Source organism: Capsicum annuum, chromosome 12 (genome assembly GCF_002878395.1).
Source record: "Capsicum annuum cultivar UCD-10X-F1 chromosome 12, UCD10Xv1.1, whole genome shotgun sequence".
NCBI lineage: Eukaryota > Viridiplantae > Streptophyta > Magnoliopsida > Solanales > Solanaceae > Capsicum > Capsicum annuum.
Genome location: NC_061122.1, coordinates 192,442,906 through 192,507,709, shown reverse-complemented (window position 1 = coordinate 192,507,709; position 64,804 = coordinate 192,442,906). Strand labels below are relative to the sequence as shown.

The following is a 64,804-nucleotide window of genomic DNA, read 5'->3' as shown; positions in this document are numbered from 1 at the left end:
CCTGAGCGTGCAAACCTATGATATGAGATATCATAGTGCAAGAAATGAGTATGTGGCCAGTACTTTGAATGTACTGGTATCCTAAATGAGGTTTGGCTGATATGCATGGATGCATGTGTATAAATAATAACCGACTAAATGAATAGCATGAGATAACTGATGCATAGTATGTGTGAAGGCTGTAAAATCTGAGAATTCATGACCAAGTATATAACATAATATGGAAATAGTTTGTAAACCAAAATACTGAAATCTAAGTATTGATTTAACTGATAGACTATATGCTATGGTCAATTAAACCTGATCTGACTTCCAAACTGATATTGGACTGAAACTGTAGGAGCTATCATCTAATAACATGCCCCAATATGAGATAATTGGGGTCGAACTTGTCAACCCAGTTAGAAGGGTATAAGTACCTTGCCACGGGGTACTAAAACTGGATGTGTGGATCTACAAAAGTGAAGTCCTAAAGGACTAAAGAGTCACTCTCTACTGGCAGGTGCTCTAGTGAGATATGCATTAACCCTCAACTAGCTGCTTAACATCTCAACCTACCTGGCTACATAGTTTTGGAACGCAGGGACTGATACTAAAAGTCATACCTTTAACTGATAAGTAAGCCCCCATCCTTGGGTTCGCTCGGTGCTAAATCCTACTCTTAACTGGACTGACTCTGATTTTTGGACTGAACTAAGCTTACTGATATGATCACTGAATGAACTGATAATACTCTAATGTTTACGAACCATTCTAAAAATACTGTGAATAAGTAAATAACTATATTTTTGGGTATTCATAACTCCCAAGACTCGATCACATTATCAGTAGAACTTACTAAAGTTTCAAAAGCATAATAAGTAGTCATTGTTCTAAACTCATCTCTTAGGCATTTCATCAAACACATGAGAGTCATAAATTTAAAGCATGGGAATAGTTAAATCATGGAATGATAACATAATTTCAATACAAAAATCATGGGTTAAGGATTTAACATTCATTCTTCAAATAGGTCAAAGGCTAGTTTCAACAAAAACACATGTAAACATGATATAAAATTGGAATTCATGAAAGTTTATGGATAAAATTCATGAAAAAATGTGAAAGTCATGATTTTAAATATTAAAACAGATTCTTGAACGTCATGGGTGCAAGGACCCATGAATGACATCTAACATACCTTAATTGAAGAATTTGCGGATGTTTTTTGTAATTTCTTGAAGCTTGAGCTTGAATCTTGAAGGAGATAGGGTTTGTTCTTGAGAGAAAATGGTTTTCTTTTGAGAGATTTTATGTAAAAGATGACCAAATACTCTTTTGGAGTCTTCAAATACCATGCTTTTTACGTATTGGGGTGATGGGAAAAGATGAGACTGCCCTTCTAAAATTAAAATTTGTAACTCGAATGCCGATTGGACCCTCACCGCGACTCGCGAAGGCCTCCATCGCTATTCCACCATAATACGCCTCAATCTCGATGACGTACTATTTTCAAAATCCAAACGTGGCCTAAACCTCATTCAATAAATCAAAAACTTATCCGATATATGCTCCTAACACCCCTGAACATGACTTAACTTAGAAACCTACGTCTCAGGGTTAGGAAGGTCACTTTAAAAGTCATCAAAATTTAGAGGCCAAATATAAAACTAAGTCTCCAACACTTGGCCAAATTTTTAGGTTCTAAGCCTCTTGTACATATACTGGGGGATGAATTGAGCTAAGATTAATACGGGGCATTGCACTCTCCCCCAGCTGGTAGGGCCTCAGTATGTGTGGCTGCACGAACCAAAGGGTATACATATGTACTATGGGGGACTCAAACCTCCCGACATATCAAGGTAACATGAGCACTAAATAATCTAGTAAGATGTGGAGGAATCGAACCTCCCAATCAATAGATAATAATAAGGGGGACTCGAACCTCTCGGTCATATCGACCCCCGTGTCGGCAACTACGGTTTCCAAAATTGGTCTCTCGGACCTACATTTTCACGACTCAACTACACAACCTTATAAAAGCCCAATTAAAATAATTGGCGCGTACATTATCATTCATTAAAGCATGATACACATTTAGGCATATATTGTTGGTATCGTCATACCAATTACACTTGCAAGGTAAAATCAACATGCCACACCAATTATCATCACTTGGGGGAATTCACAACCCCCTTGGTTATATTTTACATTAGATTAGGGAATTACACAACCCTATAAGGTTAAACTCAAAATCACAATGCAATAGTTCAAGGATAATTCAAATTCCCACATTTCTCATAATTAAAAACCAATTTCACAGTAAGGGGTTGGGATCATAACCACTTTAAAAGTCAAAAGTTTGGGGAAAATCACAATTCCCTAGTTCATCCACTATACCCATGCACCCACAAGTTCAAAACCATAATCAAATCATGGATAGTCATATTTAAACCATGGAAAAATATTGTTCAACAATAAGCTTTCAAAACCCTCAACCTTTGATTTCAAACCAACATATGTATCTCATGAACAATACTTTAAAACATATGCTTTTTACAAATTAACAATGAAGGAAGATTAACATGCCTGCAGTACCAAGTTTCACAAAAAGAATTTAACCCTTGAGCCCTTGGATAACCTACTTCTTGGAAACCCTAAGAATAACTGCTTGAGAGAATTTTGAGAGAGCCTTCGAAGTGTTTCAGAACTTTAAGGATGAAATATAACCCCCTTTAGTGCTTTATGGATGTGGGGTTTTAATTGGGTAAGGAGAGAATTTTCCAAAGTGCCCTTAATTTAAAAACTAAAATTTAGTCGTTAGTGATTACGGGTCACCATAAAACTCATAAGAATACATTACGACTCTTCACAAGGAGTTATAGTCAAGAAAGAACCACCACGACCACATTCTGGTCTGGCTATGATTCATACCACTGACTCATAACCACACTTAACGACTCGTAACCACATCTCGTACTGAAGACAGTAACAAGTCGGGATAACACGCTGGACACCCTATGATTGAAACATAACGACTCATCATGAGTCTTTATGACTTGTGGCCTGAAGTCGTAAAAAAGATAGTGTCTTAGGCTAAACTTTCTAGACATCTTACGACTTGGTCCTTATGACCTGTAATAAGTCTTGATGACTTGTTGAGAGCCCCTCGTACTCAGAGCAGATTACTAAGCCAATTGTTCTGATTAAGTTAGGACCAAGTCTCTATGACCCATTAATACTCCTTATGACTCATCGGGGGAGTCGTAGTCAGGACAGTGAGGTTAAAATTTTTGAAATTTTCAAGGACCAAAAATTTGAGGTGTTACATACTCTCCCCTTAGGATCATTCATCTTTGAATGATTGGACAAGAAACTTATTATCACAATTTGAGTCCACATACAACTACTCTTACCTTTAACAAAGACTAAAAATAAAGATTCCAAGAAAATCACCATTGCTTTTAACAAAGTCAGAAAACAAATATGTAAAGGAATACACATGCCTCAAGCACGATTATCTAAAATGGGAAACAATAATGAATACTTGGAATTTGTTTCCTCCTCGGCTTCCCACGTATCTTTCTCAACCTTTTGATTCCTCCAAAGAACCTTTATCTAAGCCACATCCCTAGTCCCTAACCGGCGGACTTGCCAATCCAAAATCTCAACCAAGACTTCCTTATAAGAAAAGGAATACAAAATACCTACCTTTTCTAAAGGAACAATCATCGAAGGGTCACCCATACACTTTCTTAACATCGAAACATGAAACACTGGATGAATAGAGCTCAAACTGGAAAGCAACTCCAATTCGTATGCAAAATTGCCAACCCTATTCAAAACCAAGTACGGGCCGATATAACGAGGAATGGACTTCCCCTTCTTTCCAAACTGCATCACTCCCTTCATGGGGGACACCTTCAAAAATTCCCAATCTCCATAGATTGGTGAACCAAATCAGGGCCAAACAACATATTCTCAGTAACCTCAAACCACCCATTTTAATTATCTCCCATTTCCATACCAGGAGTTTAATCTCTTGAGTCAACCCACCAGGCCTCAGGTGCTCCACCTTCACTTGCTGACACACGTTTATCAAAATAGGATGAATAATATAATGTAATTCATGATCTTTGTCCAAAATTCTTCCTCACAACCCATCAATATCAGGAACACATAAACTATTTTTGTAACTCAAGGTACCATCATCACTAATCTTGAAAACCATCACTTTTTTGCTACCTATATCATCCTTGATTTGCATCAAAATAGGATCTAGCATCTAGTTCTCCTTTACCTCAGCACCAAGAGATGACTTTGCCACCTCTTGAACAATCACACCACCATCCTCAGAATCCAAGAGACAGACTTCAAGATTATCCAAATAGTCCCACTTTTGTTCATCTACATGAGATAAGATTTCCATGGACAATCTGCTAAGAGCATCAACAACCACATTAGCCTTACCTTGATAACAGTAGAGACTCATGTCATAGTTTTTTAGCAACTCAAGCCACCTTATTTTCCTGAAATTTAGCTCTTTATGAGTGAACACGTATTTTAAATTCTTATGATTAGAATAAATATCAACATGGACCCATAAAAATAATGCCACCAGATCTTTAGTGCAAAAATCACAACTAACAATTCCAAGTCATGGGTCGGATAATTCTTCTCATGAACTTCCAATTGTCTAGAAGAATATGAAACCACCTTGCCATGATGCATTAACATACAACCCAGCCCTACCGGGCATGCAACATAATAGACAACAAAACTATTAGTGCCCCCAGGTAGAGTAAAGATTGGAGCCAAATTTAACTTATCCTTCAGTTTCTCAAATTTACCCTCGCATGCATCAGTCCACAAGAATATCACTTTCTTTTGAGTTAGCTTAGTCAATAGGGCAATAATAGAAGAGAAACTCTCCAAAAACCTTCTAAATAACGTGCTAAATCCAAGAAGCTCCGAATGTCGATTGGAGTCGGGGTCTAGGCGACTTCTTAACCACCACAACCTTCTGTGGATCCTCCATGATTCCTTTACTTGAAACAGCATAACCCAAATAAGTTATAGCCATCCAACCAAAACTCACACTTAGAAAACTTTGTATATAAATACTGATCCTTTATGGTCTGCAACACAAGACAAAGGTGATCAATATGATTCTCCTCGCTCTAAGAATATACCAAAATATCATCGATAAAGACAATGATAAACAAATCCAAGAACTAACTGAAAACCCGATTCATAAGATCCATGAATGCTGCTAGGGCATTGGTCAAACCAAAAGACATCAAAAACTTAAGAAGTCCATACCAAGTTTGGAAAGTAGCCTTAGGGAAATCTGCCTCCCTAATCTTCAACTGATGGTAACCCGACCGAATATCCATCTTCAAAAAGAACTTAGCACCCTGAAACTGATCGAACAAATCATTAATCCTTGAAAGAGGGTATTTATTTTTCACGGTCACCTTATTCAATTAGTGATAATCAATACACATTCGACGGAAATTATCCTTCGTATGCACAAAAAAAATAGGGGCACCCCATGAAGACATACTAGGGTGGATAAAACCCATGTCAAGAAGATCTTTCAACTGCTCTTTGAGTTTCTTCAACTTACCTAGAGCCATCCTATAAGGAGGAATAGAGATAGGATGAGTGTCCAAAAAATCATAAATCCCAAAATCAATTTTCGTATCGGGAGAAATACTAGGAAGATCATTAGGAAACACCTTGAGAAATTTCAAACCATTGGGACAATCGACAAAGAAGAACCATCGGATCTAGAATCCTTAAAATGTACTAAGTGATAGAGGAACCCTTTAGAAACTAATTTCTAAGCTCTAAGATACCAGATGAACCTTTCCTTAGGCACTAGGGAACTACCTTTCCACTCGATTACTGACTCATTAGGGAATCAAAAACTGACCCTTTGAGTCAGACAATCAAGAGATGCATAGTACGAATACAACCAATCTATCCCTAAAATTATATAAAAGTCTAGCATGTCTAACTCTATCAGATATACAAAGGTCTCTCTACCATAGACTGATACCACATAACCCCTATAAACCCTTCTAGCCAAAACGGAGTCACCCAGTGGGGTGGATACAGAAAAAGGGTCCGAAATACATTCAATAGCAAAACTAAAAATGAATAGCCACATAAGGGATCACATAAGAAAGAGTAGACCCGGGATCAATTAGACAATATATATCATGAGAAAAGAGTTTGAGCATGCCAGTAACAACATTAGGGGACGCCTCAGAATCCTAGTAAATGGCACGAGTGGATAGACGATTCCAACTAGTATTGGAGCCAAAAGTAGAAGTAGAACCTTTTCTTGTGGGAGCTGATGAAGTAGCAAAAATATTATTATTTTCCCTAAAAGCAACCTTAAAAGGATAATCCCTTTGAATATGACCAATATGACCACATTTAAAAAAATTGTTCCTCCCTTCTTCACAAACACACGGTTCACTTGACCATATAATCTGTAAGAAGGATACGATGGAGCTGACTGAGCCCTACTAGCCTATGACTGGGCTCTTTGTGCTTTAAACCCACTATCATACTAAGAATGATGATTACCTAATGTTTTTAGATAAGGAGAACTAGCCATAGAGTAGGAACCAGAATTAACCCACTTCTTTTTGGACCATTTTCCACCATCTCTTCCACTATGCTGCCGACCTTCACCCTAATTTGAATAGTGAAACTTCTTACTATGTCTTTCACTCATCTTTACTTACTTCTTCTTTTCTTCTTCCACTTGTTGCATATATACCATAAGTATAAAAATGTCCAAATCCTTATTCAACAAGACAACCTAGCTCTCCAAGATCAACTCATGGGATAACCCAGAGGCAAACTTCCTTATTCTATCCCTCATGCTAGACACTAATTCTGGAGTATAACGCGACAGCTGTTGGAACTTCAAGGCATACTCCTTTACTGACATCTTGCCATGTTTTAAATTTACAAACTCCTCGGCCTTTACCTCCCTTAACTCTTGAGGAAAGAAGTGATTAAGAAAAGAACTAGAGAAGTCATCCTATAAAGCAAACTCAACATCCTCACCCCTAAACTGTTCCTACTCTTCATACCATTGGTATTCTACATCTTTCAACTGATAAGCTAAGAATACTACATCCTCCACATCCATAGAATGAATTACTTGGAATATTTTATCCATCTAATTAATGAAATTGTAAGGATTTTCCTCAATATTTAAACCATTAAAAATAGGATGACCGAACCTCATGAATTGGCCAACTTTAGTGGCCTCGAAGGATGGAGCAATAGAAGCAACTCGCTCAGTCTGGGAGGCCACCAACTGGATAAGCAAATGAATTGAATGGCGAAACTCCACATTAGACACGCCAGCTTGGGGTGCCTAAGAAAACAAACATACAAAAATTAAAGAAGATTCAAGACCTTAGATTCTATATCTTAAAAATAGAACAAAGAAAATGGAAATATTCCTAAATGCCTTGTAGCCTCTCCCTTATAAATGTGGCATACTATATACCCTTAAATAAGACTCTACTTGACATGGATTTGTTGGACACCCAATGACACCAAACCTAGGCTCTGATACCATATTTGTGATGACCTGAACCTGGGCCTAGTTATGATGATATCTCAAGCCCCACGTGGATCAGAGATATCCTCTGCACCTTACCAAAACAAACAAAACACAACAACCTCAGGGTTGGATGAATTTTGAATATATAAAAAGATAGTATGCAAAAAGATCAAGAAAATTCAAAACTTGAATATAAACGATGACTGGATAAATAACCAACCAACATCACCTAATATCCACAGTAATCCAAACAAGGCCTTCTAACAAAGAACCAAACCAAGTCTTGGTCAGGACAAGACTTGTGTTTACCGTAATTTAGTTTAATGTTTAGTCCTTACTTTAGTTTGATGTTTAGTACTTACATTAGTTCAATATTTAACACCTACTTTAATTTGATGTTCAATACTTACATTAGTTTGATGTTCGGTACCCGCATTAGTTTATTATTTAGTACCTCTTTAGTTTGATGTACAATACCTTTATTAGTTTGACATTCAGTACTTACATTGCTTTGATGTTCAATACTTACTTTAATTTGAAGTTGATCGGTAACTATATTATTTTGATGTTTAGTACTTAAATTTGTCAAAAATGCCTTCATATCAACCTAAACCTAAGCAATTACCGCAAATCTTAATTTCTATTATTTACTTATTCTCAAAGATCTCATTAAGTTTTCTCTTACGCCACCATCTAAGTTGGATCCTACAATGACTATAACTATCCTTGCATAAAACCTACTATCCATGTTTCATATGAAATACTGATCAAAATTCTATAGATGAAGTCCGTGCTACAGTAGTACACGTTACTTGGTAACTTCATCATACTTCCAGAACTACTGTCATGATTAGTTCCTATTTATATATCCTCAAAAAGTCAACAAGAACTTTGATCATATTCAGATCATCTGAACCCTCCCATTGTTGGAAAACTTCCAATTTAGTGGATTTAAACAAGGAAATCAACATTGGTTGTCTCTTAGCTACATCCCTTTTTTCTGCCAAGTTTAGTTGTTGATCCTAAATTATTTTTAACTGATTGTTTACTTAACTGTCCTTTTTTGTTTTATCACTTTGTCACACTATCTTTTTTTCCTTTTTGTCTCAATATATTCTCTAAAAATATTGGTCACCTGAGATCTTCCATGGTTGGCATGTCATTCTCTTCTGATTTACCTTTACTCAGCCGAGCTCAGAATGTGCTAGCTAGTGAATTTGAGGTGGTTGTGGTATCTATTGCATCATTTTATTTTTCTGGTTTCTTTGTTGGGTAATATTATCTTTATTTTAATCTATTGGCCATATTTAGCATCCATGTGATTATGTCATATGATGAGATCTTCATCAGGTATCTTTCTGCTGCTTTGGCTGGTTTTAGTAAACCTCAAAGATGATCTATATCCATAGAGGTATATTCTTTATAGGATTAAGACTCCCACATATACTACTTTGTTAAATTCTTGTCAAGCATGAAAAAGATCACATTGATAATAGGTTACTATTTTGATTTTAGTAGCCTGAGACTTATTTAAGCAGTACCCTATTTGATCACTTCTGAATGACACATATTTCTCATGGATGAAGCCAATATATTCCCTGTTATGATTTACATTTTTTTTCTAATTTCTGAAGTTAAGAATTGCTATTTGTTGCAAAAAAATTGTACCCAGCAGAATAGAGATTGCCTCTCTATACCATTTTCTTCCACAAACTCGTACAATTTCAACTAAATTTAGGAAAATGGTTTACATAATTATTATTTGAAATGTACTTCATCTTGAACTAGTTGTTACTTCCAGCGAAATAGAGCCTTAAACAGAAAAGAACCTTCCCACTCTCTGTCCACTTATTTTTCCCATTGATATAGGCAGCCAATGATGTTATAGTTTCTGTATTCCCTTGCAGGTGGGCATACAAATTCCGCCTTGGGCGTGGTTTTAGAAACCTCCCATTTCTCCTCACCAGCATTTGTATTACCTAAAGTAACTTTAGCGATCATTATGAATATAATGGGTAGTTGTTTAGGTTTCTTTTGGAGTTGTATTAACCTTACTCAACCAAAGAGTAGTCTTGAGGTAACCGATAAATCATGAATATTCATATTGAGCTATACTGTTCTTTTTCTTCCTATTGTACACCTATCGATAAATTTTAGTTTTTTTCCATTCTTTACGTTCAATTTAGAGGCCCTAGCAAGGTCAAAAACTCATCAATTGCATGCTGGATAAGTCTAACTGATCTAACTATGGCTTAATAACTAAGGTATGCTATTACAGAACCTTCATAAAGTGTATAGGAATTAATATTTGAATTTCCACAATCCACATATTCTCCTTAACTTACCTTTTATATTGGCTACTAGATTCCAGTTCTCTCCAGTCTGTGAAGATTACTTTGTTGAGAAGAGGTTATTAGGGAACTACAAGGGTAATTCGATGCACTAAGCTCGTAACTCTTTATGGTTTCACATCAAAGCATAAACATGAACTACTCCTTTATTTATGAATGCATTTCCAATGGAACAGTGGCAGATCACTTGATGGGGATAGAGCAAAGGACGGATTTCTTCCATGGCCTCTCCAGATGAATATTATTGTAGAAACTGCAAGTGGATTAGCTTACCTCTATGCTTATGACATAATACAGCGTGATGTGAATACTAGAAACATACTCCTTAACAACAATTATCATGTCAAAGTTACAGATTTTAGGCTTTCGAGACTGTCCTCGAATGATGCTATTCATGTCTCAACTGCTCCTCAAGGGACATCAGGATATGTTGATCTACAGTATCATGAATGTTACCAGCTTACTGATAAAACTGATTTTATATTTTTGGGGTTATCCTCTTTGAATCTTATCCCCTACAAACGTTGTGGTAAGGTCTGCGTATATCATTCCCTCCTTAGAACTAAATTGTAATAGCCTATAGTTCAGACACTTTTAACTCCCAACCGCACATATTTATATTCAAGGAAAGAAGATATAACACTAGGTAAGATGTAACGATATCATGGAACACATAAAGAACTTGCAGTTTTGGTCAGGAGTTCAATATTGACATTAAATGGAGCAACAGAGAAGGTCCAGTTGAAAATAATATAGGGCATGAGATATCTAAATTTGTGGCCCTTGTTTAGATTTTGCAATTTTTATCATTTCATTAATATTAGATATTCAGATTGTAATGTCAAGTTACAGCACTTCACTAACTCTAATTAAATTGACTTTTTGTTCGTCTTTAATAGACCTTCAAAATAACCATATCTGTTCCACACACCTTGAATAGCTTGTCAAACTAAAATAGACCGGTAAAAAGGATTTTTGATGATTGTAAAAAAATGATTAAGATAGGGGAAGGCATTGATTGGGTAGTGAGAGAAGCTCTTGCTTTTACAACATTGCTTGCAGAAGGAAATCATGTTAGGTTGAGTGGTCAGGATGTTGAGAGAGTGATGTGTGAGCTGTTGCTAGCATATTTAAGATCTTTAACCAAGAATAATTGCGAAGTATTAAGCAACTTTTGTCATTTTTTGATTTGTTTATGTCTGATTTTACAGTTTAAGCTGATGGGATAGAGAACCAACTAGAATGAAAGCAAAGAAGTTGAAATCTAGAGGAATCTGAAGAGAAATGTGGCTGATGACATCTGTGATAAGCCGTCATCCCTGTGATAGGCTATCACAATTATTGTTAGACTTAACCAGAGTTTTGGCATGAGTTAAAGTTGTGATGACACTTTGTGATAAGGCGTCAAGATGGTGATAAGGCATCAGGAGCGTCGTCAGCCTTAAATAGAAGATGGAAGTTGAAGATAGTTTTGTGACAACATCCATGACACATCGTCAGGCTGGCGATAAGGCGTCATCATTATCTTCAGCCTTAGGAAGCGAAAGCCAAAGGTATAGAGGAGCTGATGACATCCGTGATAAGCTGTCATACTCATGATAAGCCATCACGAACGTCATCATCGATTCTGAGGAAAAGCTGTAACTTTGATTTTATTTCCTTAATTACGTTAAACTATTTAAAACCTTGTTTTAGGGTTTTCTGAAGGAATTTATTTTTTGACTCATCTTTATTCGAAAAACATACGATATTTATCTCTCTCTAGTTAAAATATTTTAGGAGTTTTATACCGTGGTTCAGTTCAAGTTATACTTCTTGATTTTCATCATCGTTGTAAGTTAATCTTCTTACTTATGAATTCAATTCGTGTACTTATTCCTTACATCATGAGTAGCTAAACTCCATTAACCTGAATTATGGGATCTAGGGTTAGGTCATGACAATGTGCTAACACTCAAGATTTAATAGGTGTTAGGATTTCTTGATAATTCTGAGATTTTAATTAACATCTGTTGGTTGCAAACAGTAGACACACCTACTTTGATTTGCTTGAGAAAGAAATCATATATAGTAGGAAGTGAATTATCAACAGGGACTCAGAAATACTTCGTTTAATAGTCAACGTTGTAACAAGGTTGGTTAACCTGAGGTAAAATCTGGACAGTGAACAGAAATTCCCTAGGTCTGAGAGGATTAGAAAATTACATGCTTAAGTAGGTCGAGAGAAATTTGAGTATATCATCAATAAAGATAGCTTGTTATCCTAACCATCGTGAGAATCTTGAGTCACCTCTAGTATCTATCATGTACCGTAAGCCCTAGTGAACATAATTTTGGTTATTTCTTAAAATCTTGATTGCAAACATTGAAATTAAAGTGACAAATAATCATTTGTGAAACTTAAACCCCCATTTTAGGAAACGTTAAACTATTAGTGAATAAAATCACAAATGACTTGAGTTCACACAATATTCCCTGTGGGATTTGACCCCAACCTAGTTGGGTTTTATATTTATGATGATCGCTTACACCCATTCAAGAGTGTAGTTTGAGCGTTATCAAAATGGGCACCATTTCTAGAGAACAATTTGGGATATTGAGTTGGTTTGGAGTTTTAGTTTACTTGCTTGAATTCAAACTTGTAAATATTTGTCTAGTTTATTTTTATTTATTTATTTATTTTATTTTCTTATATTTTTATTTGTCTCACACCTTTCTTGAGATGTCAGCCTAGATAAATGGTTTTTTGAGTGATGACAATTCTTGTGATGATTCTTGTTATTATTATGGGGGACCATATTTTGAGGCTTGCTATCCAGATTTACCTGGAAGTGCATGGATGGGACCTTCCTAATATGATGTGTATACTGTCCTACTTACTGTAACTTGGTGTTTGGCTTGTGGTCAAAGTGATCATACTGAAGATATATGTGATGTCACAATTTAAGCGAACAAATTGATGAAATGAATCTTAGAGAATCAAGAACAGCTGTGGGCAAAGCTAAAAGAGTTACCACTCCCACCATGTTTACAGTAGCTAAACAAAGAATAATATGAGGGGACATTAGCCAATTTGATGAGAAAAATCAAGAATCACAACCACTCAATTCTCATCTTGATCTTGAGATTGACATTGAGACGGTGAAAAAAGTGAGTGTGTAGTAAATAGTGTAAATTTTGAAGTAAAATTAGTTAGGCCTCACTCGAAGCATTTTTCTACATTATATTTAGATGATATTTTGTCTGTGGAATCATTTAAAATAGTAGAAGAGTGTGAAACTGAGGAACAAGAATCCTATATTCTTGATTTTACATTAGACAAGCAACATAAAAAACACACCTCACTTTAAGGTCGAGTGGTTTACCACGCTCAATCCATTACTCGACTTCTTAATTTTTGTACTACCCCCTATGATCGAGGCAAGAAGATGGACTCTAATTTGTTGGTGAAATTCAAATCGTCTAAGTGGAGGGATAAAGTATGAAGAACTTTTAAGGTATCTTGATGAATTCTGAGTAGTCAAGATAACCTAGTCGTGTCGCGACACTAAATTAGGCATTTCTTGGGAGGCAACCCAAGGTATTTTGTTGTTTGTATTCGTATTATGTGATTGACATCATATCTTTGCACCCATGGTGCCATAGGTATGTTTCTAACTCTCTTGTTTGGTTTGACGCATTGGGGACAATGCATGATTATAAGTTGAGGGTGGGACTACTTATGGGTGTTGATGTCCTCTTGGGGTTTTTGTTGTCGTGCCTCTTTTCCTCGGAGTCTTATTCCTAGTAGAGCTGGTACGTTTAGGCGTATTGTGTTTGTTTTGCGGTGTGTTGTGGTTAACTGGAGGAAAAATAAGTATCTAGGGCAATTGACATATTTTTGTTGATTTTTCTTGGAATGATAAATATCTCTCCAATTATCTATCTGGTAACTGTGTGAATTACATCTATTTGTAACCACTGTGCATCTTAATTTTGGAATTAGTTCTAGCGATATTATAATCATTGCAAAATAATTGCATAAACCAGATAAGTAGCGATGTGTGATATACTTGTGTGCAATATGTGTGTGAGGTGTACTGAGTTCCCTTTGTATGATTGAATTTAGAACTTGCCCAATTAGTCTTGCCTAGGTTGTAGGATAGGAGTTAGGAAATGATTATAGGCAATTTTGATATTAGTCCACTTTTAGCCTAAATGACCTTCCATGTGTGAATGATATTCCTTGATCCCGATTTTGAGCCTAAATGCCTATTCTTTTTATTATACCTATCACATTTCCATTTGTATCACAATAAACCTATTTTGGCCCTGGTCCTCCTTGGACATTGTGTACTTTGACTTAGGCAAATAGCCTAAGTTAAGGGTAGCTATCATAGGGGTGCGTGATTAAAAATAAGTATGAAGAATGGTAGAATAAAATCAAAGCAAAGAAAAAAAAGTGGGGTGCAGCGCAAAACGAAGAAAAGAAGAAAAGTTGTGCAAAAAGAAGAAATGATTGTCGAAAAGACCGCACCCATATTGAATGTGCTTTAATCAAGAAAGAAAAAAAAGGGTTAAGAAGTGAGACCCCAAGAGGTTAGTATAGTGTCAAGGAGACATTAAATTGATTGGAACTTCGTTTTGAGAGTGAGAGTCTTTTGATGATCCCTACGTTTACATTTTTAGTTTATTATATATGAGGAGGGGTATTTCTTTGTTATGAGTGCACAATGGTATTGTTGCTAGCTACTTGCTTGTTTAGATAGTGCAACATTGGTATATGAATGGTTGTTGTGGCTAAGATTGATGCCATCACTTGAGTCCTTTGTGTTACATTATTGTTCTTCAATAACATACACAGTTGGTTTTAATTAGATTGACCTTGGAGGTGGTAACTATGTTTTAAGCTTAAAAGAGAAAATTGGTTGCTGAATATACTATGTATTCTCTTAGTTGGGCTGAGTTGCTTGAGGACAAGAAATTGTTTTATGTTTAGGGTGTTGATGTGTGACCAATTGCTAACATATTTAAGACCTTTAACAAAGAATAATTGTGAAGTCTTAAGCAACTTTTGTTGTTTTTTGATTTGTTTATGTCTGATTTTACAGTTTAAGCTGATGGGATAGAAAACCAACTAGAATGAAAGCAAAGAAGTTGAAATCTGGAGGAATTTGAAGAGAAGTATGGCTGACGACACCTGTGACAAATCGTCAGCCTTGTGATAGGCTATCACAGTTGTCGTCAGACTTAACTAAAGATTTGGCATGAGTTGAAGTTGTGACGACACTTTGTGATATGGCGTCAGGATGGTGATAAGGCGTCAGGAGCATCGTCAGCCTTAAACAGAATATGGAAGTTGAAGACAGTTTTGTGACGACATCCATGATATGTCGTCAGGCTGGTGATAAGGCATCATCGTCGTCGTCAGCCTTAGGTAGCGAAAGCCAAAAGTGCAGAGGAGCTGACGAAATCCGTGATAAGCCGTCATACTCATGATAAACCATCACGGATGTCTTCATCTATTTCGAGGAAAAGTTGTAACTTTGATTTTATTTCCTTAATTACGTTAAACTATTTAAAACCTTATTTTAGGGTTTTCTGGAGGAATTTATTTTTTGACTCATCTTTATTCAAAAAACATACGATATTTCTCTCTCGCTAGTTAAAATATTTTGGGAGTTTTGTACCGTAGTTCAATTCAAGTTATGCTTCTTGATTTTCATCATCGTTGTAAGTTAATCTTATCACTTATGGATTCAATTTGTGTACTTATTCCTTGCATCATGAGTAGCTAAACTCCATTAACCTGAATTATGGGATCTAGGGCTAGGTCATGATGATGTGCTAACACTCAAGATTTAATAGGTGTTAGGATTTCTTAATAATTCTAAGATTTTAATTAACGTATGTTGGTTGCAAACAGTAGACACACCTACTTTGATTTGCTTGAAAAAGAAATCATATACAGTAGGAAGTGAATTATCAACAGGGACTTAAAAATACTTCGTTTAATAATCAGCGCTATAAAAAGGTTGGTTAACCTGAGGTAAAATCTGGACAGTGAACAGAAATTCCCTAGGTCTGAGAGGATTAGGAAATTAGACACTTAAATGGGTCGAGAGACATTTGAGCATATCATCAATAAAGATAGCTTGTTATCCTAACCACCATCAGAATCCTGAGTCACCTCTAGCATCTGTCATGTATCGTAAGCCCTAGTGAACATAATTCTGGTTATTTCTTAAAATCTTTGTTAGAAACATCAAAATTAAAGTGAAAAACAATCATTTGTGAAACTTAAAACCCCCATTTTAGGAAATGTTAAACTATCAGTTAATTAAATTGCAAACAACTTGAGTTCACACCGTATTCCCTGTGGGATGCGACCCCAACTTAGTTGGGTTTTATATTGATGACGATCGCTTACACCCAGTCAAGAGTGTAGTTTGAGTGTTATCAGAAAGGTACTTTCAGTCACAGACATTCTGTTATTCATGATCAGGAGACAGGGGCAAAGTACTGTCCTCTTGATCATGTTATGACAAACCAAAAAGAAGAGATGTTCACCGTGTGGAACAGGTATATTCTGATGGATTTTTGATTCTTATTAGTTCTTGAAGTGTTTTATCTTCATATATGCCAGTTTTTATATGGATATTTGTCTATGCAGTAAAATTTGAGTTTTTATTTGATCCTGCTGAACATATATCTAGTTGTGGTGGGCAGATTGCCTCACTTTAACTGTTGCATAAATAGAAGAGCTTTCGGATGCTTATGAGACTATTCTACAACTGATATTTGTTGTCATTGCAAATTTTTTCTCTTCCTAGGAACTTGATAAACATTCTGAGCAGTTACAACAACATACCTAGTAGGTTACCATAAGTGGACACCTACTAAACAGTTAATCTTCAAAATGTTTCTACTCATGAATTTGTAGCAATTACTTACCTTTCAAAATGACCTAATGGTATATGTTTTTACCTTCTGAGCTACAGTGTTCTTTGAAGGTGAAAAATGCAAAAATGCACCAGATCCTGCCCTGCCTTAAAGCAAAATCCATGATTTAGTGCAAGTAGGAGCAAAATATGAAGAAACCTCCTATAATCATGCAAATACAGACATATAATTGTCTTGTAATATTAACCCATTCATCCATTTAATGACATACTCTCAATAATCAATTCATTTATTTGCTTTATATTACACGCTCGAACCGTTTGTTATATAATACTTGAGTAACTAATGCAAAGTACCTATGAATTGATTCCACTAAAGCAGTCGTTAGTGTCCACAATAGAAGGTGTTAAGTCTTACTTAAAGTAGTTGCACTATTTAAACAATCTTAAAAGGATAGAACAAATAGAGTACCAAGTCTGTGCTATCTAGCATATGATTAATTCCACTAAATCTTTCTCAGCCTTTTGGCAAAACAAAAAGTTTAATCTATGTGCATATAATGTTACATTAGTATCAGAAAAAAGGAGACCTCATAAATTTTAAAGTAACTCCAATCGACAAACACAAAGCATTAAAGATTAGAGTAAGGGAATGTAGAGTAAAAACAAAAATACTAGTGTTTCTAGTGGGGTTCGAACATATAGACCTATGATTAATTCCACTAAATCTTTCTCAGCCTTTGGCAAAACCAAGAGTTTAATCTATATGCATATAATGTTACATTAGTATCAGAAAAAAAGGACACCTCATAAATTTTAAAGTAATTCCAATCGACAAGCACAAAGCATTAAAGATTAAAGTAAGGGAATGCAGAGGAAAAAACAAAAAAAAAAAGTTTCTAGTGGGGTTCGAACCCACGTTTCTCAAGTGGAAGATATTTTACTCTCAACTTTACTCCATTGTACCAGCATCCCATGTTTGTATGTGGGTTCACAACTATATATTTCTTATATTATTTCTGAATTTTATAGTATAAATATATGGTCTACGTAAAAGCTACTGGGTTCGGCCGAACCCCCAAATACCCTCTAGCTCCGCCTCTAGTTACAACATATCCAATTAAAAGATTGTCTATTAACATTTTAATTTTTCTTAATGTATTTTTATTCTTAAACATTTGATTATAGTACTTTTAGTTTATGTTTCCTCTCAATTTATTGAGATCAAGAAAAAGGTATTAGTATATAATATATATTTTAAATATTTATTTTTATATTAATATGTAAATTTTTTATGACTAAATTTATAAAACTAAATGCCTCTCACCGGAAGCACAGTTTTATTTACTAATTGGAATATAAATGTGTTGCTATTGTACTTGTTGGAATCAAAATATCCCACAAAGTGTGAGCAACGTATTATTTGTAGGTTACAAATGAGACACATTAATCAATAAAAAGGCTCTACTTGAGCCCCAAAGTACTATGGCCAATGGTTGTTGTCAGTGATAATATATCGTTAGTTGTGATACCCATACTCTTCGATTTGTTGTGCTTAGGTCATTTGTACGATAATAGCTAGAGGATAAAAATATTTTTTCAAACAAATGAAACACTTCTTTTGACACATTGATATGAAAGAAAGTCCGAGGAAAAATTTAGCTTAAAAAGCAAAGTAGGTCACTCTATTCTAGAAATATTTTTTAGCAATAAACGATGGTCTAACAATTATGTATCACGATCTAGGAACCAAGGGTCATGATGGCACTTTGTCAAGCCTTGAAAAGTTGGTCAATCACCCAAACTAAAATGGAATGAGAAAACCATACCAAAATCCCCAAGACAAGTTTTCCAGAAGTCGTGCGTTGATCAAAACTAAAGTTAAATGTATTTGTTGTTTAAATTTATATTTTCATCAATATTTTACTGTAGAACTTTTATATTATTGATGTTTGTGTTAGACGATTTCTATATGAAAATATTCATCTTTTATTAATCGAGCTAAATATTATCAAATCAATCATGTTCAAGAACTATTATACTATATTTTTATTTTTATTTTATAACTCAAAGGTATTACTTAATAATATAATTTGATTTTTAAGTTATAATTATTTATATAATAATACCTCCAAAGCCCATATCTCGAAACTATCAATAAGAACCAAAATTGTCTTAAGATAAATGAATAGAGGAAATAAAAAGGTATTTACAACCTCAAAGATATAATTGCTATTCCTAAATGTTATTTTCCAATTTCAGAACTGTATATAAGAAAAATTCTTGACCTTTCTGTGTTGAGAAATTGAAAATTTATCAAGTATATACTTCCATTACTATATAACCCAATAATCAAAAGAAAAGAAAATATCATATAATAATTAATAACTGTCACAAAATACTTTAAAGTTTTTATAATTAATGTTAGTATCAATATTATCCTATAAAACATGAAAATATTTGGTAATTCTTTTCTAAACATCTATAATTTCTCCCAAAATAACCAATGAGACTAAGCTAATTAAATTACAATATACCCCCAATAGTCTTCCAAACCTCAACTTTTTCACCAATTCCCATAAAGCCCCTCTCGCTGTCGCTCTGCCATCACTGGTATAATCATCGTTGTGGATGCTGGTGTATCTTCGCCGGTTTATCAGTCGATCTTGAAGGTTCGACTGTTAACCCTAAACAAATTTGGGGATTTTTCATAAAAAAATTTTATTGGTACTCCAATTAGGGGAATTTTAGTGGTATTTTTTGTGAGATTCTTCCTGGATTCTTTTTTTTTATTTGTTAGTTTTTGGAATTAATTTGATTTGAAAGAGAATTTTGAAGTTGTTGAAGTGGATTACAAGTACAACAAAATCTAAAGGTGGTCCTGCACTTGGGGTATTCTTATTGAGGTATACTGTGAACTATCCATGTTAATTTTCTTATTACTTTTTAATGGATAAATCATGGATTAGAAAGCCACAAAACTCAGAAGAATATGAGTTTGGGTTGAGAAAATTTCTTGATTTTGTGTTTAAGAATGTGGTTGTGGAAGATACAATTAAATTTCCATGTCCTATATGTCATTTTCATAAGTGGAAAACTAGAGAAGAGGTGTATGACGATTTGATTTGTAAGTCATTCCCTCAAAATTATGTTATTTGGGATATTCATGGTGAGAAGTCTTTTGGGGATAAAATTGCTATGCAAGAGATGACTCATCACGAAAATCCAATAGAAATAATGATTAATGATGCATTTGGACAGTATAGCCAGCAAACAGAGCAACCATATTATGCAGGGACATCTCAACTATTGGGCTCAACAGAAACATCAGATCAGGGACGTAGGGATGAATCTGGTGACTTTAATGATCTTCTTAAAGATAGAAGTGAAACACTGTATGAAGGGAGAAAGTACACAAAGCTAAAGTTCTTAATAAAATTGCATCATATAAAGGTCTATTATTGATTAAGTGACAAGGCAATTACCATGATACTAGATTTGTTGAGAGATGCATTTGAAGATGCAATGATACCTCCTTTTTATGAGGCCAAAAAAATAATTACCACACTTGGTCTTGATTACACGAAGATACTAGCATGTCCAAATAATTGTATGCTATTCTGGAAAGGTAATTTAGAATTGGAAGCATGTAAGCATTGTGGCACGTCTAAACGAAATTCTAAAAAAAAAATAAGCAACCTGCAAAAATTTTGCGTTACTTTCCATTGAAACCAAGGTTGAGAAGTTTATTTATGTGTCGCAAGACTACAGAACTTATAAGATGGCATGATTTAGGTAGTAACCCTGATGGGTTGATGAGGAATCTAAGGGATGGTGAAGCATGGAAGACATTTGATAGGAATAACTCTGGATCTGCTTTCGATCCTCAAAATGGTTGTTTAGGCCTTGCTACTGATGGTTTTAATTATTTTGGAACAATGAGTTCTACCTACAATATTTGGCCAGTCTTCTTGATTCCATATTGTTTTACGGAGAAATTTTGACTTATTTGAGAGCCGCCACTTAATTTTGAAAAGGAATTAAGAAACCTTTTAAAAGTACTTAGACGATTCAAAATAGGAAAATCGTTTAAGTTTGAAGATTCTAGATAAACGGTTCCTATTAACGTTTTAGGAAGGTGTTAGGCACCTAAAACATCCACTAACTTGTGGTTATTCACACTGTTTGAAAATGTCTTTGATTAACTTCTAAAAGATTAATTATTGAAAAAAAATTTATTTTAGGAATATTTTGATGTTTATGCAAAACCAATTTTTAGTGACTTAGCTAAGGATTTAACTAGGTTCGCAAAATTCACATAAGGCAAACAAGCATGAAGAAGAGGGGGAAAGGGAGGAGAAAGTAAAGGATTTAGGCTATTGGACTCAAATCAATGAGACCTGTCCTAGTCTAATTGGTCTTTCGACCCATTTCACCTATCCTAATCTACATTTCGAGCCTTGTCCCCTAACCTGTTGTACCTATATTAAATTAACAACTTTCGCTTCGAGGCCCAAATTTATGAATAAAGGAATAAATAAATAAATAAGCGACAACAATAAATATATAAATAAATAAACAAATAAAAGAAAAGAGACTTTCTAATCCCTTGGCGGCTTCAATGATGGGATTTTGACCCACTATTCCTCTTTCGACTTCTCGTATCCGTATGCTATGATTCGGTTTTGGATTCTCTTTTGGGCTTGATTCAAAAAAGTGGGCCATGTTAGCCCATTATGAAATACAAGGAGAAAAAGTCCAATTGGACTCCAAGGTGGGTTCATGCAAAGGAAGAAATAAAGAAGGTCAATGCACACCCGAAACATATATAAAATGCACAAATGCAATGCAAAGAAAAATAAAACATTTTTTGACTTCAAAAGAAAAAGAACCCAGTTTGCATTCTACAGCCAGAGAGGCAAAAAAGTATCTTAAAATGATGAAGTTCACACAGTTAAGGTTATCACTAGCAGGTGAAAAAAAAAGTGAACTAATTTTAATGAATAAAGATATCAAGAAAAACAAAATACTTCATATTGTAAAAAAAAGTTTGGAGGAGAAGTCGCAGTTTATAGAGTTATGACGTGCCCCAAACAATTCAAACCAATGATGGAACAATCAAAGATATGTAGGTAAAATCACTATCTAGACATTTACTACAAGATGGATTAAAACAAGTTCTACAAAAATTTTGCAAAATACAAATCACAACAATATTAAAGATCTATAGGAAGAAATAAACTAACCCAATATTCTACTAAATTGCTAATGACACTTGCTAGGACTGCAAATATATATCATATGGCTATCAATTAGTCAAATGAATTCCACTCCCCTTCAAGAAATAACTAAAAGAAATGGCATACAAAATACAAATATTTAGGCACGTATATGAGCTGTGTTATGCTAAAGGTCGGGTTAATTAGCGGTTGTAATCGACCTTACAAGACTCAACGATATCCTATCGATTATCCCTTTTGCCTATTTAAAACTTTTTAATGAATTACAAAGACTCGATTTTTGAAACACAATGAAAGGGTTTGAGGATCCCCGATGTCAATATGACATCTCCCTCTACTTTCTTTGCAAAATAAAATAAAATTCAAGGCTATTTCAAATCAACACATAAAGGAAACAAGCCACAACTTTGATCTCATATTGAAAAGGGTTAGGGATACTTTTCAAGAAATATCACTAATTAATGGGGTTATTTCATCCTCTTTCTCTTCTGTACAGATTGAGAAGAACCTTCATACATCGTAAAGAGGTCATTGGACAATATACCATTTGTCTGCGAACTTATTTCGTTCCTCCATTGACATTGTCAGTCAAGAAGGACAAAATCAGCTCTAACACATTTCAAGCAAGAACAAAATGATTCATATAGAGATTAAAATAAAGACCTTGAACCAAAAATAACTTGTCTATGATTATATTTACTAAGATTTCAGCTAAATAGCAAACTAAAGTCCACAACTTGGAGTTGAGTTTTTAGGCTAAGGAGATGACCCAAAGAAATCTAGATGAATGAGTATCATGTATGAATAAAAAGACATCAACAACGTCATTCCAACCACATACCATAAATCAAAAGAAAGAACAATTCATAGATCAGAATAATAGATTTAGGGCGCTATAGTGAAGAACATGTAATTAACAGTACCAAGTAGTGGCAGCAAATTCATTAATTCAAATATCGACATAACGACAACTATTATGAGCGAAACCTATGACTATCAAAGGCATCTATCAGTAATGGATCCCAACACATTATTAATCCTTTGATAGAAGACCAAAACACCATAACAACTACAGAATGATGAGAAGAGGAGAGATGAAATATCGAGGTTAACGGAATGAAGTAGTACCTATTTCAGAGCAGCAAAACGGGATCACGAGCTTTGTCGGGATTAAATTCCACTCGAAAACATCTTTCTCGACTTGGAATCTTTGATTAGAAAACGAATTTCACAAAACAAGATTTTTACTCAAAGAATAGACTGTTCTTTTGCTCATAAGGTTACTCCCCTCTTTTCAAACCCCTCTCAGTCTTTTCGAATCCCAAAATTTTCTTAGAAGTATTTGAACCAAAATTGAGCCCCCTAGAATTTTTTCCAGCCCCCGACAGTGACCCAAATGGGTTCTTATATAGGAGACTAATTAGGGGTAATTTTGGGATTTGAAAATGGGAGAAATCTTGAATTTGAAATTTGAATTTTTCCTTTGGCTTGGGGTTTCATCAATAAAATGTACCCATTTTGAAATTGGTGGACCAATAAGATTTAAGGAAAATAAATTTTCCCGAAGAGCCAATGAAATTGTGATATACATGTACGAAATCGTGACCCCCACACCCGAGATTTATGGAATTTGGACATTGGGTGAACCAACTAACCCTCTTTCTAGAAGATTCTCAAAAATTCTTTGTACAAACTTATGTGAGACACGTGGAGAAGGGTCAGGTTGCATCGATTTCATGGGTTTTGAGTTGATTTTGGTCAAATTTAGGTTGAGATAGGTCTATTTGGATGGATTTTGGTTGTTGAGTTGAGAGGTTATTGTGTTTCAATTGTTGTCGTGATGTTGCTGATAGATGTTACTGTTATGCTGAAAGGGGAAAAGACATATAGGAATGGGCCGGGTCAAGACATGAAATTGGGCTGATTTGATTATTATGTTGGGATGGGGGTAGTTTATTGGAGAAATAAGAAAAAGATGGGCTACTGATTGTTAGGAGATTTAGGCCGCTGGGGGATGTTGGGCTGGCTGAAATTATTGTGTTGGGGCAATTAGGCTGCTTTTGTTGGGTTAAAATTGTTATTGTGCTAGTTGATTATATAATTGGATTAAAAATTGGGTTATTTAATAACCCCTATTAAATCTAATTGGGTTATTAATTAACCCTAATTAAATTTAATTAGATTATAATAATCATAATTAAGTTTAATTGGATTAAGAATAACTCAAATTAAATTTAATCGGATTAAAATAATCCCAATTAAGAAATGGTAACTTTGGAGAATTTAGATTGAATTACAATTTAAAAGATTTATTTAAATTATGACCATATTGAATATCTATTGGTCAATTGCATTACAATTGGGCCAATTTGATTTCAATTGAGGTCATATTTAATTCGTTCGCTAAATTGAATCGTAATCTGGCATGAATCAAGTAACAAATTAACCTTGAGTTTCTTAATTTGATAAAAATCCAACAAATATTCCTCCAAATAAAATATTTTGGAAGCAATTCATATTTAAAACCAAGATTTTATCGATTTGAATTAATTTTCAAGTTCAATCAATAAAAATCTAATTTTGATAAAAATGTTCATTTAAATAACAAAATTTATACACTCTCGTATATATAAAAATGCGAAAAATGTATAACCATTAATTAAATGATAAAATTAAATTGAATAAGTAATTTAAACCAACATTTATTTGAACAAAATAATTGTTGTGATTTTATTTTAAAATTGAAGAAACTTGAAATTAAATTGGATTGCGGAGGGAACAAATTAGGTGTTAACAACTACCCTCTCCCTTTGGGTAGGGTTGATGCAAGTAACCCTGGGCAAATGGAGGTTGACGTTCCTAATTTTGTCCGACCACCAATTCGAATCCAAAAGAAGTTAATCTTCACACGAGTTTGATGGAATTATGGCCGAACCTCGATATCAGCTTTCCTACATATCTTAGGTTACATGAGAATTCAGGCCACTTGTAGTTCATAAAGCTTGATTTTAAGCACAATTTTTAAGAAAATTTACAACCTATCTCAATTTTAGAGTTTGTGATAAAACCGAGAAGCTAGGAAATGAAGGGATTTGGGGGGAGGTTGGAATGTAGTCGAGTTTTCTACATAGAGCCCGGCCTATATATCCTCAAGATTTCAGGGAATCAGAATGCTTGTAGTTTGACTCGATCGGTAGAAAAGATAGTCTTTTATTTCTGACGATCTTTGTCTTGGGATGAGTGACAAGTTAATTGAGTTTCAGAAAAAAGGCTTGTAACCTCTTAACCATGAATGTGGGATCCTTCACACCCATAGCTAAGAACTTAGCTGGGCATAATTTCCAACACTTTAGGAGTCCTATCACTCGAATTTAGAAGAAAGAGAAGGTTACCCTCGGCATGAGTTAAGAAATATCCCAGAATGGAAGCTGAGACTTAGAATATCCAAAAATACCCACATTCCTTCTAACAGGGGTGTGGTTGGATGGTGCTGGCGATCATCCTTTAGCTCGCGTCCAGAGAGTTTGATGTCCTTTTCTAGACTATGTCCCATTTTGCTACTAAGAAAGAGTTCCACGTTGTGCTGCGTCCTACCTGTAGTGGTCCACACCTGTGCTTTTGATTTGAGATTTTCATCCTCTCAGATGCTCTCAACAATACTTCAATAAAAAAGTGTTAGTGCTAAACATAATTTACGAAAGAGGTATGTAGTCTTTTACCATATCTCCACGTGAGTTGTCGCCTAAAAAGCGGAGTCATCTCTTTATGTACCTATTTGGAAGGAAATAACTGGCGACAACAAATACAACAACCCTCTTGGTTGTTGTATAATTATGACATTTGTCGGTTGAATATGTCTTTAAAGTGGGGTGGCCCTTTTGGACACCGACGATACTTTATGCAGAACGATCCCTACAACCGTGTAATCTTATGCTGGTGTGGCAACCCTTTTGGTTACCTATATCACTTGTTGTATGTGGAATGGTAACCTCTTCGGTTATAGCCGATGATTTATAAATTTCCCTTAAATTGTCAATCTTTGGATAATCTTGCGCATTATTTGATATTGGATATGAGGCGACTTACAGATATCCTTTGAATTTCTAGCTTATAGGTAATCTTGCACGTTATCCAACCTTAGATAAGAGATGGATTACATATATCCTTCTAATCGCTAGCATTCAGATGTTCCTGTACATCATCCGACCTTGGATAAAATATGACTTATAGATATCTCTCAAACTGTTTGTCCTTGGGTAATCCTGCACATAATCAATCTTGGATATGACGCGGCTTATAAAGAACCCTTAGAAGTATCAATTTGATAATCTCGTATATTCTCCGATAAGGATTTAGTTGCGACTTATGAATAACCTTCATACTATCAATTTCTGGGTGATCTTGCACACTATCCAGTTAGGATGTTGTTGCGGCTTATGAATGACCTACAAGATATCAAATCATAGGTGATCTTTCACATTATCCTATTTCAAATAATATGACTTATACATGACCCTCAAATTATCAATTTTTAGGAAATCTCATATATCATCCATTTTTAGACACCGACTTGAAGGCGTCCCTTCAAATTGTGTGCTCTTAATGCATTCAGATGCTGATTCATAAAATGATGAGATATCCTTAACACCGGTGTTTATTTCTTGCGTGTAAAGAAATATAAAATACTTATGATATCCTCAATGCCAGTGTTTATGTCTTATATGTCAACAGATATAAAATGCTTATGATATCCTGACACCAGCATTTATGTCTCGTATGTCCACAAATATTGAATGGCCCTCTTGGCAATGATATGCAATGGCCCTCTTGGAAATGATATGCAATGGCCCTCTTGGCAATGATATGAAATGGCTCTCTTGGCAATGATATGCAATGGCCCTCTTGGCAATGATATGCAATGGCCCTCTTAACAATGATATGCAATGGCCCTCTTGGCAATGATATGCAATGGCCCTCTTGATAATGATATGTAATGGCTCTCTTGGCAATGATATATAATGGTTCTTCCGGTAATTTAAAAACAGTTTCCCCTAAGTTCATTAGTCAGCGTCTTGCTTTTTATATGTACTTGTACTCAAGGTAGACGATTAGTAGACACAAAGTTTCTTTTTCTAGCAACTATTTTTTTAGAAAAATTTTAAATACAATATTTTTAAAGAAGGCACAACACTTTTGTTTGTCCTCCATGATCTCAAGAAATGAGATGGACAATTTAAAAGGTACTTAATAAATGGGTATTAAACCCGTTTTTAGGGCTACCCAGAAATACCGCCCTTGAGCATTAGTGCTCTGGTGTGGCTCCCAATTTACTCGTGGATTTTTGAAAGAGACTCTCATTTTTATGTATTGGTCCCTGCATCCATAGAAAAATGATTAGTTTGAGTGAAGGTACTCTGTGTTGACTTTCTTTGATTCTTCATTTGCTCCGCACTATCTTTTGGGTACTCAGTCGTGTTAGGACTTCCACCCCTGACTCCCCATCCTAATTGATGTCTGGGCAATCACTAAGTAAAAGATTTATATAAATTTTTGAAAGTAGTCTTAATTTTTAGAAAATAGTTATGGAAACTCCTGCAGAACTTTAGAAAATCTCTGCCAGTCATGTCATGTGCTAGCTCAACGACCATATTTCTGTTGATTCTGACAATGTCTGACATTTAACGGAGGATTGCTAGGGATTCAACATTGTCGAGGCTCTCTATCAGAAGTTTTATCATTGGCAAATATTCAATCTTCTTAGACTTTATCACAGGTTGTGATTCTCAAATCTCAACTTCAACCTCTAGTGCTGGGGAATTTGAAATATATTTCAATATATTAGTGGAAATTTTGAGGACCTCCTTAAAATTTCTGCCCCAGTTTAAAGTAGTGTGAGATGATATCATCTCGAGTGGATATGAAGTCTTTCATGATCTTCATTCTCTTTGTTAGATGTTGATCTTTTCTTGTAAATTTTTGAGATTCCTTCTCGAAAATTCTACCCCAGTTACCATTTCCTGGGGTTATATGACCGAGCCATTGGGGTGCCTACGTATCCCATTGAAGTAGGAATCAGGTCAAACGTAGTTCAAGACTACGCTAAGGATATATAGAAAATCTAATGGGTTGACCGAAGCCGACATAATATCTCATTCTTGAGAATTTAGGTCATCACATAGTTCATACATAGAAGGAAAGGATAAATTTTCCTAAGGGGTTGACCGAAGCTGACATAGGCCACCTTCATCTCCCGTTCTTGGGAATTCAGGTCAAACTTAGTTTGTGCATAAACTTATAATAGCCCTAAAAATACTTTTATCCATCTTACGAGGACATAAATAAGTACTTATATGGATGACATGATGTTTGCATTGCGTTTGTCTTGATAGAACAAAGGATCAAATGTCCAATGGAGTCATCACCTTCCTATTTAACCACCTCGATTTCCTCTAGATTAGGCTTCTTTGATTCTTGAACTCTTTGACTCTTCTGTTGACTGTTCTAGGGCTACCATTATTTTACTTCTTGACATGATAGGCTTTAAGTTACTATTATACGACGGGCAATGAGTCATGAGTGGAGGGGAGGTCCAATTCAACAATGTTTTCTCCAATTAATCTTCCATGATCCCGATTGTCTTGAAAAATTCTTCCCTTATATTTTCCTTATTCCATCCTCGAGACCATTACTTAAAGGTTTGAAAAATGATTGGCAGAGTCCAGTTTACTACTAGTCATTTTTCTTCTCCTGTAACAAAGCTATAGTAAAGAAGGAGATCTCTTATTCATTTTGATCTGGTGAAGTAGGGTCATTTTGTCCCAACACAGAGTATTTTATATTACCTACAAAGTAAAAAAAACTCAAAGGATGACATATTAGATTCTGTTAGTAATAAGCAAAGCAAGATGATAAGGTAGGAAGTAAACACATAGAGTTGTTTCTCATCTCATGCGAATTGATCCATGAAGTAATGATGACTTGAGAATTTCAATGAACAGGATTTTGCTCAATGATATGGATAGGTGGAATTTTTTGGGAAGGTTCAACTCTTCTTCTTCCTTCAGGAAAGTGGATGACAACAGAGCTTTTGGAGATACGTATCTCACGGAGGAGAAATCAGGCCCTACGTAGTCCAAAACTATTATGGCATTTTATTATTCTAAAGTAAACTTTTCTAAAATGGTAGAGATCATTTTGGAAGTTTTAAGAATGACTACGGACTTTTCCGAGATACTTGGGAGACTTGGAGTACTTTTGGTTGGACTTTTGTATAGCGGGGTATATTTCTGCCTAGAGATGTTCTATGGAAAATGGGATTGGATCAGTTCTCCTTTGATTCGAATCAACGTAATTCGTAATCAACGTAATATGTACAAGCACATAAACAGTTATATTACATAAGCATATTGTAATAACCATTCATCCTAATTAGGTGACCCGTTTGAGCCAAGGGTTTAGGCCTAATGAATTTTGAAGAAAATATATGCCTTTTTAAAGCCAATCCATTGTCCCCAAAAACCCTTATATGTATACATAAATGACATAAATGTCTACAAAAGTTGTACAAAAGGGATACAATCTTTAGGGAAAGGGAATAATGTCCCATGCAGGGGATACTAATTACTGAATGCTTCTTCTATCAACCTTTGCACTCTTAGCTTTGTCTACTCCTCATATTGGTGACATGCATAGATGTTTAAACTGTGCCTTAGATGCAACCTCCCAAATCAATCAATTTCTTGCTTAACTTGCTTTAATTTTTCTTACGAAAGTAAGCAAATCAAGTTTTTTCCTGACTCCCAAAGGATAATGGATTGAATTAGAAGGCATAAATTTTCTTCAACACATAAATATGGTTCATCGATAATTGACTCGGGATCAATAGACGCAGGGCAAGTTTTCTATTGGGCCCAATACCCCGCTCGGGTATTGGTCGTCCTAGGCTCATTCCTAAAATAAAATTTGGGTTTCATTCTATCCTAGGTGTATAAAGTAGGTTTGAACACTGATTCTCAAATGGACAGCTTGAGTTTGAAAATATGAACAACCATCAGATGACTCACGTGCCAATAAGCTATTCGTATTTCCAACATATTTTGGAATTGAACAACAGGGGCCAGGATATCTACGAAACCCCAAAGTAGTTTAAATAATGCAGAAATATGCTATGAGATGCGATAGTTAAACTTTACAGAATCGAAACACATAAACATATAAATAGTTAATCGAAAGACAAAATCAAACATTTGATTAGAACCTAGTTCGAAAAATCTCCAGCAGAGTCGCCATTTCTGTTTTGCGGAGAAATTTTGACTTATTTGAGAGTCGCCACTTAATTTTGAAAAGGAATTAAGAAACCTTTTAAAAGTACTTAGACGATTCAAAATAGGAAAATCGTTTAAGTTTGAAGATTCTAGATAAGAGGTTCCTATTAACATTTTAGGAAGGTGTTAGGCACCTAAAACGTCCGCTAACTTGTGGCTATTCGGACTAAACGTCTTTGATTAACTTCTAAAAGATTAATTATTGAAAAGAAAGTGATTTTAGGAATATTTTGATGTTTACGTAAACCCAATTTTTAGCGACTTAGCTAAGGATTTAACTAGGTTCGCAAAACATATAAGGGAAACAAGCATGAAGAAGAGGGGGAAGGGAGGAGAAAGTAAAGGATTTAGGCCATTGGACCCAAATCAATGAGACCTATCCTAGTCTAATTGGGCTTTCGTCCCATTTCACCTGTCCTAATCTACTTTTCGAGCCTTGGCCCGTAACCTGTTGTACCTATATTAAATTTACAACTTTGGCTTCGAGGCCTAAATTAATGAATAAAGGAACAAATAAATAAATAAATAAATAAATAAATGAAAACAATAAATATATAAATAAATTAAAAAAAAAAAAAAGAGACTTTCAAATCCCTTCGCGGCTTCAATGATGGGATTTTGACCCATTATTCCTCTTTCGACTTCTTGCATCCGTATGCAATGTAATCGGTTTTGGATTGTCTTTTGGGCTTGATTCGAGAAAGTGGGCCATGTTATCCCATTATGAAATACAAGGAGAAAAACTCCATTTGGACTCCAAGGTGGGTTCATGCAAAAGAAGAAATAAAGAAGGTCAATGCGCACCCGAAACATATATAAAATGCGCAAACGCAATGCAAAGAAAAATAAAACATTTTTTAACTTCAAAAGAAAAAGAACTCAGTTTACATTCTACAGCCAGAGAGGCAAGAAAGTATCTTAAAATGATGAAGTTCACACAGTCAAGGTTATCACTAGCCGGTGAAAAAAAAGTGAACTAATTTTAATGAATAAAGATATCAAGAAAAACAAAATACTTCATATTGTAAAAAAAATGTTTTGAGAAGAAGTCGCAGTTTATAAAGTTATGACGTGCCCCAAACAATTCAAACCAATGATGGAACAATCAAAGATATGTAGGTAAACTCACTATCTGGACATTTACTACAAGATGGATTAAAACAAGTTCTACGGAAATTTTGCTAAATACAAATCACAACAATATTAAAGCTCTATAGGAAGAAATAAACAAACCCAATATTCTACTAAGTAGCTAATGACACTTGCTAGGACTGCAAATATATATCATATGACTATGAATTGGTCAAATGAATTCCACTCCCCTTCAAGAAATAATTAAAAGAAATGGCATACAGAATACAAATATTTGGCACGTATATGAGTTGTGTTATGCTAAAGGTCGGGTTAATTAGTGGTTGTAATCGACCTTACAAGACTCAACGATATCCTATCGATTATCTCTTTTACCTATTTAAAACTTTTTAATGAATTATAAAGACTCGATTTTTGAAACATAATGAAAGGGTTTGAGGATCTCCGATGTCAATATGACATCTCCCTCTACTTTCTTAGTAAAATAACATAAAATTCAAAGGCTATTTCAAATCAACACATAAAGGAAACAAGCCATAACTTTGATCTCGTATTGAAAAGGGTTGGGGATACTTTTCAAGAAATATCGCTAATTAATGGGGTTATTTCATCCTCTTTATCTTTTGTTCAGATTCAGAAGAACCATCATACATCGTAGAGGGGTCATTGGACAATATACCATTCGTCTGCGAACTTATTTCATTCCTCCATTGACATTGTCGGTCAAGAAGGACAAAATCAGCTCTAACACATTTTAAGCAAGAACAAAACGATTCATATAGCGATTAAAATAAAGACCTTGAAGCAAAAATAACTTGTCTATGATTATATTTAGGGAGATTTCAACTAAATAGCAAACTATAGTCTACGACTTGGAGTTGAGTTTTTAGGCTAAAGCGATGACCCAAAGAAAGCTAGATGAATGAGTATCACTTATGAAGAAAAACACATCAACAACGTCATTCAAACCACGTAACATACCATAAATCAAAAGAAAGAGCAATTCATAGATCAAAATAATGGATTTAAGGCGCTACAGTGAAGAACATGTCATTAAAGGTACCAAGCAGTGGCAACAAATTCATTAATTCAAATATCAACATAACGACAACTATCATGAGAGAAACCTATGACTATCAAAGGCATCTATTAGCAATGGATCTCAACACATTATTAATCCTTTAATAGAAGACCAAAATACCATAACAGCTACAAAATGATGAGAAGAGGAGAGATGAAATATTGAGGCTAATGAAACAAAGTAGTGCCTGTTTCGGAGAAGCAGAACAGGATCATGAGCTTCGTTGGGATCAACTTCCACTGGGAAACATCTTTGTCGACTCGAAATCTTTGATTAGAAGATGAATTTCATGAAATAAGATTTTTACCCAAAGAATAGACTGTTCTTTTGATCAAAAGGTTACTCCCCTCTTTTTAGACCCTTCTCAGTCTTTTTGAATCTAAGAATTTTCTTAGAAATATTTGAACCAAAATCGAGCCCCCTAGAATTTTTTTTAGCCCCCAATAGTGACCCAAATGGGTTCTTATATAGGAGACTAATTAGGGGTAATTTGGGATTTGAAAATGGGAGAAATATTGAATTTGAAATTTGAATTTTTCCTTTGGCTTGGGGTTTCATCAATAAAATGTATCCATTTTGAAATTGGTGGACCAATAAGATTTAAGGAAAATGAATTTTCCCCAAGAGCCAATGAAATTGTGATAAACATGTATGAAATTGTGACCCTCATACCCGAGATTCACAGAATTTAGATGTTGAGTGAACCAACTCACCCTCTTTCTAAAAGATTCTCAAAAATTCTTTATACAAACTCATGTAAGACGCGTGGAGAAGGGTTGGGTTGCATCGATTTCATGGTTTTCGAGTTGATTTTGGTTGGATTCGGGTTGAGATGGGTCGATTTGGATGGATTTTGGTCGTTGAATTGAGAGTTTATTGTGTTTTTGTTGTTTCCGCGATGTTGTTGATAGATGTTGCTGTTATGCTGAAGAGGGAAAAGACAGATAGGAATGGGTTGGGTTAAGACATGAAATTGGGCTGGTTTGATTATTATGTTGGACTGGGGGTAGTTTATTAGAGAAAGAAGAAAAAGATGGCTACTGATTGTTAGGAGATTTGGGCCGCTGGGGGATGTTGGGCTTGCTGAAATTATTGTGTTGGGCTAATTGGGCTGCTTTTGTTGGGTTAAAATTGTTATTGTGCTGGTTGATTGTATAATTGGGTTAAAAATTGGGTTATTTAATAACCCCTTATTTAATCTAATTAGGTTATTCAATAACCCTAATTAAATTTAATTAGATTAGAATAATCATAATTAAGTTTAATTGGATTAAGAATAACTCAAATTAAATTTAATAGGATTAAAATAATCCCAATTAAGAAATGGTAACTTTGGGAATTTAGATTGAATTACAATTTAAACGATTTATTTAAATTATGACCATATTGAATATCTATTGGTCAATTGCATTACAACTGGGCCAATTTGATTTCAATTGAGGTCACATTTAATTCATTCGCTAAATTGAATCGCAATCTGGCACGAATCAAGTAACAAATTAACCTCGAGTTTCTTAATTTGATAAAAATCCAACAAATATTCCTCCAAATAAAATATTTTGAGAGCAAATCTTATTTAAAATCAAGATTTTATCCATTTGAATTAATTTTCAAGTTCAATCAATAAAAATCTAATTTTGATAAAAATGTTCATTTAAATAACAAAATTTATACACTCTCGTATATATAAAAATGCAAAAAATGTATAACCGTTAATTAAATGATAAAATTGAATTGAATAAGTAATTTAAACCAATATTTATTTGAACAAAATAATTGTTGTGATGTTATTTTAAAATTGAAGAAACTCGAAATTAAATTGGATTGTGGAGAGCAAAACTTAGGTGTCAACACATATAAAATGTTTAGAATGCATGCAGCTCTTATGTGGACAATTAGCGACTTTCCTGAATTAGAATTCTATCTGGCTGGAACACTCATACCGGATTTTCCTGTCCAACTTTGTAACTTTGACACAAAACCTTGTCGTCTTCGTCATAGTAAGTAGTGGCGTTTTATGGGTCATCGACATTTTCTGGGAAGAAATCATAAGTTTATATTCAATAGAATATGATTTAATGGAAGCACAGAGGAGCGGAATCCACCACTAAAATTATCAGGATCTGACATTTTGAGACAAATCGTTGAACAAAAAGAAGCAGGATTAGATGGTAGTAGGAAAAGATCTAGACAAGAAACTAAACAGTGGAACAACAGAAGTATATTGTTTGAACTTCCTTATTTTGAATCTAAATTATTGCACAATAATCTAGATTTTATGCATGTTGGAAAGAATATATGTGATAATGTCATATATACGCTTCTCCATGATAAATGAAAATCGAAAGATAATGCTAATGCTAGAAAAGATCTTAGGGAAATAGGCATAAGGTGTGATCTTTGGATGAAGGATGATGGATCATATAATCTTACTATGTTTTCACTTGTGTCTGATAACAAAAAAAAGGTGGACACCAAAATGTTATTTCTTACAACTTTGAAGAATATTAAAGTACCAGATGGCTACTCAAGTAACATTTCCAAATGCATTGATTTGGTACAAAAAAAAATTTGGATTGAAAACTCATGACTGCCATATTATCTTAAAGAAATTTCTACCATTGGAAATTCACAATGTGTTGCCAAACCATGTAGTTACAGTTTTGGTGGAATTTGTCTCATTTTTCAGAGCCCTTTCTAGCAAGACATTGAATCTTTCGGAGCTTGACATTCTCCTGAAGGGCATTATAAGAACACTTTGCCACCTAGAGATACACTTTGCCACCTAGAGATACTATTTCTCCATTATTCTTTACAGTGATGGTCCATTTATCTGTTCATCTAGTGGAGAAAGAAAAACTTGGAGGTCCAGTGCATTACCGAAACATGTATCATGTAGAGCGATAAAAATTAACATTTCCAGTTTAAAGATATCTATTTTTTTGAAATATTAAAATTTCTAAGTTAAAAATGTTTATATCTAGATCATTTCATATAGTGTGTAAACTTATGATTGCCTCTTATTTTTCTAGGAAATTGGGTCATTTTAAGTCCATTGTACAAAATAAAGCACAACCAGAGGCTTCATAGCTGAGGGTTATTTAGCTGAAGAGTCTCTTACCTTTTGTTCTCAGTATATTGAGGATATTGAGACAAGATTAAATAGACTTAGGCATGTCGGTGATGAAACAAATGACATTGAGCCTTCTGGAATGTCTACTCTCTTCCTTCAACTAGGTAAACCTGCGTTAGCTTCAGAAATTATGATTTAACTCCTATGTCAAAACTGCAAGATCATCGATATGTGCTTCTAAATAGTGCAATAGTCATGCCATTTGTGGAGTGACTAACTCTTAAAAACTGTATGTTCTGTCTCATTGAAATGTTTGAAGTAGGTTAGTTATGCTTTTTAATATTAAATTAATTATTTCATATAGCGAATTTAGACAACACATACGGAGGAGTTCAAGAGGAAGAAGACCTTCACCTATAAATATAGAGAGAATAGTTAATACAGAGTTTGTCGATTAGTTGCACAAATGGATAAGTACGAATAATTAGTTGTTATTTATATTTGATTGGAATGATTAAATCTGAACGTAAATTTTATTTGGGAGATTTGTTCTACCCTTACCATCGGAATGGAACCCTAACTTAAGTGATCACTATCTTGGCCCACTATGGGCATATCATAAACCCACGGTGACACGTAGTTCTGAGGAATGAGACCTTAGAATCATACCCAACTCGGTGCTAAATACTACTCCCATACTTATTGCTCAGAACTTTTAGGAAATCCACCTTAAAATAGCATAAGAGTATATAATCAAGACAAATTATGCTTCTCTTCTTTAAATCTCAAACTATGTGAATAATGTGGATTCTTTGTTTTAGCTTAGGATCAAAAGATCAATTTCTTTCTTGAAACTTGATAAATAATTATCAAGGAGCCTTAAATCCTAATCTTCTTGAAATATCAAGACCAAATCTTAGGGCTTAAAGTTCATGCTTCAAACTTATGTTAAAACACCAAAAGGTTCATGCTTGATAATGTAATTATTGATAATTCAACTCAAAATCTGGAAATTTCAGCAATAAGCATGAAAATATAAACATACTCATGTAATATTATAGTAAAACATCATACTCAATATGCTTCTTGAAAATACTTCAACAATATCAAAATAATGATATCAAGAATCTCAATATCATGCTTAAACTCAATTGGAAAAATCTGAAAATTCACATTACATGCATAAATATATGAAAATAGTCATGTACTTCGACATTCAATCACTTGTAAAATCATAATTTTCAAATAAGGATAACTGGGTATGAACCCTAATTTCAAATAATAAGAATCTTGCTGAAAAATATAATTTTGGGCATACAAATAAAAGATTTATCCTTGTTCAAACCCCACATTCCTTATTTGGCTTGATTCAATGGAACAAGTTGACTTTTGAATCCTTGAGAATGTTCTTGGAGGTTTTTCTTGAAGGTTCTTGAATGGTGATGTTTCAATTTTTGAAGAAGGGTTTGAACCTTACTCTTGAGGGTTAATTTAGAAAGGAACCCTAATTTTGATGCTATGGATGAAAATGAAGTTATATGCTTTGATTTGATGCAATTAGGTGTTAAAAAGGATGGAAATGACCCAAAAATCCTTTTAAAAATCGCTTAAAATTGCTAAACGAAGGTCCCCGACGGTTTGGACGACGAACCGTCGCCCTGGGGACGGACCGTCCCTTTAACCCGTTGCTTTGTAGCCAGAAAATAGGCTTACTACCTCAGTTGCAACGGTTTGGGCAATGGTCTATCGCAGGCTCAACGGTCCATCGGCCTTCCAGTCGCACTTTGCCAGTCTGAATAGCTCACTGTAAAATGGTCATAACTTTTTACCCCAACAACGGATTTTGGTTAAATTGGTATCGTTGGAAAGGTAATTCAATTATATATCTGTTAGTAGGTCATGATCTCAAAAATTCCATGTAGAATTAAAGATACTTGTTTGAATTTGACTAAGGCAATATTCTTCTCAAGAATTCAATCGGTAAGGGATGTTTTGATTCGCCTAATAGCTAGGACATATTTGAGGCCTTAATACACATCAAACTTGATCATAAAACTACCAAATCACTAAAATTTATTTGTCATGAGTTTGAAGCATGGTTCTACTATCGGTTGGAATTCTCAGGGTATTATAGTATCTCCCCCTTGGGTACATTCGTCCTCGAATGAGGTTGGCTAGTTGAGAAAACTGAGGATGCATGGCTGAAATAAATTACTAAATTGATTCTACATCATTCTAATCCTTTGAATACTTCTGGGAATGCATGAAATTATAATAAGAATAGCTATATAGCTGAATCTTTCATTAGAAAAAAACTGAATTAAGGAAGACTATCACCTTTAGCTGGATCTGAGTTCGCGAAGAAGAGATGAGAGGTTTATGACATTAAAACACAGGGTATTACAACACCCCCCTCCTTGGGATCATTCGTCCCTGAATAATACTAATTTGGTTGAAATACTAGAAAATACTAAGATAATATAGAGGAGACTTATGGACTGAACCATGACTTAATATCTGAATCTAAAACTGATGCATGATGCATGTACTGAACTGAATTTCGCAATCTACTTATATGTGAACAAAGTATCTCTTGAAATGGTCATACTCACAAAATTTTAGGTATTAAGACTAGACTGAATCAAAAGATGTAAACTGGATTTCTGGCTGCACGGACTGAATTATGTTGAATGCCCTTCCCCAAATAGGGTATTTCTTCAACACCTTTATAAGAAATTTCTAAGGCCATTAGGGAGTAAGGGACTTTAGGCATGATCTGAACAAGACCTCAGAATAAGGAATTACGACATTGCTCCAAATATAGCGTGGAACATAGACCTGTGAATCATAAGTCGGGATAGAAGTACTAGGCCTCAAGCAATGTAACTTCTCACTTTAAAGCTTAGCCACACTTCTAAAATACTCTCTCAAGTAAACTTTCCTCTTAAGCACCATACTTATTGACTCAACTTATTATTCTCACATGGCCGTTGACAAATTCATTTACTAAAGTCTAACTAAACCCAACTCTCTCGTTATGGTCAAGCCTAACTCAAAATCACAAGGTATCACACATAACACCATAATATAACACGTTGACAAATTCATTTACTAAAGTCTAACTAAACCCAACTCTCTCGTTATGGTCAAGCCTAACTCGAAATCACAAGGTATCACACATAACACCATAATATAACACCAGTCAGAATCATGAATTCACACACAATCTGCACTTTTCATAACTTCTTATCTCCAGAATAATCCTCATTACCACTCCAACAACTACAATCCACCTAGTACTTGGCATTTGCTAACACTCAATGCATCCTTCCACTAGTATGCAAGCATGACATTCAAGCCTATCTTCATAACCCCATATGCACTTCTAAACAAACGCTCATAAAGCATCTTTTCCATATCCTACAAACCTCTATCAAGAACAACTTCCATGCACTATTCTTAATAAGACATACATAAAATTTTAACTACTCACATATAGCATATAAAACTTTAAATAACCATGACGTGTATCAATGACTTTGCCTTAATCCTACTTCACACTTATAGCCTTAGCTAAAATAAGCATACAAAAATCTTTCATTAACAAGAAATGTTTACTCTCTCCCATCCAGAAAATTGTTCTTCATCACTATCTTGACCTAAGAAAGGTAATAAAAAGTTAGAACATGAGGACCTGAAACATGAAGGGATACTGTGTATAACTTGACACTCAGCTGAGGCTTGAGAATAGAATTTTTAACATCATGAACTCATCAAAGAGGCCTGATTTGAGGATATACATAATATAAATCCAAATTTCGTTGATCATTAAGAGTATTTCTTGAGTGCTTGAACTAAACATACTATAAAGCTTGAGTACATGAGTCATGAGCTGCATGACTTAAATTTGGAGTTCATCACTTATGGAATGTGATTCTAACTGCTGAAAGAACTGGAACTCCTCATTTTAGGAACTAGGAGGGTACATGATTCTCTATCATATGCATGAACATGAACTATGATCATGGAACTTAAACATAAGGCATGAGTAAGTATTAGGATAACTGGAAATACTAAAATAAGAATGGGTGGGGCATCATCCTCTCTTATGGGTTTTCTACACTACCCAGGCATTTCAATAAGAATCTGGAAGTCTGACTTGGTTACTCCTTCTATCATCTCCCCTTTAGAATTAAGCCATCACTGCCAGTCTATGAATCACTACATAAACTTTAATTTAAACCGCAATCACTTTATTCTAGACTCTGGGATAAAATTAATACATAGAAAACTAAACTTACCCGGAAGGACTGTATCTTCACGTATAACACCTAATGGTAACACCTCCTTCTAAGATTCAACTCTTAGATTTATATAGCCTTATAAGCCATCATATAACAACTTAAACACTCACCAACTTATATTCTAACACTAAACATGAATATCTCTAAACCTTTGCTAAACTTCCCTCATACTCTGCTAATATCACATCTCTAACTTACCACGTCACCAACCTGCAACCCATAAGTTAACTGATAAGGACACCATATACTACACAGCCTCATTCATACGTATCAACTTAAGGGTATTACCAACCATACAAAGCACGTAATAACCTTAGGAAGACAAAGCAACACTATATTACCTTGAGTATACAGTCATACATTATACTTACAACACCATACTTAATGATGAATAACTAAACTCAAAATCTTCCATACATGGTTCAAGCCTACAAAACCTTTGGGTACATTCTGAAACTTCTTGCTTCAAATCTGGGAGCATTATTAGGAGAGGAAATTGGAACTTGCCGATCATGTTATCTCAAGAATATTACATAGATAGAGAAGTATAGATTAACATTATGGATTCTGAGGAGGAATCTGAAAGCACATCTGACTTGGGCTTAGTGCATGATTTTTTTTAAACATGATAAAGCACTTCAATCTTTTGAACTAAAAAGTACTGATGGGATACTTTCTAGCCTTCTTATAATCTCATAACTATTTGTGAAGAAATAAGCTTGAATTTTTCTGGTACCTTAAAAATAAGATAGAGATGTCTTGAATATAATAGGATGAGAAGCTATTTAAGTTTCTTAGAGAACATTTCTATAGAATAATCTGAGACTTGAAATAAAAGAGACATTTTCTAAATGTCTTGTAGCCTCTCGAAGAAAAGTAGAGAGTCTCTGTACCGTTTTACAAGACTTTACTAGACATGGCTTCAGGACACCCTAGGACACTTGAACTTTGTGCTCTAATACCAAGTTTGTAACACCTCAAAATTCTATCCCGAGATGTCACATGGTGCTTAGGACCACAAGTAATCCCAAGCTTACCCTTCTAATATCATACTACTAAGCAACTAATTAAATATGCATGAATGATAGAGTTTTCTATGCGGAAACATAGAGAAATGCTGAAATCTATTTAACATAATACTAATACCACTTTTATATTCTAATAAAATCTAAAGAGAGGGACTAAAACTACAATACTAACTCTAACTGACATTTGTAAAGCATCTACTGTACTAGCTATAAATAGTTAGAAAGCTACTCCAACTATCGCTAATTAATACATATGAATAAGAAAATACATAATATAAATAAATCCAACTGAAGTCCCTAAAGTAGGAGGACTCATCACCTTACTAGCTGGAATCTAGAACTATCTAAGTCTGAATGTGCCTGCTAGATCTTATACCTACATTATGAGATAATATAACAAATAGAAATATATATATATGGTTCAGTACTTTGAAGATGTACTGAGTATATGGGGGTGTATGTATTAAGTTAACAATATCATTACTCTTTATAAAACCATGCATGCTAATATAAATGACTCACATAGCTTGAATAAATCTGAAATCTAAATCTCATAAATCATGAATAATGAAACATGTAGCATAATTCATTATACTTAGTTCTAAAATTTGTACTCTCCTCTTATTCTCAAAGCTTGTAAGCAAAAGGAATCTTAAAACAATAACTTTCAAAACTTATGCTTTTATCTTAAGAAGAATAGAGGACTTCTTTTGAAACTTAGGGATTGTAGAACTTTGAGAGTTTCTTCTAACCGACATAAACTATGTGAGTATTCTTCATGGAGTCCGATGTCTTACCCACATTGGGGAGAGCTATTCTATCTTTGCCATCAGAATAGAATCTTAACTTAAGTGATCACTATCTTGGCCCACTATAGGCATATCATAAACCTAAGGTGGAACGTAGTTCTGGGATATGAGACCTTGGAATCATACCCAACTCTGTGATAAATACTACTCCCATACTTATTACTTAGAACTTTTTAGAAATCCACCTTAAAATAGCATAAGAGTTTATAATCAAGAAAAATTATGCTTCTCTTCTTTAAATCTCAAACTACGTGGATAATGTGGATTCCTTGTCTTAGCTTAGGATCAAAAGATCAATTTCTTTCTTGAAACTTGATAAACAATCATCAAGGAGGTTTAAAATCATAATCTTCTTGAAATATCAAGACTAAATCTATGGTCTTAAAGCCCATGCTTTAAACTTATGTTAAAACACCAAAAGGTTCATGCTTGATAGTATAATTATTGATAAATCAACTCAAAATCTGGAAATTTCAGCAATAAGTATGAAAATATAAACATACTCATGTAATATTATAGCAAAAAATCATACTCAATATGCTTCTTGAAAATACTTCATCAGTATCAAAATAATGAAATCAAGAATCTCAATATCATACTTAAAATTAATTGAAAAAATCTAAAAATTTGCATTACATGCATAAATATATGAAAATAGTCATGTAATCAACATTCAATCACTTGTAAACTCATAATCTTCAAATAAGGATAATTGGGTATGAACTCTAATTTCAAATAATAAGAAACTTGCTGAAAATATAATTTTGGGCACAAGGAAGAAAGATTTATCCTTGTTAAAACACCACATACCTTATTTGGCTTGATTCAATGGACCAATTAACTTTTGAAGTTGTTCTTGAGGGTTAATCTCGAAAGGAACCCTAATTTTGATGCTATGGATGAATATGAAGTTATGTGCTTTGATATGATGTAACTAGGTGTTAAAAAGGGTGAAAATACCTAAAAATCCTTTTAAAAACTACTCAAAATCACTAAACAAAGGTCCCCGACGGTTTGGGCGACAAATCATCGCCCTAGGGACGGACCGTTCCTTCAAACCATTGCTTTTTTGCTAGAAAATAGGCTTACTACCTCAGTTGTGATGGTTTGTGCAATGGTCCATCGCAGGCGCAATGGATTGTCGGCCTTCCCGTCGCACTTTGGCAGTCCGGATAGCTCACTGTAAAACAGCCATAACTGTTTACCCCGGTAATGAATTTTGGCAAAATTGGTATATTTGGTAAGCTAATTCAAGTATCTATCTGTTGGTGGGTCACGATCTCAAAAATTCCTTGTATAATGAAAGATATTCTTATTTGAAGTTGACTAAGGCAATATTCTTCTCAAGAATTCAATCGGTAAGGGATGTTTTGATTTGTCTAATAGCTAGGACATATTTGAGGCCTTAATGCATATCAAGCTTGGTTATAAAACTACCAAATCACTAAAATTTATTTCTGATAAGTTTGAAGTATGGTTCTACTATTGGTTGCAATTCTCGAGGTATTATAATTGCTCGAGGTAGAGGGTATCAAAATGATCGTTGGAATTTTAATTGTGTTAATTTTGATAGATTGATTCATATGGTTAACATGAAGAACATGAGGCTTACATTGAAGCATCTTAAGCACAAATGGTGTATTATATGGATGATGTAATCAATAAAGGGTTGGGTGTTTGTATGCATTTAAAGCCAAGAGATTTGTAAGATATGGGTGAGGTAATAGAAGAAGAAGTATATGAGAATGAAACATATTAAGCACAAGAACTCTAACAGTTTTTTGTTGATGGTGATGATTATGTATAGCTAGCTACAGATCATATAATTGATGTTATAGTAGAGTCAAATGTAGCTACCAATCAAGAAGAAGATCCAATGTCTGATTGATTTTTGGGACTTATGTGGAAGAAGGAGAGTGTTAGTCCCCTCTCCTTGTATCCTTTTAGTAGTATTATTTATTTGTTGTGTAGTTTCTTATTCTTCGATATGTATTGCTATCTAGTATTATATTTTTTGTATCTTGCTACTTTATTGTCGAATTTCCTAGAATCTTGTCGGATACTTGCCTTTTGAACTGAGGGTCTTTCAGAAATGGCTCTTTACCTTTCAAAGGTAGGGGTAAGGTATGCGTACGTCCTACCTTCCATAGACCCCACTTGTGGGATTACACTGTGTATGTTACTACTATTGTTATTTTATTGTAAACTATTTGCTTTATTCATCATACTATCTCAGCTTGTAGTTACAAAAAATATCAGCTGGACAAATTATGCTAGATTTAGTGGTTATTAGCTATGGTCCTATTGGTCTTGCTCTTCCCACTGAGTCGGCTAAACTAGGGTTGAACATAGGGCTCGTTGGGCCTAATTTTCTTTTCACAAATAAATATGGCAACAGGGAGGACGATTTCAAAGGTTGTTATCTTAATTTGGCTTTTCTTGAATATTTTATTACTAAGAGCTTTCATGAAGAAATTACCTAAGAAGCACATCTTTCGTACGATGTTTATAATTTTTTTAGAACTTGGGCTTCAAGCCAGTATTGAACATTTTTGGAAGGATACCATTGTATATCTTGATCATGCTGATCCTGTTCTTATCGATCGTACTCATGGAAGAGTTAGTAGTCATTTACTGCATGAAGAGTTACTCAAAAGGTTAAATTCACTAAACTTGTTCGTTATGTCATACGAATTGTTTTATTCTTTATAGTATATTTCATTATTTTATTTGCCTTAAAGGTGTAATTCACATTAATCTTCCTAGGTGTGTGGAGGCAGGTATTTTATATCTTAACTCGAAAGTGGATAGTATTGTTGAGGCTACAAGTGTCCATAGTCTTGTAGAGTGCGAGGGTGACATTGTGATTCCCTGCAGGTATAGTTTACCACTTTTCAGACTTGAAATTTGTCTGTTTCCTTGTTTTGAAACTTTCTAACTTGCGATAATAGGTTTTTAACTGTTGCGTCTGGAGCAGCCTCGAGAAAATTTTTGCAGTATGAGTTGGGAGGTCCCAGAATTTCTATTCAAACAGCTTACGGAGTGGAAGTTGAGGTAGAGAGAGATCATCAAACATTGAGTAATTCTAAAATTTTTGAATGTTATGCACCCGAATACTTAAACGCTACAAGTTTATGTGAACAAATTGCTGCACTTTTCTTTGTCAATCTATCCGTACTAGTTTTACGGTAACAGATTAAGTGTTTGTCTCAAATATATGCATTCATATTGGCTATTCTGTTTCTATTGCAAACTTAGGATCAAACTTCCTATTCATTGGATAAAAATGCAACTAATATATTATGACATGAACATCTAAGCTTGGTTGGTTTTGTAATAGTATGATCCTTTATCATTTTTCCAAATTTTAGGTCGATAACAATCCATATGACCCGAGCCTAATGGTTTTCATGGATTATAGATACTGTTAGACACGACGCTCAATCTTTAGAAGCTAAATATCCAACATTTCTCGATGCCATGCCCATGACTCCAACACGAGTTTTTTTTAAAGATTTTCTTTTTTGAACTTCAAAGCTTGATTCATTTATTTTGAAGGTTTTTGTTCATATTGATATCAGTTGAATTAAAGATTTTTCTTTGCAAGGAACCTTATAAGCAATTGACTTACTGGACCAATTTATGATTGGATCAGAAATAGAAATATTTGCAGTTATGAAAAATATGAGCTGGAAAGATTATGCTAGATTTAGTGGTTATTGGCTATGGTCCTGCTGGTCTTTCTATTACCGCTGAGTCGGCTAAATTGTGGTTGAATGTGGGGCTCATTGGGCCTGATCTTCCTTTCATAAATAACTATGGTGTCTGGGAGGATGAGTTCAATGGTCGTTATCTTTATCTGGCTTTTATTGAATGTTTTATTACTAAGAGTTTTTATGAAGCAATTAGCTAAGAAGCACATCTTTTATACGATGTTTATACTTTTTAATTAGAACTTGGGCTTTAATCCTGCATTGAACATTTTTGGAGGGATACCATTGTATATCTTGATGATGCTGATCCTATTGTTATCGGCCGTGCTTATGGAAGAGTTAGTTGTCATTTACTACACGAAGAGTTACTCAAAAGGTTAAATGCACTAAACTTGTTCTTTATGTCATATGAATTGTTTTATTCTCCATAGTATATTTCGTCATTTTATTTTCCTTAAAGGTGTAATTCACATTGATCTTCCTAGGTGTGTGGAGACAGGTGTTTTATATCTTAACTCGAAAGTGGATAGGATTTTTGAGGTTTTAAGTGTCCTTAGTCTTGTAGAGTGCGAAGGTGATGTTGTGATTCCCTGCAGGTATAGTTTGCCACTTTTCAGACTTGAAATTTGTCTGCTTCCTTATTTTGAAACTTTCTAACTTATGATAACAAGTTTGTAACTGTTGCGTCTGGAGCAGCCTCAGGGAAATTTTGCAGTATGAGTTGGGAGGTCCCAGAATTTCTGTTCAAACAGCTTATGGAGTGGAAGTTGAGGTAGAAAAAGATCATTAAACATTGAGTAATCTGAAGTTTTTAAATGTTATGCACCTAAATACTTAAACGCTACAAGTTTATGTGAGCAAATTGCTGCACTTTTCTTTGTCAATCTATCCTTACTAGTTTTGTGGTAACACATAAGTGCTCGTCTCAAATATATACATTCACATTGGCTATTTTGTTTCTATTGCAAACTTAGGATCAAACTTCCTATTCATTGGATAAAAAGGCAACTACTATATTATGACATGAATATCTAAGCTTGGTTGGTTTTGTAATAGTATGGTCCTTTATCGTTTTTCCAAATTTTAGGTTGATAACAATCCATATGACCTGAGCCTGAGGGTTTTCATGGATTATAGAGACTATGTCAGATATGACACTCAATCTTTAGAAGCTAAATATCCAATATTTCTCTATGCCATGCCCATGACTCCAACACGAGTTTTTTTTAAAGATTTTATTTTTTGAACTCCAAAGCTTGATTCATTTATTTTGAAGTTTTTTGTTCATATTGATATCAGTTGAATTAAAGACTTTTCTTTTCAAGGTACCTTACAAGAAATCGACTTAATGGACCAATTCAAGATTGGATTAGAAATAGAAATTCCAAATAGTAAGTTTATCACTTTGGATTAGCATGTTTTTTCATGCCAATGAGAATGGTAGATTCTCTTTATCTCAACATCTCAAGATTCTATAGTCATATAGCTTTTTATGCAGGTATTTGATTGAATAAGTACAAAAAGAGATGCTCCATGGTTTCGGGATAGATGTCACATAGTAAGTAAATTGTATTTTGGCATAATCCCATATGAGCTAGCTTTACTTTCATAAGTAATCTTCCATGCATTGCAATCTAGGAGATAAAACTATGTTTTGTAATGTTTGTTGGGTTCTATACCGCTCTCCACCATTATTTTTGTGGTACTTCTCCGAGCCTCTATTTAAAGCCACTACTAATAGGATACTGCCCATTTGATTTGTGACATCCGTTACGCATGTAACCGGGAAAAAATTATAGACAATTGACACATTCTAATGAGGATGAGGGCACCCAAAAAAGGTTCTTGTGATCCTATCGTGCCGCTGGAATTACCTCATTCTTTGTATGCCTTTCACTGGGTTTCTCCATCTGGTAAACTGAACGTGGAAGGTTTCCATACATTTCATGGAGGGCTCTAGAATTACTTTAGCATGGGGATGGATGCATAAGTATCTTATGTATTTCACTCGGAGAGAAAAATGAACCCTGGCAAATTCATAAACTAACTTGTTAATCAGGTAATAAAGTGAAAAAAAATTAAGATGATAAATCTTCTATTTGATTTATTTCTTTGAATCTTTTCATATCAATTTGAAGTTAATCATCCTAATGTTGTGTTTTGGACCTTTTATTCTATTCTACCTATAAGAAAAGAAAACTACTATCAATTTAATGACCGCTATGACAAAATAGAAGTTGAAGAGGTAGGGTTGGCCTCTTGGCAGCAGATGTCAAGATTATTGGTACTCCATAATATCCTGTGAGTGCTTAATATATGTTGTTCTATTACACAGAAGGCCAAAATTAAAAGAACTGCGGTGTTGACTTTGTTTTGGTATCACCTTATGCAAATTTGATTAATGGAACTTTCACTTTTTTTGCATATTAAAATGACTGCAGTGTTGACTCTTTAATATATTTGCTTACTGGTGCTTGTTGCCTTTAATGAAATGTTCCTCATTAGAAGGCAAAAACCTCTTTCAAATTGCTAGATAAATACTTGCTTGGTAAGCTGTGAAATTTTGGAGAATCCGACACGAATGCAGCATCGAAAGCGAATAGTCCGCTCAACTTAGTTCAAGTCTTACATTGTCCAATAAAAATCTTGTGCCTGTAGGAAGAGTGGATACCGGAAAGCAACAGTCATAAAACTTATGTGAGTGTTAAGTTGTTCTTACCCCCTTTTATTTATCTCTTTTGTGTTAGGTTTGACACTGTATTTGCATCTCATAATTAAGATGCTTTAATAAAAGTCGAGGAGCAGGAGAGGAAAGCTAGTACCAAGAGGTATGCGTACTATTAATTTGGGCTCTTATCTTTTTTTTATTTCTCATATTTGATCATGAATTTTTCATTCAGATATGAAGATATTCCACCATTCCTTATACACTGTTGCGTCTTTACAATATTATTAGATCACATCAAAATGATTTTGGAATCAAAAGGAACAGATTCTGAACATGGCCACGAACTTGATCCTCTATAATTTGTCTACACTTTGGTTTGGAACGTTGTGCTTTTTGGCCACCTTGGTGGCACAGTTATTGATTCCTTTGCATTATAGTTGGTAATACTTCATATACGTGTAATATTGAAATCTAATGGATGCTTTCTTTTGGTCCTTATTCTAGTTCTATATGAAATACTTCAGAATGAGGAAATGACTTATTTCTGGAGCAACCTACCAGTTTTACTTTGACTTTGACTGACTAGCTTTTATCATTTTTTTTGTCAAATTGGAAACGGCGACAAGCTCAGACTGGTTGGAGTGCTGATTATCTTCATGAAAATTTGATTGCTTCTCATCATTATATGACTTAACGTTATTGCTATGATACTTTTCCATCTGTATGGACTCACCAGCAGCAAATGCAATCTTGTTTAAACTTTTCTTGTCATGGTAAATGAAATACAAGATTAGTTGTACTACTACTAAACCCAAGTCAACACCTATTGCAGTGCCAATAAACTGATCTATTCCTAGCAGAGCATAGATAAACCAGCAGGAGCAGGACACGACAACGACAATTGATAGGAAAAATGGCATGTACTCCACACTCTTTATCCTAATTACTAGTCTAATGATAGACAGAGGAGATACATACATAACGATGGAGAAGATGGTGGAAACAACAAAAATATTGTGGCGGAGTCAAACTGCCACCAATTATTTTTAAGTACTAATTTGATATTGTAGTGGTTGAAAACTCCTACATAATTTTCTAAGAAAACAACTAGTCTTTTACTGTGGGATTTATAGAACACTATAGTATTTTTTTGTGACATTGTGATCATATTGTGGGGTTTTATAAACTCTAGCAATATTTTTTTTGAAACATTATTATCATATTGTGAGGGTTCTAAATTGTCACTTATTAACTTAGAAAACTCCCATAAATTCAAAATTTATTTTGTGGCAGACGTCAGGGAGGTTTTGAAAAATCACCACAATATTGCTCGTGACAAGGCTTATTGTTGCGCTTTTTGAAACAACCACAATTCTTTTTGTTGCGTTCAAAAACCGTCACAAAATGACAAAAAGTCCGCCATAATTTACCAGCTTTTTTGTAGTGAGATGGATTAAAAAATGGTTTTAAACTTTTTGTTCCTCCGCATTAGCTAGCAAATGGTTTGAGAGTTAGACACAAAGATTAGAAGGTTACCAGTACTTGAAAGATGATATATTTAGTCTTAAGGGATAATATATGTTTATTCCTATCATTTAACAAAAATGGGAGGAAGTTTGTTTACTGTTATTCAATATGTAAAATGTGATCGGGATATTTTAACATGAAAAATGGAGTTTAATATGAAGTCCTCAATATGATTTAGTGATAATGATAATGATAGACGAATCACATTAAAAAGATGACAGTTTAGTCACCTAACAAATCAAGATATGCATGTCTTGAATTTAGACTTATTTACCTTCTTAAAATAAATAAAGTTTATTATATTTATTTAGAAAAAAGTAAACTAAAAAATGTGGTATGCTTATTATTGACTTTGGGCTTAAAGAAAAGTTTAAGATTTAATTAACCAATTCATTAGCATGAAAAAATAAGTTTGAGTTGTGAATCAGCTTTGAAAATCTCAACATTGAAAACATTTTCATAATTCGTAAAAGAATGAGTTAGGTTCTTAACATCTATAAAATCAAGGTTTAATACAAATAAAAGTTAACAATGAAGTTGGAAAACCCTGCTACCGATCATTCTTTATAATAAAATTAATATATCATTTCTAAACCGATCTAATTGGGACGGGTAAATTTTTTCTAAATATATTAGAAGCTTATTGACTTTGAAAAATGGGAGTGATCTATAAATGTTTCAAAGGCATGAAAAATATATCAAAACTCGTGGTATGTCTAGAAAGTACTGCTACCGACAAGCCACACACTAATATAATTAAATAATTTAAAACAAATTAAAAGTGGAATGTAAGTAACTTTTAGTCTAACAATTGTTATATATATCTAAAAGATTAATTTAAGCGAAGCATAAGTCATTAAGCGACCGTGATAGAACCACGGGACTTGAGTGGTGCCTCACACCTTTTCCTCGGTCAAAAGAGTTCGTTAGTCAATTTTCTATTTTGCAGACTAATAATGAGAAAGTCGTCATTTTCTTTTAAGTAGGGATTCAATAAGGTGACTTAGGACACCATAACTCAATTTCAAGTGGCAACTCTGTAAATCAAATAATACCTATTAAAAATCGTCACTTTAATTGAAAAAATCTTTTGACCCTCGTCGAAAAGGGGGTATGACATCTCTGCGACTTTGTTGGGGACAATCAAAATTCAAGCTTTTCTATTGAATTATATGGCTTTATTTAATTTTTGATATTATTATTTATTGGCATAAATGTGCTCTTTTCTTACCTGCTTACCACTTTGATATTAGTTGAATTGTAATATAAAATATCTTCTCTCGGACACCCATCTGAGTCTTCTGAAAGATACTTTTTATTTGGAGATGCGATAAACTCTCCCGAGCCTTGTGATACCAGAGATGCGGCAACGCTCCTAGGAAGGATTCTATAGTCACACATGTTTTAGGATAGGAAGGACCAACAGTGAGGCCGGAAAGCACTGCTACCAGTATGCTGTCCTTGTCCTACTCGAGTTGTCCGCTTATTTTATAACCAATCTAGAAACTTTTTCTATTAAGTTAAACCTAGTAAAATTGAAACTCGGATGTAATTATCCCTATTGGGCTCCGCTTTATCTGCATCACATGCATTTTTGACTTAGTAGGGCTCGGCATAGGGGCCGAGTCTATCTAGGACAGGTGTCCCTATTTATATGACCAACATGTGCATCCTATGTGCTCTTTGACATTTATTTGGAAGACTCGTTTGATTGATGACCAGCTTTAGGCAGCACAATAAAATAGAAAAGAGTATTTTTTTCAACTTTTATAACCATTTCTTAAAAAAATTAAAATTTTTGAAAATTAACAAAATAAGTTTTATGATCTTCACGAACTACACACACCCGATTCTCACCTTGATGAGGTACGCAGGCAATCCTTATCAGGTTTGGTGATGTTATTAAGAAAAGTTTTCATATTCATTATTGCCAAAGTAAAATAGTATTAAGGTGATTGGTTTGTGGTTAAGCTAGTATCTAATCCATACGATACTGGGTCCAAATATAAAGGTAAGATGATCCACAAATATAGCTTAGAGTTTGACAACGGAGAAGACCAAAAACAGTTAGTTTTATAAGAATTCACAACAATAAAGGAGAATAAGTTATTGAAACAACAAATAACAGAAATCTATCAAGCTTGGATGAATGGGCAAACCCCACCTTCCCCAATCCTTAGGCTTTCGAACAAGAATGATTCAAGTTCTACTCAAGCTCAAACTGACAATCCACTTTATCCATCGGGATTCATCCCATATATTAATGTGTCTAGTGGTGCTAGAACTTCTACCATGCGCCCTTCAAATTTATCTCTCAAAAACAACCCATTTTTCATTCGTGTAGTTCCAACTAATATGGGCCCTGAGTCGACAATACAAAAGTCTATTGGTGAGCCAAATCATGATCAATTCTATCCTTCTAAATTGTCTTTCAAACCCCTAAATTCACATTATCCTACACATCATCTTGATTCCCCTATAATTATTGAGAAGACTATTAAGAATGAGGAACAAGAAGAGATGACCAGAAAAGTGAGAAGTCTAGAGAAAAATATGAGAAATATGTAAGGACTGGGAAGGCAAAAGAGCATTTCATACAAATATTTATGTATCTTTCCTGATGTCCATTTGCCTCTAGGGTTCAAAACTCCCAACTTTGATAAGTACGAGGGGCATAGTGATCCTTTGGCTTATTTTAAAAGGTAATACAATCAACTAAGAGGGGTAGTGGGAAAAGAAGAACTACTAATGACTTACTTTGGAGAGAGTCTAATGGGGTTAGCTTTAGAATGGTTCATTGATCAAGATATCTCTCATTGGCATGTTTGGGATGGCATGACTCAGAATTTATCAAGCAATTTCAATATAATATTGATATAGATTCGGATCGTACCACACTTTCTAACACGAGAAAAAAACCATCAAAATTTTTTGAGAATATGTTTTTAGATGGAGGAAGCAAGCTGCTAGAGTTAAGCCATTAATAGAGGAGTCTGAAATGATTGATATTTTTCTCTAGGCACAGGAACCTGACTACTTCCATCATTTGCTTTGTACGATTGAAAATAAATTTGTTGAGGTAATTAAGGTCAGAGAGATGGTGGAAAATGAAATTAAGTCCAAGAAAATCATAAGCCAGTCTTTTTCTAAAGTAACAACGCAGACAATTCAAAATGGTTTGGGATGTTTTGTAGAAAAGAAAAGAAATAAGGATGTGGTTATTGTTGTATTAGGACCATGACAAAGTTCAAGAGGTCCGCATCACCCATATGCACAATATCACTCCCAAATTTATATCCAAGACCCATATAACCATCCCCGATACTATTTTCCTCCTCAAAATCCATTATATTCCAGTCTATCCTCTCAGTATCCTATTTATAATGCATAATCATATGCATGAACCCCTTTTTACCCGTAATGGTATGCACCAACCCCTCAGAATCATTCTTCACCTCCATAAACATACCTAAGCCCTACTATACTCAATTTTTGATTCAAGTCAAATAATAAAAAGAGACAGAAGACAAGAGATAGTTTCACACCATTTGGGGAATTGTATAACAGTTTGTTTCAAAAATTGAAATAGTTGGGCATAACCACTCTTCTCCTTTGGTACACTCCCGACCCACATTCAAAATTTTTTTTATCTTAATGTACAATGTGCATATCATTCTGATGTTCAAGGTCACAGTACTGAAGATAGTTGTGCTTTGAAAAGAGAAATAGAAAGAATGATTCAATATAAATTAATTATAGTGCAGAATATGGACAGTGGTGAAAGCTCTAGTCATATTGATGTGCAAACCAATGACTAAGATGTCAAACTCAAAGATTGAGAAGTCACTCCTCTCATTATTAGGTAAGATTGTTAGTAGTTTATTTTATTTTCTTTCTGTTATCTGAATTATTTCAGGGTTGTAGTTCGAAATCCTTCTTGTCTTGTTTCTTTGTCGTTTGTGTTCAAACTCTTTTATCTTTTTTTCTTTATTTTTCAACAAAATGTAGTCTCCATTTACCTTTTATTTTTAATATACACTGTTTATTTATTTTCTTTACACAATATATTTTATGTTGATTCTTGTGATATGATATGCATGATGAATTTTTAGTTAGATCTTAAAACCCAATCTAAGACTGAAAACATATAACCAAGAAGTTAGAATTGAAAAAACCATATAAGAAAATAAATAAAGTGTTGAGATGTTTGAGGTCCTAGTTAAAACCTTACTTGAATATAATGAGACAATCACTTTGTGAATAAAAAATAACTCAGTCTTCAATAAGAAGGATTATCTCAAGCATTTTGAATTGGATCAATCAAAGGATATAAAATCTCCATTGTCAAGAGAAGCAAATATAAGTTAGCTCCAAAAGGGCATAAGTCATCTATTGTGAGGAAAGTACAACACAAGTGGACCTATATGTTTTACAAGTATAAAAGAAGTGACACATGTGCATGTGCTCAGTCAGGATCAATGTGGAAAAGATGTGTATGATCATCATGTTCCACTCTCAAATTGCATGTTATATACTTGCATTTTTAAGTATTGATATGGCGAAGGCATTTCATTATGTTATCCAAATGTTATGTCATTCTTTGTTACCCCTTGTAGAGCTTTAGTTTTATTTTTTTGTGTCCCTCTTTTGGAATCAAAATAGAATCTAAAAAAAAGTGTCAAGAAATACAAATAGATCCAAAAAAACTTCAAAAGGAGAAAAGTAAAAAAAATTAAAAGTTAGAGTCAAAAAAAAGAAAAAAAATCAAAATCAAGAAAAAGAATGATATGTTTGAACTACGTTTAACCTGATTTTTGCTACAACAAGATACGTAGGTTGTCCTAATCTAGGGTTTGTTCTAACCAATTACAAATTTCAAGTTACTTAGGTTAAAAGAAACTGGGGCAAAAGTTATTTTCCTTATGAATCGATTCCAAAAGTTTTTTAAAGTTGTAAGTATTACTCTATCTTATGTATATTTTGAGCGTCATGTCATCCTTTCTTTCTTACCCTATTCAAAAGCCAAGTTACTATAAAAAAAAAAGACCTTTAGATCAACCTTTGAAAACTTCAAGGCTATGAATGCTATGAATATATGATATTTCACATTTTAGGCACCACTTTCCTTCACCGACATTACAAAATGTGAGAGAAATATAAAGAAGAGAGTATTATTGGTGAAAACTCCTATAAGCACTGTAAGGCGATGGTGAGCTAAGGGAGATAAAATTACAGAGTCTTATTAGTGAAAATCCTTACGGACACCATAAGGCGACAGTGAGTCGAGAGAAATAAAAAAGAGAGAGGCTTATTGGCGAAAACCCTTGAGGGCGTCACTAGCCAATGAGGTTTATGAGTGCAACAAGCTTAAGGAAGCAACTCAGTTTCAGGTTCATGGAATCAATAAAAATTTATAAATAATTATATTGAAAGATCAGATGGCTTAATCCAAAATGCATGTCATAATCATTGAACCATCTGTCGTATTCAGATACAACTAGTCAATGATAAGTCAATAGTTTAAATCAAGTTAAATGTAACAAGTGCAAGAGCGATTGCTTCCCAAAGATAAAGCCATAAGCAAACCACCACATTTTTATAAGTCTTCTTTGTATGGAATAAAAATACATGTTACCTTCAAATAAAGGGCTTCAAAGCCTAAATATCAAAAGATGTAATTTCCCTATTCTAGAAATTCAAGAGGTGGTATTGATATGCAGGTTCGGTAATCATAATTATGATAAAGACTCATCATCCTATACATCTAGAAGACATACTTCCTTGTATGGGTATTTCAAATTTTCATTAGTTAGGTAACGCACTTCCTAACATGAACCTTCACTGCTAGAAAACACACTTTCTAGTCAAGTTATTTCATTTGGCCCCTAGGAGACACACTTCCTTATTTGGGTATTTCATTTTTCATTTGTTTGGTGAAGCATTTCCTTACTTGAACCTTTACCCCAAGAAGACGCACTTTCTAGTTAAGTCATTCCATTTAACCCATAGGAGACACACTTTCTTGTTTGGGTAACATAAGTTTTCATTTGTTAGGTCACATACTTCCTAAATATAACCTTCATTCCTAGAAGGTGCACTTTCTAGTCGAGTCCTTCCATTTAAACACCTAGGAGACACACTTCCTTGTCTAGATAATTCAAGTTTTGTTTGTGAGGTGACACACTTTTTAACTTGAATCTTCACTCCTAGAAAATGCACTTTCTAGTCGAGTCTTTCCACTTAAATCCCTAGTTGACGCACTTTCTTATCTGGGTATTTCTAGTGTATTTTTTTATATAGGTGACGCACTTTCTAACTTGAACCTTCACTACTAGAAAATGCACTTTCTAGTCGAGTTCTTTTATTTGACTCCTAGGAGGCATACTTTCTTATTTGGGTATTTTAGTTTTTATTTGTTAGGTGATGCACTTTCTAACTTGAACCTTAACTCTAAAAAGACACACTTTCTGGTTGAATCATTCCATTAACCCCTCCGAGATGCACTTTACTTTTTGGGTAATTAAAATTTTCATTTATTAGGTGACACACTTCCTAACTGTAACCTTCATTCCTAGAAGATACAATTTCTATTCGAGTCCTTCTATTTAAACCTCTAGGAGAGAAATTCCTTGTCTAGATAATTCAAGTTTCATTTGTTACATAACACACTTTTTAACTTGGACCTTCACTCCTATTAGATGAACTTTCTATTCTAATCCTTCCATTTAAACCCCTAGGAGATGTATTTCCTTGTCTGGGTATTTCTAGTATTGTTTTTTAGGTGATGTACTTCCTAACTTGAACCTTTACTCCTAGAAGATGTACTTTCTAGTCAATTCTTTCCATTTAACCCCTAGGAGATACACTTTCTTGTCTGGGTATTTCAAATTTTCATTTGTTAGGTGAAAAACTTCCTAACTTGAACCTTCACTGCTATAAAACCCACTTTCTAGTTGAATTCTTTCATTTGACCCCTAGGAGACGTACTTTCTTGTTTGGGTTTTTCAGTTTTCATTTTGTAGGTGACGTACTTCCTAAATTGAACCTTAACTTCAAGAAGACACACTTTCTAGTTGAGTCATTCAATTTAACTCCTACGATAAGTACTTCCTTGTCTGGATAATTCAAGTTTTCATTTGTTAGGTAACACACTTCCTAACTTGAATCTTCAATCCAAGAAGTCGCACTTTCTAGTTGAGTCATTCTATTTAACCACTAGGAGACACACTTCTTTATCTAGATAATTCAAGTTTTATTTTTAAGTGAGCACATTCTAATTTTAACCTTTACCCTTAGAAGACACACTTTCTAGTTAGAGTCTTTCACGTTAACTCTTAGGAGACACACTTCCTAATCATTTGTTTTACTCTGAGGAGACACATTTATTTATCAAGCCTTGATTCACCATTTTTATTGTACTTTTCAAAAGTTACGATTTGGTGAAACTCACAAAAATTTCTAGTACAAAATGGGGAAAAAAAATTTGTGTGTTATTTGGATTTTACTTTTTAACACAGGACCCTCCTGGATAATAAGATTTTAATTTCAACTTAGGACCTTCTTGGATAATATGACTTCATTTTTCAGATCAGGACCCTCCTGGATAATGAGATTTTATTTTTCTGATTAGAACCCTCCTAGTTAATGGGAATTTAACTTTTAGCTCAGGACCTTCCTAGATAACGGGACTTTACTTTTCAACTCAGGACCCACATGGATAATGATATTTTACTTTTTAGCTCAGGACCTTCCTAGATAATGTGATTTTACTTTTCAGCTTAGGACCCTCCTCGATAATGGAACTTTACTTTTATTGTTCACTTTACTTTAAGTTTAGGAACATATTTGGAAAGCAGGAATTACTTTCAGTTTTGAAACTCAGGAAGCCCGCCTGAAGAATAGAATGAAGAAATTACAACTCAAGAGCCTGCTGGAGAATAGGGTGAAGAAATTGCAAGTCAGGAGCCTGCCTGAAGAATAGGATGAAGAAATTGTAAGTCAGGAGTCCACCTGAAGAATAGGGTGGAGATTTTTAAGTTCAAGTCAGAAGTGTCAGTCTGAAGAATAGATCAATTTCCAAATTCCTCTCCCAACCAAGAGTTGACCAGGAGGAACATTTCATTTTTCAAGTTCAACTCAAAATAACGACTATCTTACCACTTGAGAACTCATGAAGATTCAAGTTAAAATTTCAAAAAAGCTGCATAAATAGGATCTTTCACTTGTATCATTATTTTCAATTTTTGTTTTTCATTTGGATGTAAAAGCAGACACCGCAAACCGGAGATTCGATGGAACCTCACCTAACCTCTAACTCATAGTCTCACTATTATTTCTTATTGAACTACACGTGACCTGATTCACTTATAACTCAGGATATGTAGGCGGTTCAAAACCAAGACTCGATCACATCTTTCTTTTTATATTCTACCCTTTCGAATAGCCGGAGGATCAAAAATCATCTCATTGTCTACTCCTTTGTATGAAAACTCTTCGAGATTTCAAACAAAGAGGGGCAAAATGTATATACGTGATTTTTGAACCTCCTCGAGCTTTAACCTATTTTTAACATTAAATGTTTATTTACATCAAAATATTGTCTTTCTCTTATTTCATATTTTGTAGGTTTCATTTGAAAATTGTGAAAAAAAATTCTTTTAAAAATAGAGTTCCATTTTAGAATATATTTTTTTTAAATAATAAAAATATTCTTAAAAATATATTTTATTTTAATTTAAATTTTAATAAATAGGCTAGTAATTTATTATTCTCTTAATTATATTTAATTTTAGACTAGTTTTAAATTTTTCTTATATTTTAATAGTATAAAAATTAATTAGTCATTGTTTTTATCATTACTAAATTTTATCAAAAAATTAAAAAAAATCTTATCCTAATAAACTACTCATTCCCACATCTCCTCAACCTCTTCGACATCACTATATTCAGAAAACTCCCTTAACTTTCCAACACTCACCACATTATATAACAACACACACATGCAGAAAAAAGAGAAGACAGATGTAAGATTGAAAATGGAGGGAGGAGAGACAGAAAAAAAAAGATTAAAAAAATGGAGAAGGACTTAGAAGGAGGAAAACATAGAGAGAGAAACAAAGACAGAAAAAAAAAAGGAGAAAAACAAGAAGAATAGAAAAAAGAGAAAAACAGAGAGTGGAAAAGCAAAAGAAAATCAGCACTTAATTTGTGAAAAGAAAGGAAAAAGAGTGTGAATTGAGATCGAGTTCTGTTCGAGTTTTTTGGTGACAACGTTTTTATTTCTATGTTCAATTCATTTCTTCGTACACGTTCTAATCTTGTACTATTATTTTCTTAAGTTTTATTGTAAATCAAATTATAAAAAAAGTTGTCCAAATGATGTTGCGTTATTTAGTATGTGTGGTTCATTAATTATCTTAGTCTCCGTTCTTGATGTGAGTTGTACGTTTAAATTATTAAGTAATCGAATTTTACATAAATTTGGTTTTTAACCACTATTTATGAATTTTATGTTTTTAAATTTTCTACCATGTGATAATACCCATATTATATATAGAATAAAAAGAGAAATTTAAAAATAGATAGTAAAAAAATGAAGAATGAGACATGAAAATAAATTAAAAAAGAAACAAAATAGAAATAAAAGAACGGATAGAGAAAAAACAGATGGATTAAAAAATGGTTGTAATCTTTTTGTTCCTTAGCATTAGCTAGAAAATGGTTTGAGAGTTAGATACAACGATTAGAAGGATACCAGTACTTGAAAGATGATATATTTACTCTTAATGGATAATATATGTTTATTCCCATCATGTAACAAAAATGGGAGGAAGTTTGTTTATTATTATTAGAAAGAAAATCAATTTTATTTATTCAAGATCTAAAATGTTGTCTAGAAATTTTAACATGAAAAATGGAGTTTAATATGAAGTTCCCAATATGATTTAGTGATAATGATAATAATAAACTAATCACATTAAAAGAATAATTGATTAATCACCTAAAAAATCAAGATATGGGTGTCTTGAATTTAGATTTCTTTGCATTCTTAAAATAAGTAAAGTTTATTATATTTGTTTAGAAAAAAGTAAATAAAATAAAGGAAACTCTTATAAGGTCTTAAGTTGCATATTTTGGTTATTCCTTATTCATATACGCTAAAATTTTGATTTTCTATTTATATGAACGTTCTTGACATGATGTTTCCATAAGTGTCAACTTTCCTACTCAAACATTAATTTAGAGTTACTGTGCGTTTAAGTAAAAAAAATGTGGTATGCCTTTTAACGACTCTAGGCTTAAACAAAACTAATCGAATTAACCAATTCATTAGCATGGAAAAATAAGTTTGAGTAGCGAATCAGCTTTGAAAACCTCAACATTGAAAGCATTTTCATAACGGGAAAATACACAAATTGCACTTCCATGCAAACAAAACCCGTGAAAATGGTCAAGGAATTCAATTTTCATTTTCTAGACATTTCAACTTGTTGGATTGTCGGCTAAGCCTCTTTTTCTTTACCTTTTAATTATTTTTGGCGGCGGTAGTTGATTAAAGAAAATAAATTAAAGAGTGCTGCTCATGTCCTCTTTATTATTTAAATAAAAAAACTGTCTTATATTCTTTTAATTCTAACAAAAAAACTACATAAAATATCGTAGTTTTTTTTAACAATTAAATGCAAATTTTTATACTTATAATTACCACTCTATTTTATTTGTCAATTAAAAACGAATAAAGTATATTTTTATTTACAACAACAACAACAATAAAGTATATTTTTATTTATTCTATAAAATACTTTTATACAATAATGATACATGTAAATTTTTTATACATCAATGATACAATTTCTGTACACATCATATACATACGCATAATCTATACAATAATAATATAATTTCTAAACATATAACATACAAAATATATATTTTTATACAGCAATTATTTAATTTTCACACACATTTTATACAACCTTTCGTTGCAGTAATTATTTAGATACATATTCTATACAATAATTATACATTTTCTCTACACATACAATAATTATACAGTTTCTATGCACATTCTAGAAAATTTTTAGCTGAAATAATTATTCAAATACATATTCTATATAATAATTATACAGTTTTTATACCCATTCTATACAATATTTAGTTACAATAATTATATAGATACGTGATCTATACAATATTTATGCAGTTTATGTACAATATTTATACAATTTCTATACACACCCTAAACAGTCTCTATGTATATTTTGTACATATACATATTCTATATAATAAATATACAATTTTTATGCACACCATATACATATCTTCGTTTCTCCGAAAACTCTTTCAACTCAGCGATATTCAAATCTTCACATTATCCATTATCATATCAAAGATATGCTATTTCGAATTATAAAACACATTTTTTTCCGAAAACAACCTATTTAATTCAAAGTCCTTCCTCCTATACTTACCCACCATTACTTTAGGCTTCAATGCAGTAGCCCTTTTGTTTCCATCCCTGATCAACCTCCACATTTTGCACATTCTTTCTTCTCTTTTCTCCCCACACATTTTTTTCCGGAAACAACCTATTTCCTTCAAAGTCCTTCCTCCCATACTTACCCACCATTACTTTAGGCTTCAATTCAGTAGCCCTTTTCTTTCTATCCCTGATTAACCTCCACATTATTTCTTCTCTTTTCTCCCCTCTCATTTTAGATCCAACCACACCACCCTTCATTTTAAAAAAAGCCAACTCAATTCAGACAACCTAGATGGAAAAATTAAGAATTAGAAGAAAAAGGATAGGAATTTTGTGGGTTTCTTAGTCCCCTATCCTTTTTAATGCATACATGCCATTCTCTATTTTTAAAATCCAATTCAATTTGAAATTAAGAATTAGAGAAAAAAAGATATAAATTTTGTGAGGTTCTTAGCTATCAAGGATTCAGAAAGAAAAGAAAGAAGAACGGTTACAAAGTTAGAAAAATATATAATAAAAAAGTAAAATAGTGGACTTAGTTCCTAATCTTTGGGCGGTGCTATAATCTAGAAATAAAATAATCGACTGATTATTTTTGTCTATTAGGCAAAACATAGGCTATTTATTTAAAAATAGGATACACAATGTCCTTTCCCCTTTTTATAATTTATAAAAGAATGAGTTAGATTCTTAACATCTAGAAAATTAAGGTTTAATACAAATGAATGTTAGCGATGAAATCGAAAAGTTTTGCTACCGACCATTCGTTATAATAAAATTAACATATCATCTCAAAGTCAATCTAATTGGATGGGTAGATTTTTTCTAAACATGTTAGAAGCTTATTTAGACTTTGAAAGATGGGAGCGATCTATAAATTCCTCAAAGGCATGAGAAATATATCAAAACTCGCGATATGACCGGTAAGTACTATTACCGACAAACCACACATAATATAATTAAACAATTTAAAATAAATTAAAAGCGGGATGTAAGCAACTTTTAGGATAAAAATTGTTATATATATCTAAAATATTAATTTAAGCCAGACACAAGTCATTAAAGCTACAGTGCTAGATCCACAGGACTCAAAGGGTGCCTCACACCTTCCCCTCAGTCAACAAAATTCCTTACCTGATCTTCTATTTCATAGACCAATAATGAAAAAGTAATTTGTTTTGAGTAGGATTCCAATAAGGTTTCTTGAGACATCATAACTCAATTCCAAGTGGTGACTCTGTTAATTAAATCATCCCTATTAAAATCGTCACTTTAATAGGAAAAATCCCTTGACCCTCGCCGAAAAGGCGTGTAATAACAGTCAACTTCTGGAGCAATAATATGAAGTAAAGAGAAAGTAAAGTACAGAAAAAGGAATGACAACAACTATCTTTTATACTAGTTGGGACCTCTAATAGGTCTTACTCTAGCCCCCTTGAGTTGCAAGGGATTCTAGTAGTTTTTTTTCAAAATCAAAGGTTACAATATTTGAGTTAAGTTTTTTGACATTAACTCACATGCCTTTTATTTACTCTCTATGATACAAAAGTCTCTATGTGTTTCTTTTCTCTCTTTTTGAGTATACAGTAAACTACACGAGAATACAATGCTTAGTTAAAGTAGAGAATAAAGTTAGAGAAGGTTAAGACAGTGTGTGTCTCTTTCTTTGTCTTCCGCTATTTAAATAGTAGTGATTGGACTAATACTAGCCATAAAAACATAAATATAGAAGGAAAATCAAAAGATTTTCTTCTTAAAATGGAATAGGAGATATCTAATTTTCAAGAATAAATAAAGATTATAAAAAAAATCTAAACTAATTTTAAGAGGACGTGACTAAGAGACTTCTTGTTACAAGGAGAGATATTCTCCTTCCTTTGGTGAAACATTCAACATTTAATATTAAGCAGTGAGCCAATATTCTTTATTTTGAGGATAGTTATCACACTTAACTTACTTCATGATTTATGGACAAGGCGGTCAATGTCAAATATAATAACCTAAGTTGAGTTGCAGTCGAATCCTCAAGTAGTGGAATTAGTCTTCAAAGTCTATGGGTATTAATATCTACTAAAGATATACGCATAATTAAAATTGGGGGAGGGGGGATGAGGTTGGCTTGGAAGGTTACTTTAACGAAAACCAGAAAATCACACAATAGCATTAATCATCAATCATTTGCATGTAAAACTATATTATGTTATTTAATTAAGCTCATGGGATGGTGTTTAGACAGGTTTTGAGAAGGAAATGGACTAGACAATTGGTCCATGATGTAAAACAACCTCAGTTAGCGCGATCGCGGGTCACTGAGCCGCGATCGCATTAACAAGATCGTAATCCTGTGACCGCGATCACGGTATCTAAGGCTTGATCGACCAAAATTTACGAAAACTCAAATCTTCCAATTTCAATGTCAATTTGTGTTCCACATCAAATATTTTATACTATGCACATGAAACTTAGCTCCTAGATGTTCGATCATGCCTTTAAAATGCAGGAAAACTATTAAGAACTTCATTCGGGCATTTAATCGAACACTTGGTGTGCACACATTATTTTTATCAAATTTGAACAAAATTAGGGTACTCAAGATCTCCTTATCAGTTTACACACCAACTACAATAGCTAAGCACACCAATAAGCATATTTAGCACAAAGAATTAGCATTCCAAGCATAATTTTTAGGCCAATCCTAAATCATGAGTTTTAAGGTTTACTCAAGAGCATTAAAACAAGGATTTGAAGCATAATAAAAATTAGAGAATGCAGGGAGATATTGATGCACAATTTGGATGCCCAAAGCACAGTAAAAACCAGTTGCAACTTGAGATAAAATTAAAAAAGAAGTGGGGGAGGGGGGAAGGGGAATGGTAGCCGACTGGTTATTTAACCAGTCATGACCGCGATCGTGTTCCAAGTTTTACAATTGTAGTCACGTGGCTGCCGCGATTGCTATAGCGCGAGTGCCGTGGTCGCGGTAATTGAGGACATCTTTTGGTTCTCTGCTTTCCCCTATTCAGTCTGTTACTCAATTTTTTCACACTTCTCCCCATTCAACCTCATTCAAAACACCTTACAGTACAATACTTTCATGGATCAATCACAAATAAAATGAAGCCTACTCTACTAAATAAAAAAAGAAAGGCTACGGGCCGCTTTCGTGGCATTGTAGGTTACCTCGCACCTAGCGCCTAATTTATCATTGAGGCACGACTTTCTTTAACTTTCAAGGTGGATCTTTGAGGGACCCATCTCCACTTCTTTGTCCACTACATTAACGACGGACACCACTTGTAGTTCCATGGGTTTTTTCTTGTCTTATAGACTTGAAAGGACACTTCATCACTTTGGACCCAAAATTTTATTTCTCCTTGTTCCATATCAGCAATAACTCTTTCGATTGCAAGGAAAGGTTTCCCAAGAATAATAGGAATCTCTTATCCAATTTCATAATCAAGCACAACAAAGTCCGCTAGAAGAATGAGGTGATCCACCTTCACCAAGACATCAAGCAAAACTATAATCGATCTCTTGATAAACCGGTCTGCCATCAATTTCCTTATTGTTGATGGAGTAGGAGTGAACAAACCAAATCTTTTTTATAGATTTCATTGGGCATGGGATTGGATCTTGTACGAAGGTCACACAAGGA

The 64,804-nt window shown here is 33.8% G+C and overlaps 1 protein-coding gene and 2 pseudogenes across 1 annotated transcript; 2 read left to right on the top strand and 1 right to left on the bottom strand.

Annotated features, from left to right (window-relative positions):
* Positions 1-10,083: 10,083 nt before the first annotated feature.
* On the top strand, positions 10,084-45,287 carry LOC124889703 (annotated as a pseudogene).
* Positions 45,288-45,405: 118 nt separating this feature from the next.
* On the top strand, positions 45,406-46,706 carry LOC124889702 (annotated as a pseudogene).
* Positions 46,707-48,703: 1,997 nt separating this feature from the next.
* LOC124889701 (bidirectional sugar transporter SWEET1-like) lies at positions 48,704-49,120 on the bottom strand. The gene has a single exon (XM_047401684.1). It carries the CDS (start codon positions 49,118-49,120, stop codon positions 48,704-48,706), a length of 417 nt encoding a protein of 138 aa, XP_047257640.1.
* Positions 49,121-64,804: the final 15,684 nt, after the last annotated feature.

Bases quoted from the DNA above. Each gene is read 5' to 3' on its own strand.
- LOC124889701 (XM_047401684.1), bottom strand. From the start codon at position 49,120: ATGTATGTATCTCCTCTGTCTATCATTAGACTAGTAATTAGGATAAAG.